The 63,110-nt window shown below is 41.9% G+C and overlaps 1 protein-coding gene across 1 annotated transcript; it reads left to right on the forward strand.

Moving 5' to 3' along the window:
- Window positions 1–25,359: 25,359 nt before the first annotated feature.
- LOC149289433 (follistatin-related protein 3-like) lies at window positions 25,360–53,911 on the forward strand. Its single transcript, XM_089490641.1, has 5 exons — window positions 25,360–25,447; window positions 34,668–34,853; window positions 38,021–38,236; window positions 53,363–53,590; window positions 53,859–53,911. Exons 1-5 carry the CDS (start codon window positions 25,360–25,362, stop codon window positions 53,909–53,911), a joined length of 771 nt encoding a protein of 256 aa, XP_089346767.1.
- Window positions 53,912–63,110: the final 9,199 nt, after the last annotated feature.

Consider the following 63,110-nt stretch of genomic DNA (forward strand, 5'->3'; position numbering starts at 1 on the left):
TAACCGTTTACTGGGTCAAAATCTCATGTATGTAATACTGTTTATCCATAATCACTAAGTCCACCCTTGTCTGCTGGTTTCATTACTATCTGGGGGTCCTGTGCTAGGCTTTCTATGATCTGATGTGGTTCTGTAATAAATTGTTGGTATTAGAATATATGTTTTTTTGTATTTTTCTGATATCAAATAATCTCTTTAAATCATGTTTTACCAGGCTGGTAAAACTTTCTACCAAGTGATTAGTACTAGGGGGAATAAAATGCCTTTTGGTCTGTAAGGAAGGGTCTTCAGAATCCTGTTTCATAGTTTACCAGTTGTCAAGTACCATGTAAGCAGTTTTTACATGTTAGCAGATTTTACAGGTTCAATCTCTGTTTCTCAGTCTGTAAAAAAAAGTTTAGTCCTAAAATTTGGAAGAAGCGATATAGATCAACAGCAAGAATTCAGCACTTGCCCAGCACTTGCCCATGTAATACCATTAAAAAATCTATATAAAAATTTATAAAAATCTATATAAATATTGGGGATTTTATCATACTATATGGACATACTATATGGACATACAGTGCCCTCCACAAATATTGGTACCCTTGGTAAATATGAGCAAAGAATGCTATCAAAAAATGCCTTTATTGTTTAACCTTTTGATATTTTCTTCAAACAATACACAAAAATACTCTACTCTCTTGGATATCAAACAATTGCAAACACAACACAGGTTTATCCTGCTGTCTGGGGATGTTTTCCACAGTCTGGCTTAGCAGAGTCTGCAAAGAAAAAACTGGTTTATAGACATTTAGGCCCCAAATATATGCCAAAGAGAGCTCCAATTAGGAGCTACAATGTTATTCTATGCATTTGTTTGAGGGTGTTTATGTTAAATAAAAAACAAAGTTCACAGGAATATTGCTGTTCCTGAGTCTTATTGCCCAAGGTTTTTCATCAGAAAAATGTTTACATTATAATCAGGGTATACAGCAACTTGATGTTTCGGTCTCACCTGGGGACTTTTATCATGAAAACCAAACATGACAAACCATTGAGCATTAGAAAAGTATTCACACACTAATAACATGTGAAACCACAGAAATTTGACATCAACCCCTGAAGTGCAATGTATAAAAAGGGCATGCCTACCTGGAACCATAGTAATAGCCATACACAAACTTAATTAAAGTTTAATTACACTTAATTAAAACAACATACCAAATATTCAGTTAAGCATACATATTGTACACTACATGACCAAATTATGTGGACCCTTGACCATCACACCTATATGATCTTGTTGACATTACATTGAAAAACGATGCGTCCACTGTTCTAGGAAGGCTTTCTGTTGGAATTTGTGCCCATTCAGCCAAAAGAGCTTTTTTGTGAGGTCAGTCACCGATCTTGGACGAGAAGGCTTGGCCTGCGATCGGCATTCTAATTCATCCCAGAGGTGTTCAGTGTGGTTAAGGTCAGGGACTCTGTGCAAGCCACTGGGGTCCCTCCACACCAAACTCATCCGATTTATGTACCTTGCTTTATGCCAAGGGGCACAGATATCCTAGAACAGGAAAGGGCCTTCACCAAATCTGTGCTCCAGAATTGGAATAATACAGCTGCGTAAAATGTCTTTGTGTGCTGTAGCTGTTAACATTACCCTCCACTGGAACTAAAGGACCTAGTCCAAAACAAGAAAAACAGCCCAGAGCGTTATCAGAGCATTGTCTCACCTCAACCAAACCCAGATTCGTCCAGATATTGAAGCACGATTCATCACTCCAGAGAACACATTTACTTTGCTCCAGAGTCCAGTGGCACCATGCTTGTGCTGATGTTGCTTACAGAGGCAGTTTAGTAGTGTAGTGAGTGACAGAGGACAGACAATTTTTACGCTATACAGGTTAAAGGACTTGACAGCTGCGCTTTGTGAGTGCGCATGGTCTAAAGGTTTGTGACTGATCTGTTGTTACTCCTAAATGCTTTAACTTCACAATAATAGTGTCAGGGCTCACCAGCTCTCTCTGGCGATGTTTACGCAGCCCCACAATGTCAGAAGCCTTCATGATGCCCCTCCTTCTGCAGGTCTTCCAAGGTAGAGAGCCCTCTTTACAATTATCTGACCTCTTCTGAAGTGTTGTCACCACTGTAGGCTGCATTTAGGCCTACCAAGCAGTACCTGACCTCCTGATCGCACCATTTGCTGGCCTTGGTTGACCTAGTTTAAGGCCTGACGCGTGCACACCAGACGTCTTCTTAAAGGGACAGTAGGTGACAATCCCAGATGATTGTAATTAGGCTTATCATGATGTCAGAGGGGATACCCCTCCCTCCTTCCGATAAATCCGTGTCCTTTTGTATACACAGTGCTCAGATGTACTGTGCTTTCTGTGTATACATTTCAGTGGTTATCTGCTTTTGTCTTCTTGGAATTTGACCCTTTACTTGCCTAATCGTTTATGGACCTACACTGCCTGAACCAGCCTCTGCTAGTCTTGACTTCGCCTACGCCTCATCCCTACCAGTATCTCACTTCTGACTCTCCCACATCTCCAGCCTTGCATACTCGGCTCCATCTACTAAACCCGACACAATCTATATCAAAAATAGTAATAATTTCACAAATGAAAATATATAATTGATAATAATTAAAATAATATGTGATATACATGTGAAAATCTGGAGGAAGTCCTCTTCAAAAGTGAAATCCAAATAAAATAAAAGGGGGTACTCGCAAAGGGAGCTCTGTATAGGACTCGGAGCAACTCAACAAGCAGATGCAACTTGGTGTGGCTGTATTCCAAATCAGCAACAATGTATCAATTCTTCTGTAAAGCAATGTATCTCATGATGCAGGAGAAAAAAAGAGAACACAAAGACGCCCACTGGTGAAGTACGTCTACATAGGTATGTAACTTATTGAATAACAATCGAGTGACTACTCACAAGATAGGCTCCGTACAATACTCCAAGCCACAGATGTAGATCATAAAAAATGAGGTGCGAAAAAAACCCCGTACTGATTAAACACAAAAAATGCTACTCAGAGACGGAACAAATAGAATAAATAAAAGACATGGCCACCCAACAGATTTTGCTGATTGACATCTTCCTCAGGGGCAAAAAACAGGAATCAGAACATCACTTCTCAGACTTATAAATAGGTCTTATTTAAAGTGACCTTGACTACATAAAATGCCCAAATAATTTATATATTCATCATTGAAACAATAATTGTAGCATAATACTTACATGTCACAAATATCACATAAATATAAATGTAACATATTTGTGCCCATAGTGCAATTATATCCTCCACATGTAAAACTAGAACTATAACAACACCAACACACTATATTTTATAATACATATTCATCAAATGTAATTGATTGACATTCCTTATAAGAGAATGAAGAAAATATATATAAACTGTAATAAATAAATTCCTTCATACTAAAATATATCAATTCTCTAATTCAATTCTCTAAAAATGTTTGAAAAATGAAGAAAATATATATAAACTGTAATAAATAAATTCCTTCATACTAAAATATATCAATTCTCCAAAAATTTTGGAAAATCATGATACGTAAATTTCCAAAATTTCAAAATCACTATTCAAGTTGTCACAATCTCTTAACCCTATCTTCTCTCTTCCAACCAGGTATAATCTTATCTATGCCTATAAAAAAAAAAACAAGGAACCAGCTCCCGAGCAGTCTTGGTTCTGAGTGTTTGTCTGATCTATGTTCAATTAAATTCAAAGTTTCACTTCTTCTGTCCTCTGGAGGTCTACTAGTTTGTCCAATGCACTGTAATCCACAACCGTATTTGATTAGATACACAACCCACAGTGTTTTACTTTAAAAGTAATGTTAGTTACTGTAAAGTAAAATGTGTTCTGACTGCATGACTTACATCTACCACACTTGTAAACGCCCAAAACATTGGACTTCAACCAGCTATTGGGCTTCCCCAAATTTTCTTTTAAGACACTACGGGCTAAAAGAAACTGCCTATCTCTCTCTAGTTTTTTTTTTAAGAAACAACCTTGTCTGAGATCACTGCACATAAAATAGGATCTTGTTGAAGCACTCCCCAGTTCCTCCCTAAAATTATCTTAATAATCTTACTATCCGAGTTGAAATTAGTAATGAAAGGATAATTAAAATTCTGATTATGTGTAGTATCTGTTTTCTGCTTATCTGCCAACAAGGGACTACGATCTAAAAGTCTCACCTTATATTCGGCATGTAGTAATAAGAATCAAAACACAATGTCCAGAGAATACCAAATAATCAACTCAATTTTACAATTTTAAGTATTTCACAATGTACAGTATATAACCATATATGCCACTTTATGCCACTTTACATAACATAGCAATTAGTCCTAACATAGTAAAGTTTGCACATGCCTACCCGCAATCGCTTCTAGTTGGCAACACTACAAGATTTCGGAATGAAAAACAAATCTTCTGGCTTATCTGGTTGGTGTATTGTTTTTTTGGTTTTTTTTTAAACTTCTTTATTACAAGGAGAAGATAAAGCATACAGCATAAAAAACAATGGTACATAGAGACACGGTGACAGACTAGATGCAGACAGGTACAAGCAATGCACAATTCCAAAAACACATACAGCGCAGGTAAAAACACTTCCTCAATCACAGAACATCGGGCCACAACACAGACATGTCCTGTCCCGCAACGAGATCAGAACCCCGGTATGGGGCGAATACCTTTGAGGACCTGAAGACAATACCACTCCGTGGTATTGAACGTTTGAAACAGTGACAACCTGGTGGCGTTATCTAAAGTTGCGATATATGGGGACCAGCGACTGAAAAGATATTTGACTTTGCTTTCCTTATGAAGGACAGCTTCAAGCCAGTCCATATGAAACAAAAATTGCAGTCGCGACAGAACCAGAGGAAGCAACGGAGGTTGAGGAGCAATCCATTGGGACAGTATTGCCCGTTTTGCCACTGCGGAAAGTATAAGCAAGAGAAATTTAGCCCTCGCTACAGGTGGGGGAATGTGGTCAGGGAATATGCCAAAAATAGCCCATTCAACAGATATTACAAAACGAATGCCCAGAGTGTCGTTGATATATGTTTGTAGGGCATCCCAAAATAGGGCAATAGAGCTGCAAGACCACAAGCCGTGCAGAAGATCGGCCTCAGGCGATTGACATTTTAAACAGCGGGAGTGATCCGCTAAGCCCGTTAAAAACCGAAGTTTAGGGGTGACATACACTCTATGCACAATCTTGAGGAACATTTCACTATAGTCCCTAGAAACCAGGACTTTAGAATTAAACATATACGCCCGAAGAATCTGATTTGGAGGTAGATTTGGAAAATCAGCCCTCCAGGAGGGAAGACCTGCGCCGTGGGAATCCCAGTCAATGACAGGCCTGAGCAGACTATAAATAGTAGATATCTTGAGCAGTATGACAGGGGACAATACCGTTACCTGGTCTAAGGGACTGTTAGAATTAGCCCCAGAGAGATGAGGAAGCAGGGAATTAATATAATGATGAATTGGAAAGTAGTGAATAGGGTGAACGTTAACAGTAGGGAATTTAGATTGGAGCTGCAAAAAGGACAACAATTTACTCCCACGTGGGTCCAGAAAATCGCCAATGGTGCAACCCCCCACCCGGGCCAGGCGTCGAAAGACAACATCCTCCCTCCCATGCTGGAATTGCGGGTTACGGATCAATTGCAGGAACTTAGAGTAGTGAACCTCCAGGCCCAGGCGCCGTCTAACACGCCCCCAAGCCTTTACAGTGTGATTCAGCAATGGGTTGGACACGACCTCTGGGGGCAGGTCAACTTTAGATAGATGCAGGAGAGAGGCCAAAGAAATGGTAGGGGACAGGCATTGCTCCAGGGACACGTCGGTAAATTTAGACCCGCCTCGCAACCAATCAGCCGCAAAACGATGATTAGATGCCAAATTATAGTCCAACAGATTAGGCAAATTCACCCCCCCATTGCGAGCAGGCTGTTGGAGTTTAAACAGGGAAATTCTAGCTTTTTTATTGCACCACAGGAATTTACGCAGCAGTGCATTATGATGTTGGATATCTTTTTTCCTTAAGGCAAGAGGCAACATATGGATCGGATATAAAAGTTTGGGGAAAAAGGCCATTTTGTACAGGTGGCATCGACCCTAGAAGGAGAGGTTAAATTTGGACCACGTTTTGAAAGAATCCTCCATTTGACGCAGCAGAGGAGAAAAGTTTAGTTTATAAAGGTGTGCCAAATTAGTAGGGATAATGAGACCCAGATATTTTAAAGAGGGAAGTTGGGTCCAATTGAAGGGGAACGTCCCTCCCCAACCACGTTTAGCCTGAGGAAAAATAGGAAGCGCCTCTGTCTTGAGCTTATTTATGAGAAATCCTGAGGCTTTATGAAAACAATCAAAGAGATTGAGAAGGAATGGCATTGCCGTTTATGGTTGGAAAGGTATAACAGAAGATCGTCAGCAAAGGCTGCGATTTTGAGCTCAACATCACCTATGCGGATTCCCTCAAGCTCGACGGAGCGCTCAACAATTCGTATGAGGGGCTCGAGTGCTAGATTGAACAGAAGAGGGGACAGAGGACAGCCCTGACGAGTACCCCTGCCTAGAGAGAACCAGCGGGAATTCACATTATTCACTGAAACTTGGGCCATAGGCAAATGATACAGTGCACGAAACATCTGTATAAAGGGTAAACCAAAATGATGGAATTTAAAGAAATTAACAAGATAAGGCCAGGAAATTCTGTCAAAAGCCTTATCAGCGTCACAACTAATTACAATAGAGGCTTTACTATTGGTAAGTTTAGCAGTAAAGATTGCTGAAATAAGGCCTCTAATATTCCGCCTAGAGTGGCGACCCTTAACAAAACCCGTTTGAGAGGGGGAGGTAAGCTTCATTAAAACAATTTATTTTGGCATAAATTTTAAGATCCTGGTTCAGCAGGGAGATGGGGCGATAAGAGGATAGCAAGGCAGGGTCCCTGTTGGGTTTCGGAATAACTATAATGCGAGAAGCCGTAAACTCCTTCGGGGGTATCTTTCCCTGTAGAAATCCATTAAAAACATCAGTAAGATGTGTCGGTAAATAAGTAGAAAGTAATTTATAATATTCGGCACCCAGGCCATCTGGTCCCGGGGATTTACCGTTAGGGAGGGACTTTATGGCAGCCGCAATTTCAGAGGGGGTGAAAGGCGTAACCAAACGATCTCGGTCGTCAGGTGTCAATTTAGGAATACCAGCCTGGCGAAACATTTGAAGCATCATATCAGGATCGTTGGATTCTGAGGAATAAAAATCCTCAAAATAGTCAGCAAAGAGCCGTGTGATTTTATCGGGTTCAGTCACGACCGATTGAGAACCATCACGAAGCTGAGTTACACTATGATATTTAGATTTAGAGTGGCGGATAAGGTTGCCCAAGAGCTTACCGGGCCTATTGCCCCAGCAAAAAAAGGCGTTGCGAGTGTAATTATGGGAAAGCTGTACCCAGGCATCGTAAAGAGATTTAATTTCCTTATACGTTTTCAGGGTATCAGGACTAGGATGAGTTTTGTGAGCAGCATACGCCGCAGAGAGATCCTCCGTAAGTCGAACAAGTTTAGCTTCGGCCTCTCTCCTGCGTCCCACCACATATGCAATAATATGGCCCCTTAGAACTGGTTTGGAAGCACCCCAGAATAAATCAGGGTCGTCAAGACGAACATGGTTGTCATCAGCATAGTCATTCCTTTTGGCAATCAGGAATTGCTTAAACGCTTCTGAAGTATAAAGGTAGCTAGGAAACCTCCAATTACGGGACATCTGATATGGGGAAGTTAGAGAGACCTCTATCCAGATGGGAGCATGATCAGAGATCACTATCTGGCCTATGTGGGCAGCCCGCAACCTATGTAGCAATAATTCAGGTAGGAACAGGTAGTCCAGCCTGGAAAACGAATTATGGGGATGGGAGTAGAACGTGTATTGTTTATCTGTTGGATTAAGAAACCTCCAGGCATCCCGCAAACGGAGGTGATCCAGCATGGGTAGGGAGGAGAGTCCGAGAGGGCGGGAGGAAGGGCCAGAGACATCTAAAGAAACATTAGCCACTAAGTTAAAATCACCCCCCAAAATCACGTTAGGGGCCGAAATCTCCAGCAATAGCGAGTAAACTTTGGCCATAAAAGCGGACTGGTCAGAATTTGGAGCGTATAAATTGACAAAAGTAAAGGAGTCATTAAACAGTTTGACCCTAAGAATAATATATCGCCCTTCCGGGTCAGCAATCTCCGATTCGACAACGAAAGGCAACTTTTTGGAGAGTAGGATAGTGGCACCCCTATATTTCTTGGTGTACATAGCGGAGTAACAAGCGTGCAACCACGGCGCCTTTAGCGTGTTTTTGACAGGATCACACCAGTGGGTTTCTTGGAGGTAAATAACATCCGGACGCATACGCTTCACAGGGGTGTTTAAACCTTCTACATTCCACGGAGGATGGTGCATCGCACCTAGTATCGGGTTGCATCATATCTATTATGGCAACGGAGCCAGGCCGTCACCCGATGCCCCGCAGAGGAAGAGACAAAACAGAGAATAAGCCGGAACAGGTCGGTCTAGGGGGGTCCCAGCCAGCCCTCCCAGACACCTTACAGACGAGACATAAAACGGAATCGTACATCACCATTTGAAAAGAGCTATGCTTCTCCCATTTTTTGTTTTTTTGCATAAACCAGAACTCGGCACATGTAATTTTGTGCCTAGAAACACAACAAATTAACCAAAAACAATAACAGTAACCAAGAGCCAACAAAACATTGAATGGCAGAAAATAATGATTCGAAAGATACAAAGCCAGGCACCAACGGCTGACTGAATTCTCAAGCCCTAGGGGAGACAGGCGGAGAGGAGCCAGGCAAAGAAGCAGGGCGAGAGCGAGAAGGAGGGGGGGAGGCCTCAGGCACTGCTGAACTGCCATCCGGAGCTGGAGAAGATCTGGAATCAGCACGAAGAAATTCCTTGGCCGCCGCAGGGGTGTCAAAAAAGTAGGCCTGCCCCTCATGGGTAATCCTGAGCTTAGCCGGATAGAGAAGAGCGAACTTCACTCGCTTGTTGTAAAGTTCCGTACAGATTTCGGAGAACTGACGTCGTTTGACCGTTACTGCAGCAGAAAAATCTTGAAAGAGTAACAGCTTGTGCTTGTGGTAAAAAAGAGCTGTGACCTTTCTATAAGCGTCCAGGAGCTTGACCTTGTCAGTATAGTTGAGGACCCGAAAAATCACCGCCCTAGGACGAGACGAAGCAGTAACAGGTAATTGACCAATACGATGTACTCTCTCGATGACCAATTCACCCTGAGGAAGCACCAGGCCTAAAGACTTGGGGAGCCAAGTCATTACAAGGTCATGTAGCGCTGTGCCCTTAACCTCCTCAGGCAGGCCAACCAGACGTACGTTGTTATGTCTACTACGGTTTTCAAGATCGTCAATACGGTCTTGTAAGGAGGTGAGTAGATGATGCTGTGAGCGGAGGGATGCAGACATGGAAGCGGTCCCATCCTCTATGTCAGAGACCCTGGATTCCAGAGAAGTGATCCTCTCTCCCTGAGAGACCAACTCAGCAAGAATGGCATTGATGGAATCAGACAGTTTCTCAAGCTTTGAATCCAAGAGTGGAGATATAACGCCAACAAGGTCTTGAGCTGTCAGTGGATCTTTTGAGGAGGCATTGGACATGGAGGGCCCCTCCGTTACTGTAGAGCCTGACCCAGGAGGAGGCACCTGCTTGAAGGTGGCTGTGGATTTATCTCTTGCCTTGCTTTGCCTGGTGGATGATTTAGACAGAGGGTCCATATATTTTTCCATGTGTAGACAAGGGGCTGTGAGGAACTCACCCCCCAGAGTAGAGGAGAATAGGGCAGCACAAGGAAGAAAGAAAAGAGAGAAAAAGAAGAGTATGGGGGTAGACACAGAAAGTAAAACCTGGTCACAGATCCTTTGATAACATAAAGTAGCAGAACAGTTATGTACACAGCACAATATACCACAGAAGCAGTGATCTCAGCACGGCGACCGTAGATAAAAGAAAATGAACACAACCCCCAAAAAGAATAAAGAAAACCCGTACCCTGCCTCCCCACCTAACTAGAGCCCAACCTATCTAAATGCCAGGAATGTCAGTAAATCAGATCAGGAGCAGTCAGCTGAAATGTAATCTTGTGCACTTGAAGCTCGTCGCAATTCCACTTGCCGTGTGATGCACACCCTTCCAAAACCAAACCCCAACCTCCCAACCTAACTATAACCCACCCTTAACCCTTACCTAACTAATGATGGACCCAAAACCCTTCCCTACCCTCCCAACCTAACTATAACCCACCCGAACCCTTTACTAACTAATAGCCGATGAAAATAACAGAAACCGCCAAATGGAAAAGTAAAAGAACAAAATAAATCCAGCCCTGCAGGTGCACTGCTGGGGCCTACCTGACCGAAAACTGAGGTCAGCCGCTAGTAGTGGCGCCGTACGGCGTAGCGCAGTGTAGAACCGTGGAGGAGCAGTAGAAGGGACCGGGGACGCGGTAATTTATAGCCGCGGATGTGGTGTAGCCGTCGGTGCCAGTCCTCACAGCCCCCTGATGCAGGTAAGTTTGCCGGTCCAATCCGACTCCTCCCGGTACGGGGACTCCACCGCTATGCGAAGGGGTCACGGAAAGGCGGAAGGGCAGGAGGCAATACGAGGACACGGCTCCAACCGTGTGGCTAGGACCAAGTGGCAGAGTGGAGGTAACGCCTCACTCCAGGCCTAACATGTGCGGACCGCACACGGCCCCCAGGGATTAAAGTAACGAGTGCTGCGGGACAAATAAACCCGCGATCCAACGCCGGAGAACAAGCCCACAGCAGCGATGGTGAGCTGGATGAGAAATTGTGGCTTGAGAGCGTGGATGGATGGTGATAGAAGTAGCACTCAGGGAGCACAGCTAAAAAGCGGCCATCTCAAGAGCCCGCCTCCCGGAAGTATATCGGTGTATTGTTTAATAATGCCTCTGCTAACTCAAAAATAGGACATCAAAAGTTAACTATGTATATAACTTCATATTGTTACTTATCTGGGTGCATCATTCAGCCATTGGATAATAAGGAAAGAGAGCACACTAATAATTTTGATCATAGAGAAATGTTTTTTTATGTTATAACCATGGTATACAGTGCCTCAACAGTTCAGTCTCACCTTTTATTCATGCTTTTATTCAGAAACATAATCAGAAACAAAATCTGCTTTAAAATATAGCTATCAATTGGCCAAAAAAGTAAATTAGAGCGAAAGCTTTTTCCTCAAGTGCATATAAACTGGTGGGACCATGCCACTGAAATGTTTTGTTTTCCTGAGCGATAATTTCAATGGACTAAAAAGCCTTGTGTTTCAAATATAGATGTATTTGCACTTATGAAGGTGAGGATCAAAAGGAATAGTGATGAAACGTCAGGTCTTTTCCTGGCTATAATCACCATTGGAAAGAGATGAGAAGCAGGGCTAGCCATCAGCATTTTTTTTAAAGCGGGCAGGGAGTGAGTAGAACATCGCTGGAAATCTGTTTCCCTGTGTGTCAAACGCTGAGAGTTCCTCGGTGGGGTGGTTAAAGCCCCCCCCCCATCCCCAGCATTGCTTCAATTTTAACAGGAACTTCAACTGAACACCATCAGAAGATGTGTGTTCATAAAGTATCATTTTTTTCTGTTCATCTGTACGGGAAAATAAGTGGTGAAATATGTTCTTATCGCCACATACACATTACGTTGTCCCCTTAAAAAACCTCTGAGATTTTAGAAGTCCTGGAATTGTATTTCCCATTGTGGTAAGTGGTTCAGTACGGAAACTATTAACAACCTCCTTTCTCCAGGATCAAAAGTACAGCTCCTCCTGGACCCCAATATGTGGTGGTGGAGGGCTCAGGTCAACAGTAAAAGCTGGCCCCTATACAGGTGTGTTGGTTGCACGCCCTGATGTTACCCATGTGGGATGCCGATAAGAAGGCCTTAAGGGCATTTTATATATAATTTGTTTATTGTGAGGCTCTCTAGACTTGTGTTATGTTTCACCCCATGTTTGTATAATATATTAACAACTTTGAATAAACGACCAATCTAACTTAATATACTGAACATGCTAAAATATGCTCAACACATTGACATATATCGCTAATCTTAATGGGTAATATTAATAAGAATGTTTGTCATGCAGCCCCAAAGTCATTACTTACCTGGTTTTGGCGTGTTTCATATTTTGCCTCTGTTAGCAAAAGCTCTTATTTCATGAACCTAAGTATCCATCTGGAAATTTAATCTTGAAACCACATCTGGTTTAGTGCAACATTATTTCTGTAGTGATTTTATCACCAAATACTTAAACACAAGGTAACGATTTATTGTCCATCAAAATTTGAAACAGGCAATAGTAAATTATGTGGAACTATAGTGCCAATATGGCCAGGGATTTATTTAGTCTCTTTTACTTCATAATGGCTTCCTGTCTGGCACCAGGTCACAGAGACAAAATATGTATTAAAGGTAAGAAAAACAAAATGAAGATGATGAACATATTATCTGTGTTTATTGGACTTAAGGGACAGCTTTTATTGGTTTGTTGACATGGAAGGCCTAGCAAGGGGGATAATTGCACTGTGGGCTGCTCCGATTTAAATTATTTTAGTTGCTACCTGACGTTATTTTTTTGCATATTTTCTTTGCAGTTCACGCATATCAAACTGGGTGTCTGAAGTAACAAGAAATATAGGCAGCACTTACACCTTCACCCCATCTCCTATGAATCTTCTTGATGTAAATGTGTTTTGGGCAGGGCTAGAATGTAAATGTTTTTCTACAAAATGAATTATGTTGCTTTTTATTGGGGCAGATAGCTGGACATAACCCTGGGCTGTATGAGACCAGTCATCACCTAATTGCTGAGCTCAGGTAGTCAGACGAACCAGAGTAAGGAGTACGGAGATCAGCAAAGTCAGGGCACAAATGCCAGGAATCAGGAGCCAGGAGGGTAGTCAGATAAGCCAGGTCATACACAGGAACTCAGGGGGTGCCACAGAGTGACCACATGTCCCGGGCAGCCTCGCCCCTTTTTTTTTGACGCGGTTGCTAGGCGCCCCTTTGTCTCCTTCGCGAGGCCTCTAACTCCACTGCGGTGCCGGCATGTCATGGTATGTGCCGGAATATGATGTCATATTCCAGCGCTCAGCAGTGAAGCAGATCGCACCGCGGCAGTGCAGGAAGACGGAAGCATCGCTTCTGGATGGTAAGTCCAAAAACCTGTTTGCCTTTAACTTCAAAGGGGGAGAGGGAAGATAGTGAGAAACAAGGGAGGGGGGGGTAGATATTGAGAAACGAGGGAGGGGGGGTAGATAGCGAGAGGGGGGGTAAATAGCGAGAAGGGAGGGAGGGGGGGGTAGATAGCGAGAAGGGAGGGAGAGGGAGGGTAGATAGCGAGAAGGGAGTAATTATATATATACATTTATTGCTGAGTTTTTATGTGATTTTCAGTTGATCAATACCTGCAATGCTATACAGGATTTGTATGTTTGATTCTATGCCTCCAGTGCTGAGTTCACATGTGAACAATAATAACAATATTAATATTACTATTGCTAACAGCAATCACACTCCTGTCATGCCAAATCAGCTAGTACATGCTGGAATCTGGGTATGCCTAGGCATGATAAGAGTGTGTGATTGCTGTTAACAACTTTTTTGTTGTTGTCCAATTTTGGTGTGTTACTTACTTTAAATAAAAGTGTGAGTTTTTTTATGGTGGGGGGGTCATTTTCGGTTTCGGCCAAGTATTTTCCCTACTACTAAGCCTGCACTGACTCTCACTGTCTTCCCTGCAGTCAATGTGGCAAATATTTTGTTTTGGTGCAGGAGCGGATGGAGTGATTGCATGCTAGGGAGCGTGGAGCGGGGCCCAAGGAAATGCTTTACTGGGGGTCCAGTTTTTTCATTAAAAAATATATTGTCAGCAGGGTCTAATATTAATATATATATTGTCAGTAGGGTCTAATATTAATATATATATTGGCAGCAGGGGCTAATAATATATATATATTGGCAGCAGGGTCTAATATTAATATATATATATATATATATGTATATATATTTATATATATATTGGCAGCAGGGGCTAATATTAATCTGTATCGACAGCAGGGGCTAATAGTAAAGAAACTGCAAGTTCAGCTGTTTTTTTGAAATCATATTTCAATCACGGTCTTTACTTCAAAGAAATAAGTACATATTATGTAGTTAAAAATGATGTGTAATGTGTGTGTGTATATATATATATATATATATATATATATATACCTGTGTGTGTGACCTCATGTGCTTCATTGTGTGTCCCTGAATGGCAGTAAAATTTGGTGGAGGAGGGATAATGGTCAGGGACTGTTTTTCATGGTCTGGGCTAGACATCTTAGTTCCAGCGAAGGGTTACGTTAGCATACAAATATGTTTTAGACAATTTTATGCTTACAACTTTGTGGCACCAGTTTGGGGAAGACCCTTTCTGCTCCATCATGACTGTGCCCCTGTGCGCAAAGCAAGATCCATAAAGTATGTAGTCAGATAAGCCAGGTCATACACAGGAACTCAGGGGGTGCCACAGAGTGACCACATGTCCCGGACAGCCTCGCCCCTTTTTTTTTTTACGCGGTTGCTAGGCGCCCCTCTGTCTCCTTCGCGAGGCCTCTAACTCCGCTGCGGTGCCGGCATGTCATGGTATGTGCCGGAATATGATGTCATATTCCGGCGCTCAGCAGTGAAGCAGATCGCACCGCGGCAGAGCAGGAAGACGGAAGCATCGCGCTCCCACTGCAGGACTTCTGGATGGTAAGTCCAAAAACCTGTTTGCCTTTAACTTCAAAGGGGGAGAGGGAAGATAGTGAGAAACAAGGGAGAGGGGGGTAGATAGCGAGAAGGGAGTAATTATATATACATTTATTGCTGAGTTTTTATGTGATTTTCAGTTGATCTATACCTGCAATGCTATACAGGATTTGTATGTTTGATTCTATGCCTCCAGTGCTGAGTTCACATGTGAACAATAATAACAATATTAATATTACTATTGCTAACAGCAATCACACTCCTGTCATGCCAAATCAGCTAGTACATGCTGGAATCTGGGTATGCCTAGGCATGATAAGAGTATGTGATTGCTGTTAACAATTTTTTTGTTGTTGTCCAATTTTGGTGTGTTACTTACTTTAAATAAAAGTGTGAGGTTTTTTATGGTGGGGGGGGTCATTTTCGGTTTCGGCCAAGTATTTTCCCTACTACTAAGCCTGCACTGACTCTCACTGTCTTCCCTGCAGTCAATGTGGCAAATATTTTGTTTTGGTGCAGGAGCGGAGGTAGTGATTGCATGCTAGGGAGCGTGGAGTGGGGCCCTAGGAAATGCTTTCCTGGAGGTCCAGTTTTTTCATTAAAAAATGTATTGTCAGCAGGGTCTAATATTAATATATATATTGGCAGTAGGGTCTAATATTAATATATATATTGGCAGCAGGGGCTAATAATATATATATATTGGCAGCAGGGTCTAATATTAATATATATATATATATATATATATATATATAGGCAGCAGGGGCTAATATTAATCTATATCGACAGCAGGGGCTAATAGTAAAGAAACTGCGAGTTCAGCTGTTTTTTTGAAATCATATTTCAATCACGGTCTTTACTTCAAAGAAATAAGTACATATTATGTAGTTAAAAATGATGTGTAATGTGTGTGTGTATATATATATATATATATACCTGTGTGTGTGTGACCTCATGTGCTTCATTGTGTGTCCCTGAATGGTAGTAAAATTTGGTGGAGGAGGGATAATGGTCAGGGACTGTTTTTCATGGTCTGGGCTAGACTTCTTAGTTCCAGCGAAGGGTTAAGTTAGCATACAAATATGTTTTAGACAATTTTATGCTTACAACTTTGTGGCACCAGTTTGGGGAAGACCCTTTCTGCTCCATCATGACTGTGCCCCTGTGCGCAAAGCAAGATCCATAAAGTATGTTTGTGTGAGGGGTTAACTCCTTATTAATGCTCCTGGTGTTTGAATGGGATTTCAAATCCTATGCTTCTCTCTAATAAGTTATATTTTTCTACATAGTCTGTTGGTCAATCACTGTTTTTCAGTTCTTCTGTGTTCCAAAAATATGTGGGTTATTTTTGCTTCATTGATAAGTGCTCCTATTAAATGCACACAGTATAAAAACATAAAACTCTTGTTTATAACTGCATCGAACCATCAGAAGGGAAAGGGTTACAGGATCCAGACAGAATAGGTTTTCGCAGGTGTTGAAACGTCTGGAACTCAGGTATTGAGCAAACAAAGAACTCAGTGTGTCACAGGCAGGGACAGCGCCCGGCATGTCTGGGGAGGTATTTTATACCAACTGCTTGAAACCTGCAGCCACATAACAATATGGGCTACATTCACATTTTGCACGCATACCATACTTTAGTGTTGAAATAATCCTGTGAGAGATCACTTGCGTGATTGTCTGCATCCAGTTCATATACATTTTTAGGGAAAATCCAAACAATTGGCAATCAAATATTAATGCTGGTAAATAATACAATGAAGGATAGAAACATGGAATTTGACGGCAGATACAAACCATTGACCCATCTTGTCTGCCCACTTTATTTTTCCTGCTTTAACTGTTCAAACTTTAGTCAGCTGGGCAAGCCAGCATTGGCTCAAGCAATGCTGTTCAAGCTCGCTGAGCTTTGTTAAGTGTGGATGAGCGTGGGGAGCCAGCTTAAACTCTACTATTATTACTCTTTTAAACTTTAGACTTTATTTATGTAGTGTGTAAATATGCTATTAAAAAATCAACAAACTGTAGGTAGACTTGGGCTGGCCATGGGGCACTCTAGAGGGCCACCAGGCTTGGTGCTATTCTTTCCATTGCAGAATGTAATCATGTAATCAATGGATATGGGGGCTGATGTGCTTTAAATGTCCAGGCCTGTATTCATCTGTAGTCTGGCCCTGGCTGCGGATAAACAGCATTTTGATTAATAATTAACTATGCATTTATGCAGCACTCTGTAACTCATGCAGGAGATAATTTCCAGGGTTAGCCCCTCATTATGCATACTTAGTGCAGGAGATTTTGTTTTCTGCTGCTATACTGCCTCTCACCATTTAATGATTAAATTCCAATCTACACGTAAGAACGTCTAAAATGAATGCACCTACTAGAAACTAAGTTTTGGAAAAGTAAATGTACGTCTAAAATATGTCATAACTCAATTATATTGATAACGGTGTCTGGGAAATTGTGCAGACAAAATGACAAACAGATAACAGATAAATTAGAGTACACTGGTAAGAAAGGAAAGACGTAGCTAGATAAAAGTTTTCCATATCAGATCGCTATGGTTTTGCTGCTTTGATATTTTTCTTCATCACCACAACTCTCTTCCCAAGGCCTCAATCCACCCCTCCCTCCAGTTAGAGTTCCCAAGTCTCAAACTGGCTTTCCTTCCAACTTGCAGGCAGTGCACACACACAACTGTAAATCAATGTGTAGATTCTGACACAAACCGGACACATCTGTTCAGCAGGTCTTCCCTGATGTGTATTCTTGGCATATCACAAGTATGTGGGAGAATCTCTCTATTCTTCATCATGTTAACCTTTTCATCTCCAGAGAACCATTTTTTTTAGGAAGGGCAATACAAATCTAATTTATGAATCCTTCTGTCTCTAGCCTCTTCTCCCTGTCTAATTACTATTATGTGATTATTGTTAAACCCTCTTATTTACTCCACCTTGAAAAGATCAATGAGTTAAGTATTAGCAGATGTGATAAAATGAATGCTTTATGTTAGCAAATGCTAGATAGACCAGAACTGTCCTGTTATTCCATGGAATGCTACATCCCACGACGCCTTATAAACAAGTAGAAAGGGGAAGAAATCAAAATTGTAAATAGGCAAATAGGGGTAGAATGCCCATTGTCCTGGCATAAAGTCTCTCACAAGGGGCTCTCCATTGATCTGTGAACTAAACTCCTATGCACAGTATCTCATCTCTAAAAACCAATTTATATGGCACATCAATATAGTTATTACTTATGGGCTCCGGCTACCCAGAGCCTTCCCTTGCTGACGTTGATGGGCGGTCCAGCTGACGTTAATGGGAGTTCCCGATGACGGCGGCGTTCCCACTCACTTCGGGGGAGTTCCCGCTGACATTGGGGGCGTTCCCACTGACGGCAGAGGGAAACACTCCCATTTAAAGTAAAAATGGGCGGGGAGTGGGGCGTGTCAGGACCCTGCTGCCACTACCCGGAGGATTCGCGTCAAACCCAGAGGGTTTCCAGGTATGGTAATATTCTTTAGATGTGAAAAGCTGTTCCCAAATATATTGCTATTATTAAAGGGACAGTTTAATGTCACATATATCTTCAACAAGAAAAACTACAACAAGAGGACAGTCTTAATTTAGAGAGACAAAGGTTTAAAAGAAAATGTAAAAAAATAAAAATTCATACTGTAAGGGGAATCTACAGTTCCAGAGCTTCAGTTCCCTGTATCCTCAGTGGTCCATCCGTTCTTGCCACTGAAGGAAAGAGTTCACATTGAAATCAACAAACTCACTATAAATATGAATGAGAGAGTATCCACGGATGACTCCTGATATCACATGTATGACAGAAGAGTTAGGGCAGTGATGGTCGTGGTTTGGCCCGTAACCTTTGTTCTGGAAAACCTATTTTTGCAGTGTTTTGGTTTCAGCATCTTCACACTATACGTTATGAAGACCTATCCCTTGTGAGCTTCTGCTACATAAAGAGCATAGCATAATTAAAGGGGACACTCATGTCATCATATTGCACTTTAATGTGTATGATAGCTGAGATCCCTTTAATCTTTTGTTATGGCTCCCTTGCATAGGCATGGGAGGTTTTTTTACAAACTCACCCCATATGCATTTGCCCCTTCCTGCACCCCAGCTATTTTTCTTGCATCTGATATAGTTCCTTCCTGCCAAGCAGCCAATCAGTGGCAAGAATCGTAACAGAGGAGAGCTGCTGCTTCTGCCTTAGGTAAATGATATATATATATATATATATATATATATATATATATATATATATATATATATATATATATGTATAAAGAAAAATACTTTAAAATTCTTTCTTCTTAACTAGGACTGTCAGGATATTACATTTTCCCTTTAAATCAGTGAGAGTTCTTTAAAGTCTCCTCACCCTTTGAATTATACAGTAAGACCTTTTGGGGACACGTACACTATATGGACAAAATTATTGGGGCACCTGACCATTACACTGTCACTGGAACTTTTATGACATTGTATTCTAAATACATAGATATTAATATGTAGGTGGTCTCTATAACAGCTTCCACTCTTCTGGGAAGGCTCCACAAGATTTTTGTGTGTTTCTGTGGGGATTTGTTCCCATTCAGTCGGAGCATTTGTGAGGCACTGTTGTTGAATGAGAAGGCTCTGCGCACAATCGCCGTTCCAGTTAATCTCAAAGGTGTTCGATGGGGTTGAGGTCAGCGCTCTGTGCGGGCCAGTCAAGTTCTTCAACACCAAACTCATCCAACCATGTCTTTATGGACCTAGCATTGCGCACTGGGGCACAAGGGTCATGCTGAATTATATAAAAGGCCCTTCCCCAAACTGTTCCCACAGAGTAGGATGCATAGCATAATCCAAAATGTCCTAGTATGCTGAAGCATTAAGAGTTCCCTTCATTGTAAGTAAGGGGCCTAAACCCTTAAAAACAGCCTCATAATATCCCTCCTCCGCTAAACTTTACAGTTGGCACAATGCAGTTAGACAGGTAACGTTTTCCTGGCACCCGCCAAGCCCAGACTCGCCCCATCAGACTGCCAGAGATGCGTGATCCGTCACTCCACTACTCCAGAGTCCAGTGGCGGAGTGCTTTACATCACTCAATCCAATGCTTGACATTGTACTTGGTGATGTGAGGCTTGCATGCAGCTGCTCAGCCTTGGAAACTCCTTCCATGAAGCTCCCGCAGCATAGTTTTTGTGCTGATATTAATGCCAGTAGAAAATTTTATAACTCTTCAGCTAGGGAATCAGCAGAGCATTGACGACTTTTACACACCATGCGCCTCAGCACTTGGCGATCTCGCTCTACGAGTTCACGTGATCTTCCGCTTCACAGTTGCTGCTGTTTTTAAATTAAAAAATTAAGAGGTATTTTGTCAATGTAGTGTACGTAATGCAGGGTCACGTAATGTGACCCAAATAAGCGTCCACCTCCTAACTACAGTAGCCAGCACAGGACAGCTATGCAGCTAGTTCACTGGTAGATTATGCATTAATGTACCGGGCTCCTCAGAGCTTGGGGTCACTAGGCTTGTTCATAATGGATCATTTTTGCCCTTCATTCATAATGAATAGTAAAGTGATAGAGTCAAAAACACAGTTCTCCTGCCAACTGTCACTTTAGTGCAGGGCTCAACAAATGCTGGACGCCAGGTCGCTATGCTGACCGGAAATCACTTCTTGGCTCCTGGCATGTATGTCTCGTTCTGCTGTATCAGGCCTGGGCCTACCTGATTGGCTACAGGGGCCGTTGATCCAAGTTTCCTGGGCGCATGGCCCATCATGCCCACATTATGTGACCCTGAGGGGGGGTGGAAAACAGCTTGTCCCAGTGTAGCCAGGTCTTATGAAGTAAGAGGGGGTGAGTTTATGTATATGTCAATGTGTACTGTACTGTCAGTGTGTGTGTGTATTGTACTGTACTGTTAGTCACCGTATGTATAATGCCAGTTAGTGGGTGAGTGTATATTAAGTTCAAAAGTTAGTGTGTTTGCGTGTTGATGGGTAGTGTGTCCATGTTTATAAGAGTGTCTTGTTAATGTGTATGAGCGTAGGGTGTGGTGTGTGTTACTGTGTGAGTTTATGTCAGTATATAGTGTTAGAGTGTGTTTATGGTGTTTGTATGCATGTGCATTAATGTCTGACTGTACGGTGTTTAGAGTGTAAGTGTACTTCACTTACAATTTACCTAGCAATTAATATTTAGCAATAACTAACGTTATTTACTAATAACTCATTGTATTGGTTTATCAGTTTATTAAATGGATGATTGTTTCCACTAAATTATAAATTCTGTATTAAATGAATTTATTGACTTATTACACATATTTTGTGAGCGCTTTAACTGGATGTATTTTTAATTATGATTGCTACAACATTTAATATTGCAACATTTAATGAAAACAGCTGTCATCTTCTTCTACATACTGGCTTAGTGAGGATGCTGAAAGCTTTAGTATCACTGCAGAGTCACAAGTTATCTGTCTGAATTCATGGCTTCGATAATGATCACATAAAGAAAAAATGCTATGACTATAAGCTTGCTTTCATTGCACTTAACCTGCAAGATGACAAACAGCAAAAAATAGTGCCTGTACCACGCAGTAGATATTTTCTCTGTGACATTGGATTAATATTTACGAAATTAGCCAATGAAAAACAGACCAGCATTTGTACTTTAGATCTGTTCTCTGATTATTTATCTTTGCTCAGTTATTTTGTCTCATCCATTGTGTAGATGGAGTGTATTTCTGTTGCTATTGTTAAGCATATACTGACCACAATACAATGCCTAGACCAGCAAACCAGTTGAAAACTTTATGACCAAACATTAGTTAGCAACTATAACAACACAAAACAGCTGTGAACACAACACGCACATAGTAATTACCCTGGGATGTCTTGCAATATGGACTTTAATCACTTCTCAGATGACTTGGAGCCCTCCCCTGACTAAAAAAAATGATATTCAGAAATAATGTGGATGGAGACTTGATACCAATTTGGGGTGGGTTACAAGTGTGGGTATCTAATGGGGAGACCATCGCTACCCAATAGATACAACACGCGCATAAGAATTCCAGATTATCTAGAAAAGAGTCACATAGTTCCCATGTATATGAAGAAAATTAGTGGCCTGTGATTGTATATAGCACCACTGCAAACCATCACGTGTAACATTGTGGTACTACTAGTGCTAAAAATCACTGTGGTTTAATCACTACACTCTGAGTTTGCAGGTTAGATGAGGTGAGACAATCACATTGAAGACTCCCAAAAATCGCAGATGTCACCCTGGAATAACAAGGTTTATTTGGATGTATCTGTTTATGTCTATGCTATGTTAGGGGCCATGTTGGCATGGGAGGCTGACAAAGGGTAATTGCACACTGAGCTGTTCTGATTTAAACATATCGCTACCTCAAGAATTTTTGTGTTGTTCCAATATCACATCCACCAGGGTATCAACAGTAAAAAGTAGCTCATTACCACACTTTAGCATGAACCTGGGTAATATGGTGGGTAAGGGAGTTAGTTGATATTCTGTGCATGTGAAGTTGAGTTATAGCATTGTGATGTGCATGAGTAAGACATTTGTAGATGACCCCTTTGTGTTATTTCATCCATCTTTCTCTTCTCTCCTTTCTTTCCTCTCAACTCTACCCTTCCTCCTGTTTCTATGTTCAATCATTTCCCTTTCTTGCCGTTCCCTTCTCTTTTCTGTCATTGTCTCCTCTACTACTATAACTCTCTTAACTCGTAAACTAAACATTTTGCTATTAATGGTAACCCCCCCCCCCCCAGACACAGTCTCTCACAAAGTGTCCAGGAAATGGCCTTCCAAATGGTGGCAACCATACTCTATTAATCTGCACCCAGGGTACCATCTGCCTGTGAGTTATTCATAGGAAAGTGCACCTACTCACTTCGTCCCCTAAGATACCACCTCTTGTGGGATACACAAATTACTGAACCAGATTCACAATGTCTTTTCCAATTTTGAACTTCATAGGTGATTTAATCAAACATTAGTATCTGTGAAGGTGGCTGATGATCCATAGGAAAAACCCCTAGGTCTATTTAAAAAAAAATAATTTAGGTCTCAGAAACCTTTCTCCTTATAGGGATGCTCCAGAATGTCCCACTACTGTTTCCCGAGCTTCTGAAATGGTATGCAGATTAAACTAAAATCCAATTCTTTTTTTCAGGAAATAAAACTGGCATGAGATCTGCTTTGCATGTGTCCCATTAGCTTGTGGAATTTCCACATTTCGCAATGCAATAAAACAGAAAAATGTGAAATCTGTGATAAAATGCTGCAGGTACCAAATATAGACTTTATTTTTAGAGCCATTGACGTTGAATGAAAGCAGGAAAAACATTTTCAATCAGAAAAGAAAGCTCTGAAAAATAAGAGGAAGGAGCCCACAAACACAGGAGAAAGTATTAAACAGGCTAGCGTGCATAGCATGCGGAACCAGGTGTCAGTCGGCCTACACCTGGCGATGTCTTTGACTCCCCACCACCTGTCGTCTCGCTTCTCAAGCGTTTTGATATCTGTTGTAAGGCTCCATCTGTCTACATCTGTGTTAAGGGATATAAAACATGGAACTGTGCATGCACTGTATACACAACACATATAACATAAGGTTATTTGCTATACTGGCTTCTCTTCTCTTCTCAATAGGTCCTACCAGATATTTATTGGGGTACTTATGGGGTCCATGGCCCTTTCTGAATGAAAGTGGATTTTCTTCACTCAACGATTGATTTGCATTAACAACATTTATATATTGGCAAAACAAATAAATATATGATAAACAACTGGACATTTTTGGAGGTTTGCTCTCACAACACACTAAATCTTATCTATCTAATACATACACACATTCAAGGGTCTATAATGTTATTTTATTTGTTGACTGTTTCTGCCTGTGGTCTGTGTGTGTATCAGACCCATATCTACTTAAATTGTGTTCTTGCATGCTTTTAAAATGTGTTTTGGTTGCTTAGGGTGAATGTTTGCCCTCTATTGGCAAACAGGCAGTATGCAGAATATATGGGAAGCTGAGAACATGGGTCCTTAAAAAGAAATACAACTAGAAACATCCACAAAAGGGGCTCAGACACTCAAATAATTAACAGGTAGACAAACCTGGACATACAGGCATAACTTCACAGCCAGCTGCTCCTACACAGATTAAGAGATACATTTGTTGAGACTGACACATGCAGTATCTAAAACACAAACATACATATACAGGCACACATATAGAGAGGTCAAAAAAGCACTAAGAAAACAGGCATGTATACATACAACAACGCACACACAGTTTAATGTTTGATCCTCTATGAGACACTAAAAAATATTGTGCCAAAAGTGTGCAGCATGTTTACACATATACTACATATGTGAACAAGCAGAATACATGCATTATGTCTGTCAGGGGCTAAAACATGCAACAGGAAAAAGACATACCTGGCCAGGAAGGAAGGGGTCCATGTGGCAGACACTACACCCACTAAAAGTCTTGGAGTTTATGAGTCAATAACCAGACAGAAGGTAAGAATTTCACAAGACCACCGGGCACCAGACACACACACTCACACTGTGACACACCCACACACACTAACACAAGGCACACAACACAAGCAAGTGGATAAAGTTACAGACATCTCCTCATATAACAGAGCTGATAGAGTCAGACAGACATATATTAGAGGATAGACACATTCCCAGTCAGACAGATTCTCATTCTGTTAACACATCCAGACAGAAGGCAGACAGACACACATATAGGCAGGTGAGGCAACACTAACATAGAAAAGCAAAGAGTGAAAACGACACATAGGGAAACCCAGACAGACACCCAAAGAGGGGGGGACAGAAAGAATAGGGGAGAGGGAAAGAAAGGAGGGGATCAGAAAGAAAGGAGGGGATCAGAGAAGGGGAGAGAAGTGAGGAGGAGGGGGCAGAGATTTTGTACACACAATTCTTAGACAGACACAGACAGCACTTAGACACAGGACAGACATAGGGGCACAGATAGGGGGGAGATACAGACACTAGATAGAGGGCAGAGAGGGAGAGACTGAGAGGCACAGAGAGGGAGAGACTGGGAGGCATAAAAAGAGAAGTGTGAGACAAACAGGGGAGGGACACAGATACATTTTTGTGCACACACTTCTCATAAAGAGGTAGACAGACATACTTGAGACATAGATATCTCCCAGACACAGCTACTACACACTTCCAATAAATATACTGTGACTTTGGGCACCCGGGCATTTCCTCTCAGTGACACAGATATCCCCAAAATACACAGACAAACAACTCAGGTAGACGGCTCTCAGACAGGCACCCTCCACACACACACACACACACACACACTCTTGGCTCAAGGTCCTGGGACATAGCGGAGCTGGGAAGTTCCTGCACCATGCTACAATTCCTGCTCCTTCCTCTGCTACTCCTGACTGATACTCGGTGCCACCCTATCCCGGGAGGGGACCCAATGCTGCAGCCGGGTGAGTCACAAAATGCCTTTTTCTAATTTCTGCCCCTAGTACTAAAACCATGTGCTTATGACAGATGGTCACCCACCGTCCCTGCAGGCACTGCTACTACCCCAGCTAATCATATTTCACATACATCAAACATATGGTACACCCCATACGTTCTCATGAGCCCAACAAACACAAACTCTTGTACACATGTGCAGACCTAGGAGCACACAATCAGAAAACATTAGTGCCCGCACTTCCTTGACACATCAGTTATACGTATCCCCACTTAATTCTTTACAAACACATACATTTACTAACGTCCCTCCACACAACTGGCAAATATAGAGCACAACAATTCCTCTCAAAGCAGCTTCGCTTTACACATATGTACCATTTTTAAATATACCCAGCCCCTCTCATGCTCATTTGGTGTACCTTAAGTAAACCATGCGGATATGCATTGATACAGTTAATTATTTAACATGTATTTTAGCCTACTGCTGCCTAGGGCCCCTGGTCATGATGACTGCAGCTCTTATAGTGATGTGAATTAAGGATATACTGCCAGGGTTTCACCGGCTTCTTAATCTATCTGTGGGTATAAATAGGGTAAATGTTATTTGGAGGAATAGGGGGCATTAAAGAGATAGCTGTATGTTTCATAAGTACAATTAGTTATATTGATGGGAATATGGACCATAATGAAATGTTGCAGACATTGGTAATACAGGGTAATACAGTTCATTCAGTGGAACTCAAAAACAACTGAAGACATTCCAGCACCATAATAGTTGCAGTAGACTGGAGCTTTGGTTAATGCATTGGAAAATGGCAATTTTACTGTGAAATGATCAGTGCACCTGAGCTTTCATTGTGGAACTATAATGTCAAGGTGCCACCATAATATGCGTGGAGCTTGACGTGACCATACACGAAACTCTTTAATTGCTCTGGCGACTCTGGTGTCGAAAGCTGACTATCAAGACTCTAGGACAGTCCTGTGATCGCTAGATTGTGATAGTGGCTATGGACTCCCTGTCTGGTTCAGCCTACTCCCTGCCCATCTCCAGCCTAGTTGAGATTAGCATCACCCCTTGGCATATGTGGGGGGTGGTTCTCCCAGACCTGGCCAAGAGAAGTGTCCCCAGCCACCACCATTGGACTTACCTTTAGTGTCTCTTCTTCAAAGAGTTGAGAACAGGTCATGATGTCTTTCCTTCATGGTGTAAATGGGTCAAATAAAAGCGAGATCTCTGATCACCTAACCTGCACCATATCATTTATACACAATTCCTTCTAATACATTATTTGAACAATACACATATAAAACATGTTATGTTTAAATCACATTCAAGTGAATATGTTACATGGAATAATTATGTTGAATAATTGGAGGACTTACAGAGAATATACACCAAATGACCAAAAGTATGTTGGACATCCCATTCCAAAACCATGGGCATTAATATGGAGCTGGCCCCCTCTCAGGCTTGACTCTTTTGTCAAGGCTTCCCACAAGATTTTAGAATGTAACTTTGGGAATGTGTGCCCATTCAGCCAAAAGAGCATTTATGACGTCAGGTGCTGATGTTGGATGAGAAGGTCTGACTCCTGATCGATATTCCAGTTGATCCCAAAAGGTGTTCAAGGGAGGTTAAGGTCAGGCCTCTGTGCAGGCCACTTGCGTTTCTCCACACAAAGCTCAAACCAAGTCTTCATGGACTTTGCTTTGTGCACAGGTATGCTGAAACTGGAGAGGGCCTTCCACAAACTTGTGTTACAAAGTTGGAAGCATACAATTGTGTAAAATGTGTTTGTATGCTGTAGCATTAACATTCCCCTTCACTAGAACTACAGGGCCCAGCCTAAACTCTGAAAACCAGCCTCAGACCATTGTCCATCCTCCACCAAACTTTACACTAGGCACAATGCATTCCAGTAGCTAGCGTTCTCCTGGTAACTGCCAAACCAAGGTTCCAGATAGTGAAGCCTGATTCATCACTCCAAAGAACAAGTTTCCACTGCCCCAGAGTCCAGTGGCAGTGCGCTATACACTGCTCCAGTCGATGCTTGGCATTAAACATAATGATCTTCGGCTTGTGTGCAGTTGCTCGGCCATAGAAAATGTAATGAACTCGTGACACACAGTGCTTGTGCCGATGTTGCTTCCAGAGGCAGTTTGTAACTGTAGTGAGTGATGTTACAGAGGACAGGTGATTTTTATGCACTATGCGCTTCCTTCTTGAAAGACAATTTTATTTGAGCTGAGTCTATGCAACAGAGCAAAACCCATTTGTTTCCTTATTTGTGGGCATAGTCTCTTTAAACCGAACTTTATGTTTGTTTTTGCTTATGATTTCTTCTACACAGTAGGTTCCAATGCTGAAGAGCGACCCGATTTCTGTTCGGCAACGTCTCCTGATTAGAGTAATACCCATGTCTCGGAGCTGGCTAGTCCGACCGACTATCTCTGCTGTCTTGTGCTCCCTTAGTCTGGGATAACACACTTTCCCCGGTTCCCCAGTCACTAGCCGAGACTCAGTGTAGGGTAAAACCAAACGAAGACTGATTTATTTTGGACACACAGGGCTGGATATATCTAGCACAACACACACTAACATAAAACAAGATATTGGGACACAAACCGACCCCTTAATCTGCCTCCCAGATACAACAGGGGCAGTAACGAGATTAACAATACAATGGGGGGGGCGGGGACTGATGTATACAACATTAAACTGAAACAATGGTGGTCACTCCCTGGTGGCAGATCCTGGCTGTCTGCTTTAGATAATCCCCTCAGCCAGTGATGAGATGATACTGCTGGGGGTAGCCACAGAAGCCTTTACAAACCCAGGGCCCATAGTCAATAGGGAGGAGGCTGGCAGTCAGGCTTCTCCAGTGGTCCCAGTGATGGAGGCTTCCGTCACAATTCTCCCCCCTTCGAATTGGACTGACACAGGATGAGACCCCAAACGGGTTGACAGTCAGTTTATTTGGCCCATCAATGCCCTCCCAACATTGGTGCTCCTGCTGCTGCTGGGGAGATGGGCCGGCTGCGCCATCTCCCGGGTACCGCTGGGTAGGGATGCCTCCTGCATCCCCTCCCTGGTGCTCCTGCTGCCGTTGAGGAGGGAGATCAGGTTGATCCGGTGCCGGAATTAGGTTCTGCCACTGGTGAGATGGACCGGCTGTTCCACCTCCCTGCTTCTGCTGGGGAGGCGGGTCGGCCGCTGTATCTCCCTGAATTCCTGCAGCTTTGGTAGGTGCTGGGCAGAGGCCAGCGATGCTCTGTCCGCTTGCCAGCGCTTCAGCTGGGGTTAGGGAATCTTGTTGGTCGGCCTGCCGCTGGGGAGGGAGGACCGGTTCCTCTGCTCCCGGACATGTGAGCTGCCGCTGGGGAGATGGGCCGGCTGCCTCATCTCCCTGGATCCCTGTAGCCATTGAAGGTGTGGGGCAGAAGCCAGCAGCGCTCTGCCCTGTTGCTACCTCTTCAGCTGGGTGGGTGAAGAGCTTTCTTCCTTTCCCTGGGAAGGAAAGCCAATTGCAAGCCCTCCCGGACCAACATCCTCAGATGTAAAATCAATTAGATCCACAATCTCTGGATCTGGTTGTGGTGTAAAGTCACATAGCTCTGGTATCGGATCTGGATTAGCTGCCCAGTAACCCTGTGACTCAGGGGTAGAGACCGCAGTCCTATCCACCCCGCCTGGGTTAACATCCTCAGATGACCACTCAATAACATCCACAAAATCCCTGGACACTGGGGCATTCTGTTGAACACGGTCAAACAGTTTTTTATACGCCTTCTCCAGTTCCCACTCCTGTGTAATTAAAAAGTCTAAATCACCTTTAAGTCCTAGTGCATCTGGGAGGTCCCACTCCCTGAAATCCCGGATGTCCTCAATCCGCCACTCCGCTGTACTTCCAAAGTCCGGATCCTCCTGAAGACTATCCCATAATAATCCTGGGCCCCCAAAGTCATAGCATTCTTTTGCAGTTCCCCAATATGGTTGCTCTGAATACCACTGCAGAGCCCTATAGTGATCTTCCAGCTCTACCTCCTGTTGGACCAGCCAGTGAAGAGATGATACTGCTGGGGGTAGCCACAGAAGCCTTTACAAACCCAGGGCCCATAGTCAATAGGGAGGAGGCTGGCAGTCAGGCTTCTCCAGTGGTCCCAGTGATGGAGGCTTCCGTCACAACCCCCCATATATATTTTGTTCTATATGGCCACATCCATATTAAACTACATATTAAACTAGTGTATTATTTTTAATACCACTGGTTTAAGGGTTTAGGGGGTAGTAAAGGGGTTTTGGTTTTTTTCCCACATGTTTAAGTATTATTGGTGCTAGGGTAAAATGATGTGATGTTGGCACTTTGTTTTTCCTATTTTGTAATGTCAGTGCAATATGAATAGATATCCATATTTCTTATCTCTTATGGGTCACTGAGTTTTTTATTTTTAGTTTTATTTTTTAATTTCCTGTTTCAACTAAAAATATATTTTTATCCCTTTTACCATTTCTTGGAAGAGGGTGAAACTTAGTTTTTCATTCTTCATTTTTCATTCGATCTTCCTGTGCTGATCACACTGTGATCAGCAAGCATTGCTGTACAGTATCCTGTCAACGCTCCTGCTCCACCAATGGAGCGTTGCTACCTGTTACGAAGGCCTGGTCTTTATGGGTGCACATTTCGTGATCGCAGGATGACATGCATACTACAGGCAGGCTACATCAAGGTAGTGTTTAGTCACCATGGAAAGCAGGGGTTGCGGAAGGCAGCAGGTAGGGTATCTCAGTGCCATGGTACTGAGGAACCAGCCCCTTACTTACCAGTATTTGGTTTCCAAACAATGAGGGATGTTGCATGCGCATTAGTTTGACATCATATTGATAAGATTAATATGAAGTTTGTCATTTCTTCACCAGATGTTAGCTGTGAATTACAATTCCCATGATGCTCAGCCAGCCAGGTGACCACCATGACTTGGCATCGTGGGAGTTGTAATTCAACTAACACCTGTCACATCATCTGCTGTTAACTACAGTTCACATGAGGTTCAGCCAGACATACCGCTTCCGTGATTCTGCCTGAGCATCATGGGAAGTGCAGTCAACAGTAAAGCTGCAGATGCTAGCTGTGAACTACAATTCCCGTCAAGAGTTATCAACAGCAGCAGGGATTTTTTTTAAATTTAAAAATAGGCAAATGTTAGCCTCTCTCCCAAGACCCTTACACCTGCCCATAAACACACATTTACACATACACTGCCCTTACACACACATATACACTGCCCTTACACACACATATACACATATACTGCCTTTACACACACACATATACATGTACACTGCCTTTACACACACATATACACGTGCATTGTCCTTACACACACACACACACACATATACATGTACACTGCCCTTACACACACATATACACTGCCCTTACACTCCTTTCTCCCCATCTCTTACCTCTTCCTCAATCCTTCTTCCTCCATCCTGTGGTGGGAGCGCGAGTTTTGTAACTTCAGGAGCTTTACTGCTCCCTCATCACTACGCGCCGGCTATTGATGCCGAGTGCGGGGTACCACGTCATATCCCTGTGCTCTGGAGTCTTTGCCGGTGCGTAGTGATTAGGAAACAGTAAAGCGAGGTCTGAAGTGACAGACCTTGCGCTCCCTAATGTTGAGCTGACTGGATGAATGGGCAAAAATTCCCACAGAAACACCCCAAAATCTTGTGAAAACCCTTCCCAGAAGAGGGGAAGCTGTTATAGCTGCAAAGGGGGACCAACTTCATATTAATGTCTATGTATTTAGACGCAATGTCATAAGTTTCTGTTGGTTGTTCAGGTGTTCCAATACTTTTGTCCATATAGAATAGATTGCCCTGGTTCTACCCTTTTTGTGCTAGCACAGTGCCGGTAAATCCATAATGTTTGGCAGCTATGGTATCCCAGCAGTGGAGCAGTAAAAGTCAAATAAAACAGTCCTAAGTCATGACATACATTTTGCCAAATAAAACAAATCAGTAAGAGAATGCCACATAGATAAGGAATGCCCATACTGGATACACAGGGTCAATGAGTAAACGTAGTAAAACTACACAATAAAGTTATAGATGAATATAGACATCTCCAGGTTCAATATACCGTATTTGCTCGATTATAAGACGACCCTGATTATAAGACGACCCCCAAAATCTGAATATTAATTTAAGAAAAAAAGAAAAAGCCTGAATATAAGACGACCCTATAGGAAATTTTTTTACCAGTAAATGTTAATTCATGTAAACTATGTTTTTTTAATAAAAGCTATGATTGAGAAAAATATTTTCGTTTTATTTCGTTCTATTTTCCAACCTGCCCCCCCAGTTATGCACCCTTATATACCCCCTATATGCCACTGTGCCCCATGATATGCCTTTTAACCCTATATGCCACTGTGCCCCATGATATGCCTTTTGACCCCCTATGTGCCACTCTGCCTCCAGAAATGCCTTATACCCATATATGTCACTCTGGCATTAAGGGGTTAAAAGGCATATTATGGGGCAGAGTGGCATATAGGGAGGTTTAAGGCATTTCAGGAGGCAGAGTGGCGTATAGAGAGTTAAAAAGGCATTTCTGGAGGCAGAGTGGCATTAAAGGGTTAAAAGGCATTTCACAGAACACATTTAACACTCCCTCCCCCTCCCTCCTCCAAACTTACCGGTGCTTCTGAGTCCCCCGGTGCTTAGTCCGGGCAGCGTGTAGAACTCTAGAGCTCTACACGCTGCCTGGACCTTCCCCAACTGTCAGAGAGAACTCTGATCTCTGACAGCCGGAGAAGGCTGCGCGATGGACGCAGACAACCCCCGCTGCTAGCCACAGCTCCTTCCGGCTGCAACGTAAGTTGTCACACTGCCCCGGCTACACACCGGGGACTCGGAAGCACCGGTAAGTGGGGCGGGGGGGGGGGGCTTGACAGGAGGATCCAAGTCCCCTGCAGATGCGGGTATCTGGATCTTAGTCGTCTCATAGTGATTATAAGACGACACCGATTATAAGACAAGGGGTATTTTTCAGAGCATTTGCTCTGAAAAAAAGCTTGTCTTATAATCGAGCAAATACGGTACGCAGAGGCGTCGTTTGCTTGGCCTTCCCTTGCTGGACGCACCAGGACTGCCCGCTGACCTCGGTAGGAGTTCCTGCTGACGTTGGGAGAGTTTCCGCTGATGTTTTTATTTGCCAATCTGCTCTCCCCCTAGTTATGCAAATCTGCCCCCGGTTATGCACATCTGTCCCCAGGCCTGCCACTCTGCCCCCAGATATGCCCTATACCCCTATATGCGATTCTGCCCCCAGATATGCCTTATACCCCCTATATGCCTCCCTGAGATGCCACTCTGCCACCCAGATATGGATTATACCCCCTATATGCCACTTTGCCCCTGATATGAAACTCTGCCCCACCACACCAATGCATCCCCAGACTTTTCCCCTGTGCTCCAGACTCCCTGTTGTCTAGTGGGGGCAGCCGGTGGATGTCTGCGCAATGTGCGTAGACAACCTCCACTTCTGCCCAGCACTTCCGCGGGGGCTTCTATGACTGAGCAGAGGATGTGCTCATCGCACAGACGTTCACCAGCTGCTAGAGAGGAGGATCCAGGTCCCATGCAGCGTCTATTTGAGGTCCGATTATATTGCTCTGAAAAAACTTGTCTTATATTCGAGCAAATATGGTAGTATGCATCTCACTTCCATTTCCTTCCACAAAATGAGTTGGAAACCACAGTACCTTAACACCTACTACAGTAAATGATGGGGGGGGGTTATTGACACATATACAACACAGTTTAACATCTAACAGCACACTGTTTTCAAGCACTGCCAACAACATCATTAGAAATGAATATATTCAACATCTACTCCTTTATGTTAAATTCTGCTACAACTTGTTAGAATTAATCCAGGATCTACCACTTCTCCAGAGTTGACATAACAGAAGTGCACATTTATCACTGAGAATGCTTATATGAGAAACCTCTAATATTTGCTTGCTTTTAATTTCAAAGTGTGCTCTGTGTAACGAGGCAGTTTCTCTTAGACCTCCCAATTTCTAGTGGGCATATTCACAGTAGTAGACTTATTAGGACAACATAAGAGTCAAATTGCCTTCAAGTGACTTCTTTACCAAAATTATTGCCCACCCATGAGTTAGCAGGATTCATAAAAGGGAGAACCTTGGATCGGTTCCCTGGTATTTGACGTCTATTCATTCCAGATGTTAAGAACTATGACGCAGACTTAACACATGCAGCAGATACCATCCTGAACTTTTTTTTTTTTTTTTTTTTTTTTTTACAAACGCATACTTGACACACACACGGTTTTTTAATAGTATATCATCAATAATGCTAGTTATTTCTGCATGCCTTAGCATACATTTTATTAACAATAAAGAGAAACAGAACAGATTTTTACATTTTAGTTATGCAAGTGCTAATGTCTAAATTTGCAAGAAGGTATTTGGTTTGACTTGAGAAAAATTACATGGTCCATAGCCTTAAACTGACTGTGAAATATGGTGCTCAGAACTGCCTCTCACATGTAAATCTGTATAAACCATTTGCATAGTATCACTGTCTCGGATTGCTTGGCATAAACCTTGAGGGAAAACAAAGACCTGGTTAGATGCCCAAGGAAGAACAAGATTTACGCACACAGAATTCCGTTCAGGCGTGTGCTTATGTTTATTTTGTCTTGTCCTGTAGACTTTTTATTTGTTGCTGTGGTGGAAATTTTTATGTGCCAAAGTGGAAAACGTCTTATTTCCAAAAGCAACTTTTTTAACCAAATTTATGCAACCACACTCTCACTACCAGAGCCATGAGACATCATTAGGTCACTTCAGTGCAAGAGACTTGTAGGACAGCTCACATTATTCATTATATACACCATATATATTCCGTTTTTGTAATTTTAGGCGAGGCTGCTGAGGTTTGTGAGTGCTTGCTTATACTGATGTTTGGGATGTGAGGGGGAAAAAAGACATGTTTTTTCTCTTGAAAATTGTTTTTTTAAAAAAAATCTTGTTCAATCTTCACAATTTACCAGTTACTTATGTATGGTACATGTTACTCAGGGAGAGGAGTTACAGATATTTTATATTTAATCGTGTCTCCATTTATTAGCAAGTTAAAACAACTGCCAATGTCCACTTATCAACTGATCTGTATCTTTTTCTCAGGTGGGACATGCTGGTTACTTCAGGGTGCAGGTTCAACGTGCAGTCTTATGCTGTTTAATGCAGTAACATGGAATGAGTGCTGTGGAGATGGAAATCTTGAGAATGCATGGTCTAACTATACTGACCCCAGGAACAAGATTAGTCTTCTGGGCTTCCTAGGATTGGTCACGTGCAAGCCTTGCAGAGGTGAGACCAAATATATTACCGTCCACAAAATGCCACAAAATATTGTGAGCCAAAATGAATGATGGTGTTTAAGGAATGTATAAATAAATAAACCATACCATCTTAGCTGCTAGAACTTCCCTGTAACTGATACAACCCCACACTACCTCTCACCCATTCTCTGTGACTTATATATGTCCTCATCCCAGTTCCTCAAGATTGTAAGCTTGCGTGCAGGGCTCGCTCCACCTAATGTATCGGTTTGTTTTAGTCTGTCAATTCTAGTCTTGCCTTACCCCTTGAATATATGTATTGTATGAAGCTGTATAAATTGTTGACGATATATAAAAAAAAGATAATAATAATAAAGAATAAGGGTTATTGCTGATTGGTGTGTCATATACGCTAACAGGAGAAGATCTATGGAACAATGTATGTTAGAGTATATTTAGAGTAAAAAGAGTTAAGGCAATGGCAACATGGTAGCAAGATTAGAGTACAGTGCATACCATATACAGTCGTGGCCAAAAGTTTTGAGAATGAAAAAAGTATTGGTCTTCACAAAGTTTGCTGCTTCAGTCTTAGATATTTTTGTCATATATTACTATGGTATACTGAAGTATAATTACAAGCATTTCATAAGTGTCAAAGGCTTTTATTGACAATTACATTAAGTTAACCCATTCAGTCCCATATGGACGTATTGGTATGTCCAAAAAACGCATCCCAAGAATCCCCTATGGACGTACGGGTATGTCCTGCCCTTCTTGCAGCTGCAGGGACACATCCCTGCCGCTACACGGGAGATCAGGCTGTTGTTTGACATCCTGGACTCCCCCTGACAGCAGAAGCCAGCTTTGCTGGCTTATTGCTGCCCGATCTCATGTAACAGCTTCTGGCACGATCACTCGATCTGGCATTTTAAAATGCGTAATCAGGTATTCCCTTTCCGGGTCGCGTCATCGGAGTACAGGATATCTGTGGGGACTTGCATAGAGATCACAGGGGGATCGCAGGGAGGAGAGTGAGAAACCGTGTTTCTCACTCTCCTCACATGCCGAAAAACAAAATGAATAAAAAAAAATGGTAATTTTAAAAAAAAATCACTAAAATAATACAATAAATAATTTTTAAAAAGCAATAAAGTGAGCAATAAATGCGTGACATCACTGGCATTAATAACATGTTCAAGAGGTCCCTAAAAGGACCTTTAACCATTAAAAAAATTTAAAATATATATATATAAAAATACAAAAAATAAAATAAAAAAAGTAGAAAAAAATCTAAAAAAGATAATAACAAAAAAGAAAAAAACCCTTACATCCCATTGCCCTAACACAACATCTAAAAAGTATAACCCTTCTGCCCCCGTTCACAACCCCGAAACCCGTTAAGCCATAAGCATAAAAAATAATCTACACCTTATAGTATGTTCCCTATAAGTGCTGGGAAAGTATGGAAAATCTATATAAATTAGGTATTTCTGAAAGCAGGACACCTGAATTGATAAACTTGGAGGGGATTTTCCATCACTTTACCTAATTTTGGGAGGATTCAGAGGGAAAATACATAAAAAATGTATTTTTATTTTCTAATTTTCACAAGTTTTTACTACATTTTTCATCCTAAATTGTCAACTAATCAACTAACTATGGTATCAAGAGAAAGCTCTATCTCTCCTTGAAAAAACAATATATAGTTTACATGGGTACACTATTCTCAGGAAAGGAGAATAATCGCTGAACTGACATACCGCAAAAATGGCAAAATTGCTCCAGGACTTGAGATACCAAAAACCCCTCTGCAATCCGTCCTGGCATGCTGTCAATTAACTCAATTTCCTGGCCATGGACCCCAAATTTCGATTGTTCCCTGAGCCACCTAGTTATCACTTTTGCCTTACGGCAAGGTGCTCCATCATGCTGGAAAAGACATTGTTCGTTACCAAACTGTTCTTGGATGATTGGAAGAAGTTGCTTTTGAATGATGTGTTGGTACCATTCTTTATTCATGGCTGTGTTCTTAGGCAAAATTGTGAGTGAGCCCACTCCCTTGGCTGAGAAGCAACCCCACACATGAATGGTCTCAGGATGCTTTACTATTGGCATGACACAGGACTGATGGTAACGCTCAACTTGTATTCTCTGGATAAGCTTTTTTGCGGATGCCCCAAACAATCGGAAAGGGGATTTATCAGAGAAAATGACTTTACCCCAGTCCTCAGCAGTCCAATCCCTGTACCTTTTGTTGTAGGATATCAGTCTGTCCCTGATGTTTTTCTTGGAGACAAGTGTTTTTTTTTAGCTGCCCTTCTTGACACCAGGCCATCCTCCAAAAGTCTTCGCCTCACTGTGCGTGCAGATGCACTCACACCTGCCTGCTGCCATTCCTGAGCAAGCTCTGCACTGGTGGCACCCCGATCCCTCAGCTGAATCAACTTTAGGAGACAGTCCTGGCACTTGCTGGACTTTCTTGGACGCCCTGACGCATTCTTCACAACAATTAAACCTCTCTCCTTGAAGTTCTTTATGATCAGATAAATGGTTGATTTAGGTGCAATATCAGCAATATCCTTGCCTGTGAAGCCCTTTTTGTGCAAACCAATGATGACAGCACGTGTTTCCTTGCAGATAACCATGGTTAACAGAGAAAGAACAATGATGTCATGCACCACCCTGCTTTTAAAGCTTCCAGTCTGTTATTCTAACGCAATCATCTTAACAGAGTGCTCTTCAGCTTTGTCCACGTCAACACTCTCACCTGTGTTAACAAGAGAATCACTGACATGATGTCAGCTGGTCCTTTTGGGGCAGGGCTGAAACGCAGTGGAAATGTTTTTCGGGATTAAGTTCATTTTCATGGTGAAGAGAGATTTGCCATGACTTGCAATTCATCTGATCACTCTTCATAACATTCTGGAGTATATGCAAATTGCCATCATCTAAACTGAGGCAGTAGACTTTGTGACAATTAATAATTGTGTCATTCTCAAATCTTTTGGCAATGACTGTACTGTATCACCCCATTTAGTCTTATATAACCACAAAGCATTGTAGAGAGAGGCCATATAAAATGTTACAAATTAAAATACAATCAATATATACTTTTGTATAAAAGTCTCAGAGAAATTGCTTGTATTTTGCATGTTGTTCCTGTGTTTAAAACCTCACCTCTGTCCATTTCCTCAGACAGCTGTGAGGGGGTTCAGTGCCCCCCAGGGAAGACATGTCTTCTGAAAGAGGGACGGCCCCAGTGTCAATGTGCCCCTGACTGCTCTGGGTTGGACAACGACGTGCCAGTATGTGGTTCTGATGGTCACACATACCAAAATGAGTGTGAACTGCTCACCAACAAATGCCGTGGCCAGCCAGATCTGGAAGTTATGTACTACGGAAAATGCAAGAGTGAGTGATACCTCTCTAATTGTGTGGATAGATATATAGATTGATCCCCAGAAGCTTTGCAATTCCCAGTTCATCTAAAACCTCCATAAACATGTTATACAGTGTGTTTTCTGTAGCACATGACATTTAACTATGAAAGCAGTACTTAAGGGGTTATAATGAATGGACAGACAACATTACAGATTCTGGCGAGGCTAATGTCTTGTACGTCCTACAGATTTGTGGCATTTATGTTTATACTTTAGAGGAGGCCCCTCCATATCCATGAAAACTTTGTACATAGTTAAGAGTGCTAATTATTAGGAGTGTTATGCATAGGGCAAGTACATCAATGGTAGCTCCACTCATTTCCAAAAATTAAATTTACTTTTTGCCACAGCTGAAATTCTCCAATTCACTACCAACCCTGGAATCAGGGTCAATGTGTCAGGCGTTACCACTTAAATGAATTGCTATTGAATTTTATGGAGTAAACCCATTGTATAGTGCAGCAAAGTGTATGTTGTGGCACACATACATGGATTTAGAAAGTTCTAGCCAAAATCAATAAAAAGTTTTTCTGTTCAGGGACAGATATGAGGCAGAATTATGTCAAGTTAAACCTATATTACAAAAAGTATGTGGACACCTGACCATCACACCAAAATGAACTTGTTGGACATCGCATTCCAAAATCATGAGCATTCATATGAAGTTGCCTCTACTCTTTGCGGCTGGGAAGGCTTTTCACAGGATTTTGGAGTGTGACTGTGTAAATTTGTGCACATTCAGCCTAGAGTATTTGTCATGTCAAACACTGATGTTGGACAAGACGGTCTTGCTTGCAATGAGCATTCCAATTCATCCAAAGGGGTTTAGTGGGGTTAAGGTTGGGGCTGCATGCAGGCCACTTGAGTTCCTCCACACTAAAGTTGTCAAACCATGTCTTTATGAAGATTGTTATGTACACAGGGGCACAGTCATTTTGGAATAAACACTTCCTCCAAACTGGTGCAACAAAGTTAGAAGCGTACAATTGTCTTAAATGTATGTATATGCTGTAGCATTAACATTCCCCTTCACTGGAACCCAGGGGCCTAGACCAAACCCTGAAAAAAACATTATCGTTCTACTACCAAACTAGGCATTTCACACTATCGATCATGGTAGGTAGAGTCCTACTGGCACCGACAAAGATTCATCAGACTTCAAGATTTGTTACTACATGGACCATGTTTCACTGCTCTAAAGTCGACTTACGGTGTTCTTTATACAACCCCAGCTGACACTTGGCATTGTGCATAGTGATCTTCAGCTTGTGTGCAGTTGCCTGGCCATGGAAACCCGTTTCATGAAGCCCTTGATGCACAGAGCTTGTGGATGTTGCTTCCGGAGGCGGTTTGGAACTCTGTAGTGAGTGATGCTGCAGAGAACAGACTTCTAGGCGATACGCACTTCACAGGGGTGTGAACTGAAAGGTTCTCTGCATGCTTGGATCCTAACCCTGCTGCTTGCCCGCAGCAGGGCTAAATGAAAAAGAAACACCTGCCCTACACCCGGAACTGCATATCCCGGGCCTTGGGTGTTACAAATTGCACATCACTGCGCTAAACCCCGATTATATACTTAACCCCTTAACGACAATTGCCGGTCCTGGCACGACACGGAAAAGCATGTGCTTTACGACAATTGACGTGCCAGGACCGGCACGTCTTTAAACGGGTGCAGAAAGCGATCTACTTTCGCTTTCTGCACCCAAAAAGCGTTGCTGAATGCCTCGACATCGAGGCATTCAGCAACGCCGCGATCGGCACGAAGGGGCCATCTCTGGCCCCTCCACGGGGCGTCAACATCCGCCATACTTTGTATGGCGGCGGACGCCCGTTTTAAAAGCGTTTAGACTTAAATGGTGTCACTGGAATGCCTCGATCAGGAGGCATCCAGCGACACCAAACACTTACCTTTCGGTGGGCTGTGACCGCTCCGGAGAGCGGTCACAGCCGCAGCTGCCGGTGATCTTCGCCACCAAGGAAGATGGCCGCCGCCCTGCAAGAGAAACAAGCAAGTTTTAAAAGCTCGCTAGACGGTCTCCAGACCATCTAGAGAACTCTGGCTCCACTTGCAGGTTGAATACAGGTACTGCATTCACCATGCAAGTCAATGGAGCCCAGCTTTCTAATCACATTGTGATTAGTAAAAAAAAAATTAAAAAATAAAATAAAATTAATAATTAGAAAAAAATAGTAAAAAAACAGTAAAATGTAAAAATCATTTCCCACTGATGTCACTATCAGGGGAACCTCCAAGTTGAAAAAAAAATGTTACAAAATTTTTTTTTAAAAAGGCAACAAAATATAAAATATATATATAAAAAATATATTTTTGTGAGCAAGTCCTAAAATTAGCATATTAGCTTAAAACAATTCTCGCATGGAAAGAGTTAAAATACTGGCATATTAAATGCCCGTGGGGTGTCTACTTTTAAAAAAGGTATGATTTGATGGGGTAAATTGAATTGGCCAGGTTCAACAAGGTCCCAATTAACACCGGGGGAAGGATGGCCACACATCTAATTTCCAATTAGAAAAATGCACACGTACCAAATGTGGCCTTTTAGTTCCCCCCAAAAATGACAAATTCATGCATGTGGGGTATCACTGTACTCAGGAGATGTTGCTGAACACATATTGGGGTGTCGTGTGACAGCGGCATATACCAGGAGCTGTAAATTCATACATAAAGTAGGTGTGTGTGGGAAAAATACACACACAAAAATACTACTGCAAACTTTGAAACAATGCTGGTGGTAAAATGTGTGCATGCAAAGAGTTAAAATACCAGCATTTAAAATACCCTGGGGTGTCTAGTTTTCAAAAATATATGGTTTTGTTGGGCACACTGAAATGGCCCGGCTCAAAGATGTACCAAATAGGGCATGGGCAGTGGATCCCCAAATGCCAAAGTTCAACATTGAAAAATGCGCATGCCCCAAATGTGGCCCTTTTGCCCCCAAACAGCCAGGCAAAATCATTCATGTGGGGTATCACTGCGCTCAGGAGATGTTGCTGAACACATATTGGGGTGTTTTGTGATAGTGACATAAACGAGAACATTTTAATTCATACCTGAAGTAAAATGTGTGTGGCAAAACAAATGCAAAAAAATGACTACCACAAAGTTTGACAAAGACTGGTGGTAGATATGGTGCATGGAAAGAGTTAAAATACTAGCATTTGCAATACCCTGGGGTGTCTAGTTTTCAAAAATATATGACTTGATGGGGTAAATTGCATTGGCCGGGTTCAAAGATACCCGACATGGCACATGGGGGGAAGAATTACCAGATTTGGAAAAAATGGCTTTGAAATAGCAAAACGCTACCTGTACTTATTGCCCCATAATGGGTAGAAAAAAGCAAAAAAACATAAAAACATTGGGTATTTCTAAACTCAGGACAAATAGAAGAATCTATTTAGCAGGTTTTTTCATTACCTTTTATAGATGAGTAAAAGATTTTTCAACTAAAAGTTAGAAACAGTCATTTTTTTCTAAGTTTTTCACCATATTTTATACTTTTTTTAGTAGTAAATAATAAGATACAATCAAAACAATGTCATCTAAAGAAAGCCCTTCTTGTCCTGAAAAAAACAATATCTAATGTGTGTGGGTTCAGTAAACGGGAAAGAAGAAAATTACAGCTAAACACGAGCAGTGCAGAAATGTTAAAAAGGCCATTGTCACGAAGGGTACAAAAAGTAAAATCAGCCTTTGTCACGAAGGGGTTAAATTAGGGGGGAAAGTGTGTCCTATAATTACAATATATAAACACATATATTCCCCCTCCCCGCTTACCTTTCACTGCTCCTGCAGCTTTCCCTCTGGCTGCTCATGCACTGTGCAGGCATCCTCGGTTTCACCGTGGGGTCACGTGACCCCTATAGGTTCCCGTCTCCCTGTGCTGGTTCAAAATAGTTTAGAAAAGGCCCTTCCAACCTGGATAAAAACCAATTCATATAATATACAATTTGCAAAAAAAGGGGCTTCTTCAGAGGATTTTTAAAGCTGGCTTAATAAAGACACTGTAACCTTTAAGGCCTGTTTCGCAAAGTATAAGCAGTGTAGTGTGGCTGAATTCAGTTTAGTGCAGCTTGATTTAATTCAAAACTGTGTATATACCTCCCAGGGTCAATTCTATTTTAAAAGTGGGGCATTCACAGAGGTCTACCTGCTGCCCAAATTGTAGAGTCATCAAAAACCATCTATTAAATATCGTATTTGCTCAATTATAAGACGACCCCCCAAAATCTGAATATTAGTTTATGAAAAAAAAGAAAAAGCCTGAATATAAGACGACCCTATAGGAAAAAAGTTTTACCAGTAAATGTTAATTCGTGTAAACTATGTGAACATTTTTTTTTAAATAAAAGCTATGATTGAGAAAAATATTTTGTTTTTATTTCCTTTTTTTTCAACCTGCCCCCCCAGTTATGCACATCTGCCCCTTATCTTGCCACTCTGCCCCAGAAATGCCACACCTCCTTCCGGCTGCAGCGGAAGTTGTCTACGCGAAAAGCGTAGAGCTCTACACGCTGCCCGGACTACGCACCGGGGACTAAGAAGCTCCGGTAAGTTTGGAGGAGGGAGGGGGAGCGAGTGTTAAATGGGTGGCATAAGGTATTCTGGAGCATTTGCTCTGGAAAAAATCTTGTCTTATAATCGAGCAAATACGGTATATTTTTATACTCTGTAACCTGTTTGTTTTGGAACTAGTGCATACCCCAGGATTTATAGATAATATATGTTGCTACTTATTGTTCCACAATAATAGCGCTTACAGTAAACTGGGGCAGATCTAGCAGGGCAGAAATGTCACGAACTGAACCTGTGACAGTGCCACGTTTAAAGTTACTGAGGTCTTCAGTACAACTCATTCTACTGCCAATGTTTGTCTATGGGTATTACATGCCTGTGTGCTTGTATTATATTCACTTGATAGCAATGTGTGTTGCAGAAACACCTAAACTCCATGATTAGGGGGGATTTCCACATTAATTTTGGACATATGGTGTATTTGTCCACTTAACAGTTATCTCAAAGCTAAAGTTTCTAATATCTATACCCCTCCCCCCCAAAAAAAATATATATAGATTAATTTGTGAGTGAACTACAAGGAGGCTATATGTTCAACCCCAGAGCGCTAGCTATCTATAGTGTATAATGTAATGTAATTAAAACAATTATGACTTGCCTTTTAATTAAAACAAAATAGATTATAATACTAGGCATGTGAAGTGTTTTAATTTACGTTTTAAATAAATTTTAGTACAGATTGTTAGTTAAACTGGAGAGGATGTAATAAAAATCCCTACTGCTGGAAAAATAATAATACAAAAGAATGAAAAGAATACTGAAGTATTCCATGTATAAAAAAAGGCATGCTTCGAGTAGATCCAGGGATATTTGGACATCTAGGGTGGTATGATAAATTCTAAAAACCAACTATTCTTTTGTACCTTTTTAAAAAAGTAACTATTAGATTTTTAAGTAAAATGTTATACATATATATTAGACATGTGCAAATGGGCCAAAACATTTTCCTGCCCATTAGTTTGGGATGAAAATGGGTGGGGGGCCTTTTAACGTTGGAAACGATATTTGTTGCCCAACACCCACGTTCACTCTTTCTCTCAAGCTTACTGAATGTCTCCCTACCTTTTCCGGTGACATCTTCCGTGTATTGCAGCTCTACTTCTTCTCCTTATTTTCTTGTTATTCTCTCTTCTGTCTTTCATCGTCTTTTTATGCCGACATCTCCACTGACATTACCTCATGGTGAACTTCTGTAAAAATTGCAGCACTTCCGGTGCAATACAATAATAGGAAAATAATAATAGGAAAATAATAATACAATAATAGGAAAAAATTTAACAATAATAAAATAATATACAGTTTGACAATAAGATTAACAGACGTTAAGACTTACTGGTACATAAGTAGTTATTTTCTCGCTGTTGTGCCTCAGCTGATATCCTTATACAGGGGGCTGGATTCAGATTACATTTCTCCTGGGAAATAGAGTGAAGGAAAAAATAATTTGATCCCCTGCAGATTTTGTACATTTGCCCACTGACAAAGACATGATCAGTCTATAATTTTAATGGTAGGTATATAAATTGATTTGCATTTTGCTTAGTGAAATAAGTATTTGACCCCTTTGCAAAACATGACTTAGTACTTTGATGGCAAAACCCTTGTTGGCAATCACAGTCAGACATTTCTTGTAGTTGGCCACCAGGTTTGCACACTGATCTTTGCAGGTCCTCTCCAAGTCATTAAGGTTTCAAGGCTGACGTTTGGCAACTCGAATCTTCAGCTCCCTCCACAAATTTTTTAATGGGATTAAGGTCTGGAGACTGGCTAGGCCACTCCGGGCCCTTAATGTGCTTCTTCTTGAGCCACTCCTTTGTTGCCTTGGCCGTGTGTTTAGGGTCACTTTCATGCTGGAATACCCATCTACGACCCATTTTCGTTGCCCTGGCTCAGGGAAGGAGGTTCTCACCCAAGATTTGACAGTACATGGCCCCATCCATCTTCCCTTTGATGTGATGAAGTTGTCCTGTCCCCTTAGCAGAAAAACACCCCCAAAGCATAATGTTTCCACCTCCATGTTTGATGGTGGGGATGGTGTCATAAGCAGCATTCCTCTCCTTCACGGCGAGTTGAGTTGATGCCAAATAGCGTGATTTTGGTCTCATCTGACCACCACACTTTCATCCAGTTCTTCTTTAAATCATTCATTGGCAAACTTCAGACAAGCCTGTACATGTGCTTTCTTGAGCAGAGGGGCCTTATGGGCGCTTCAGTCCTTCACCACATAGTTTGTTACCAATTGTTTTCTTGGCCACTATGGTCCCAGCTGCCTTGAAATCATTGACAAGATCCTCCCGTGTAGTTCTGGGCCTCACCGTTCTTATGATCATTGAAACTCCAAGAGGTGAGATCTTGCATGGAGCCCCAGACCGACTGTTCAAATAAGCCTACATTCAAGTTAGAGACTGATCATGTCTTTGTCAGAGGGCAAACTAACGAAATCAAGGGGGATCGAATTTTTTTCCTTCACTGTAATGGTTTTCATAATCACTAGAACTATTTAGCTGGCACCATCAGTAAGTCATTACAATTATTTTTTTATGATATAATAATATTATAATGATGACAAGCTATTTTTAGGCTAATATAAGAGGAATTTCAACCAGCTCATTTCTACATGCATATCACGCTTTCCTCCCATGCCCTCCTAGAAAGGCTTTTTTTGAAATGTACATTTTTGTTTTAGTGCATGGGAAGCAGTACTCCTTTAGGTTTGAACCTGGAATGATTCTTCCCTGCCCAAAAATGTATCTACATGCCATCACGTGTTTTTTTCTGTGTAACTGATTAATTTTATTTTGTTTTGCTATAAAGAGTGTTTCTGATTGAAAATGCAATCCACATGTCTGCTAGCACACCCTTGTAACTGTTATTTTTATTTTATATGATACAATATGTGGGCCTTTACAACCTTTCCTTATCTAATTATCAGGTATGAAAATATAGTGAAAAAATAATACTGATAAAATAAAAATACATTTCAAATATTTGCATGTAATAAAGTGCAACATTATATGTACAATGTAAAGATTAAATCTAAGTGATACTGTCAGGAACCAATTTTTCACTGCCTGAACCATGGCTTTTTTATACCTGTGGCGTTTACATCTGCAACCACTAGTGGCCACCCTCCGCCCTCTGGAGCACTCAGAACTCAGGTGTGCCTTGTTACCTGGGTTGAGCCCTAGTCTACATCCAGCTGGGTCTTGTTACCTGGAGTACCCTGCCTTTATGAACCTGCCCTGCCCTTCAGTCAGGGCCTTTGTATTGAAGTCTATGGACCTTCCTGCTGTGGCTCTGCACCTGTACTGTTCCTGGTTCCCTGCTTTGTGTCCTGATCAAGTGGACTCCCTGCTTTGTGTACCCTTCCAAGCGGACTGTGTGCCTTTTGTACCCTTCCAAGCGGGCTGTGTGCCTTTTGTACCTTTCCAAGCGGGCTGTGTGCCTTTTGTACCCTTCCAAGCGGGCTGTGTGCCTTTTGTACCCTTCCAAGCGGGCTGTGTGCCTTTTGTGCCCTTCCAAGCGGGCTGTGTGCCCTTCCAAGCGGGCTCTCTGTCTGTCGTGCCCTTCCAAGCGGGTTCTCTGTCTGTCATGCCCTTCCAAGCGGGCTCTCTGTCTGTCGTGCCCTTCCAAGCGGGCTCTCTGTCTGTCGCGCCCTTCCAAGCGGGCTCCCTGCCAAAAGACTTATTACCTGTATTTTATTTTGCCATACGTCCGGTTACTTGCTTAGACTATATTACCCTTATTTGCTGGTCCTGTTATATACATGAAATACACTGCATTACCTGGATTTCTGTTTGTGGTGTCTTTGTTTGCATAATCATGCACCGTGGGTTACATACTGAACCCCAAGTATCCCCTGCGCATGGGCTCCTACCTGACCTGATCACCCGAGTCCTGACAGATACTTTTGAAAATTTTAATAAAAAATCTAATTTTCAGTTGACTATAACTGATAATAAGATATTTGGCAATGTCAGTTGCTAAAGACCTGCCAAATTTCATACAAATCCTTTCAAAATACTTACAGAAGGAAGAAATTGAGAGAACACAAGTTCATTTTGATTGGTACACTTTTCTCTCCAGAGTAGATTAATCCCATATTTATCACAAATGCTTGTGGTGTACTAGTTTTTGCGTTGAAACTGACATGAGTGTTAACTGTGAAATGTTTGTGGTCAAAGGTATTTTTGGTGCACACCCTGCTTGGAACTTGGACCTGAATGATATAATCAGTATCAATAATACAACTCTTAATCCATCAACTTTTTGGTTTACTTTTGGATGGTAATTTTCTCTTGGGCAATATACGGGAGCTTACATATTGGTGATAAATTTTAAAATAACCCACTCTTTGCTATTAACGCGTTTTCAGTATGATAGACAGGGTCATGTTCCCAAAGACATACCTTCACATTTTTGTGTGTGCAAGGCTGATTGGGCAGTTGGGAGTTGGTGTCTTTAATTGTCCCGCTGACCTGCCCCACTTTCATCTTTTGTGGACCTGACCAGCCCACTGAGCAGTGAAATCAATCAAGGTGTATTCTTTAGGCGCACATATAAATTGCAAGTCTCGCATAGCTACCTAGAAAGTACTGAAGAAGAGCATTTTGAGAAGGTGTCTAGGTGGCTTGGTCGTTAAGGAAGGTGGATGGTCCTGTCCTATGTAGGTGGATGGGCAAAAATATGTTTTTTCATTTTTCACTCGTGTAAAGGATCAGTCATGCCTGAAAATGAATGTGTTATGTGTACTTGTGAATTTGGAGCTTTAAATGGATGCACACAGGAGGCAGCCTCCAGAATATAAGCATGCTGCATACTTCATAGCTTTCTCAGTTCCCACAGTCCCATTCTGTCCAGCGATATGGAGATCAGTCCCCAGATATGGAAGTCTCTGAATGGGACATGGAGAGACTGGGAGGTATCCAAAAAAACATTCTAAGTGTGGAAAAATTAAGTAGTTCAGTTTTGTCTTCAGCCAATAAAACGCATATTCACTTAGGTTGAAGTCAGATGACAGCCTCAGCCATTGAAGAATATTCCACTTCTACCTGACCTGGTATTTAAGCTCCAAACGCTTCAGAATTCATCCTGCTGCTTGTGTTAGCAGTCATGTCATCCTAAAACACTTCTGACCCCACACCGGCCTTGAAACAGTTTGTCAGTAAATTGCCCAATTACTTTTGGTCCCTTGTAAAAGAGGGGGCTACATGTAACAAGTGCTGTAATTACTAAACCATTCCCTCAATCTGTAAATACCCTCGAATTAAAGTTGAAAGTCTACACTTCAATTACATCTTTATTACTTTATTTAAAATCCATTTTGGTGGCGTACAAAGCCAAAATTATTCAAATTGTGTCATTGTCCAAATATTTATACATCTGACTGGTCATACAGAAAATCAACAACTTTTCCTCACCCTATTGAGAGTGTGCCTTGACGTGGCGGGTGAGCTTAATTATGCTTTGGCCAATTCATATAAGCAAAAACCCCTTTTATATTATGTTTATATATTTGTTGCCAACTTTATTAGGGTGAGAAGCGCAGACAGTATTTTGTTTTTTGTATACATTGTACAGCCAACACACTGTATTTGCAGCATGCTCACACTGTTTGGTAGGCCTCATATTATACATTTGTATTATTTGAGCCTGAGACTAGCTTAGCGCACCGACATTTTTTCTTTTCCCTGCTTGCACATCCTAAAATACAAATACCGTATTTGCTCGATTATAAGAAGAGGTCTTTTAAAGAGCAAATGCTCTGAAAAATACCCCTCGTCTTCTAATCGGGGTCGTCTTCTAATCAGACCTCAAATAGATATGTACAATAAATATGAGACTAAGATCCAGATCCCCCACACCGCTGCAGGGGACCTGGATCCTCCTGTCTCCCCACCCACTTACCGGTGCTTACTGCTGTATTGACGGGGCAGCGGGTTGACGTCTACGCGATCCGGGTTGACGTCTACGCGATTCGCGTAGACAACGTCCGCTGCAGCCGGAAGGAGGTGTGGCTAGCAGCGGGGGTTGTCTGCGTCCGTCGCGGATACCTTCCCCGACTGTCAGAGATCAGAGTTCCCCGCACCGGTGCGGGGAACTCTGATCTCTGACAGCCGGGGAAGGTATGCGCGACGGACGCAAACAAACCCCCGCTGCCAACTCCACCTCCTTCCAGCTGCAGCGGAAGGAGACGTCAACCCGCTGCCCCGGCAATACGGCACCGGTAAGTGTGTGTGTGTTAAATGGGGGCATAGGGCATTTCTGGAATTATACCCCTATATGCCACTCTGGTATAAGGCATTTCAGGAGGCAGAGTGGCGTTAAGGGGGCATTTAATAGAGCACTCTGCCTCCTGAAATGCCTTATACCTCCCTATATGCCACTCTGCCCCATAATATGCATTTTAACCCCCTAAATGCCAGAATGGGATATAGGGGTATAAGGCATTTCTGGAGGCAGAGTGGCACATAGGGGGTCAAAAGGCATACCATGGGGCACAGTGGCATATAGTGGGTTAAAAGGCATATCATGGGCCACAGTGCCATATTGGTGTGGCAAGCCTGGGGGCAGATGTGCGTAACTGGGGGACAGGTTGGAAAATACAAGGAAATAAAAACAAAAAAAATATTTTTCTCAATCATAGCTTTTATTTAAAAAAATAGTTTACATGAATTAACATTTACTGGTAAAACTTTTTTCCTTTAGGGTCGTCTTATATTCAGGCTTTTTCTTTTTTTCCTAAGTTAATATTCAGATTTTGGGGGGTCGTCTTATAATCAGGGTCGTCTTATAATCGAGCAAATACGGTAATAGTCCTGCAATTGCCTATGCAGTAAGTAACACGATGGTGTAATGACCTGCATTGTGGCATTGACAGCGGATATGTACTTTTCTTGGAGTTTGTTATTTTGATGGAGTTTTTTTCTGTTTTCTTGGAAAGTGAAAAGAAAGAAACACATTTTGTATTCTTAAGAAAAAAGCAGCAGATAGTGTAAACACTTGGCAGCAGGAGAAGGAACAGTCCGTCCGCTCAAACACATGTCTTACATCTTCCCAACTCCTCCGGCTTAAAGAAATAAACTAACTGCATTCATTGCGAGCTTGGAGAAACTTGTACATGGCTTATGTAATAGGGGTGCTACTGGGAGAATTTTGTAATGATTCTCCAATGTTTATAGTAAGTACAACTATTGGATATGCACAGTAAGGGTTGGCTTTAGGGCAAGTGATCATGAGGAGGATTTTTCCCCACACCTAAAGTAACACAAACACATACATATGGCTTGAGCTGCTTCAAGGCAGATGAACTTTCTCAAGAGTAAAATAAGGCAACCTTTGCCTAGCCTGGTGTTTTGGTAAAAACTTTTTTCCAAAATCCTCCAACGTCTCACCAAGATATTTTTATGTACTTAGAGACCTGATTCAGTGATTATTCTCTTTTCCTGTGAATAGCGTACCCATGTAAACTATATATTGTTTTTTTCAAGGAGAGATGGAGCTTTCTTTTGATAGCATAGTTAGATGATTAGCTGAAAATTTAGGATGAGAAATTTAGTAAAAACTAACAAAAATTTGAAAAAAAACACCTAATTGTTATACATTTTCCCTCTGAATCTTCACAAAATTAGGTAAAGTGATGGAAAATCCCCTCCAAGTTTATCAATTCCGGTGTCCTGATTTCAGAAATACCTAATTTATATAGATTTTCCCAGCACGTATAGGGAACATACTATAATTATTCGTAGAATTTTTATGCTTATGGCTTAACGGGTTTGGGGGTTGTGAACGGAGGCAGGAGGGGTATACTGGGTAGATATTGTGTTAGGGCAATGGGATGTAAGGGTTTTTTATTATTATTTTTATCTTTTTTATATATTTTTTTAATTAATTTTTTTGCATTTTTTTTTTATATTTAAAAAAAAATGGTTAGAGGTCCTTTTAGGGACCTCTTGAACATGTTATTAATGCCAGTGATGTCACAACGGCATCACTTTGCTCGTTTTATTGGTTTTTTTAAATTATTTATTGTATTTTAGTGATTTATTTATTTATTTTAAATCACTAATCATTTTTTTCCCCTTCATTTTGTGTTTCAGCATGGGACGAGGGTGAGAAACATGGTTTCTCACTCTCTCCCCTGCACAGATCACACTATGATCTCTATGCAAGTCCCCACAGACTTGCATAGAGATCACAGCCTCTGTGCCTAATCGGAGGGTCTGTCCTCGATGACCTTCCAGGTGATGTCAGCAGTGACAATGTGTCCCTGCCACTGCAAGAAGGGCAGGACGCACCAGTACGTCCATAGGGGACTGAAGGGGTTAAACATTAGTTTTGACTATTGCATTGTTTATTATTAAAGGGTAATGCGTACATTGCCACACCAGCTTATACATATTCAATGCAATTTTTCAGAAAGTTCATGTATGTTCTGATTGTGGATCTCAGTATGTATGGCACATGCACTATTGCATATGTTGCATCATTCAGTTTAATGCATATGATAGATGAGTGGTCCCGTTATATTTTGTTGGTGTCCCCCTTACAAATGCATGTGGGTATTCTGCAGAATCCCCATATGCATCTGCCACTTTGATTCCCGCTCAGCTATTTTCTGGGCTATACTTATGGCTGTTTAGTTCCATCGCCAACTCTGTGAATGCTGTAAGTCTGTTGCAGAGCCATAGCTAGCTCCTATTTTTTTACAGAGGTTATTTTATTTACACATTGCCTTTACACACACCTGCCCGTTAACACACAAAAATACACATATACACTGCCCTTAAACACACCTGCCCATTAATACGCATATAGCTGGTGCTCCAACAGATTTTTAAACCCTCCTGATTAGACCAGGTGAGCTGTACTTAGTCACCTGTAAATCCTGGTCTGGATTTAAAAAACTGTTGGAGCACCAGCCCATCCTGCTCTTCTGGATACTCCACCCCAGGGACCCATTACACAATTTATAAGTCGCATACCTATATTTTAGTTATTTATTGTGCTTATTATTCCCTGGGGCTTCAATTTTTCATGTAAGGGCAAACAAAATTTGTGGGGCATATATACCGCCCATTCACTACTATACCGGCCTTTCTGTCACAACATACACTGCCCTTACACACGACTGCCCATGAACACACACATACACTGTCCTTACACACTGCCTTTACACACACCTGCCCATAAAAACAAATATACACATACACTGCCCTTACACACGACTGCCTTTACACACAACTGCCCATTAACACGCATATACACATACACTGCCCTTACACAACCCTGCCTTTACACACATATACCCACACCAGCTTTACAAACATACAAATACCTACACTGCTCTTACACACACTGCCCATACACACACCAGCTTACAAACACACATATATACACATATACTGCGCTTACACACTGCCTTTACACATACCTGCCCATTAACATGCATATACACATACACTGCTCTTACACAAGCCTGTCCATATACACGTGTATGCACATTCAATGCCCTCACACTCCCCTGCCTTTACACACACATATACTCACACACCAGCCTACAAACACACAAATACCTACACATACACTGACTTTACACCCCTTTCTCCCCATCTCTTACTTTTATCATCTTCCATGATCTTCTATCATCTTTTATCTTCCATCCTGTGGCGGGAGCGCAAGGTCTGTCATTCCAGGCCTCTGCTTTAGTGCTCCCTCATCACTATGCGCCGGCTATTGATGCAGAGCGCCAGGGTGACGTCATATTCCGGCTCTCTGCATCATTTGCCGGCGCGTAGTGATTAGGGAGCACAAGCCGAGGCGCTCCCTAATGCCAGTTAGGGATTGTGATCTCTCCAACCAGCCCTCCTCCCCAGACTAGCACTGATGGTGCCTGGCTGTGCACTGCCCACGGGGGCGCCTGATTAGCAGGGCTGGTTGCGGAGAGCACAATCATGCAGCTGCCTCGGCAGTCCCCTGAAGACCGGCCCATGGGAGGTGGCCTCTCTGCTCGCCCCCTCCCCTGTAGAGACGATACTGTTTTTTTAGGGGCTTTGTGGTGAATCACATTGCTGGCAGCTATGTGATTCACCACGGGGCCTTGTTGAGCTGGTTAGACCTGTGATCTCCCCAACCGGTCCTGGAGGCTGCAGCTGCTGATCGGGCGGCTGTGCGCCCCCTTGCAGCTGGGCCCGAAGCGAGTACCTCTCTTTCCTCACCCTTCCTACGGCCCTGGTCTGTTGAGGCATCTGTGGGCACGTTGTAAGTATCATTGCACCATGGCGGAGACAGAGCTGCAGCATTTACCTCAGATAAGTATTTATTTGTCATAGAGGACTTAAAAATGAACTCTTCTTTAGTGGGGCTGTCAGAGACAGTAAACCACTCCTTTAATGTGCAAACATTCTAAACATACAGAGATTCACCGTGGTATGTATAGGCATCATATTTTGCTAACTCTCCCGCTGTGTTGCTGAAGATTGCTTTTCTCTCCTCCAGAGTCCTGCTCAAATGTGGTTTGTCCTGGGACACATTCCTGTGTGGTGGACCAGACAGGGAGTGCCCATTGTGTCATGTGCCGTTCCTCTCCATGCCCATTGCCTCTTGCCTCTGATCATATGCTGTGCGGAAACAACAACGTTACCTACCCTTCTGCCTGTCATCTTCGCAGGGCCACTTGTTACCTTGGGCGATCAATAGGAGTGCGTCACACAGGAAGCTGTGCAGGTATGTGCTAAGCTGAAATGCTTTCCATTGACTGAAATAACCTAGCAAGTTATACCCTCATAGTATTTGCAAACAGCGGACAGATAATATGGAGTTATAAAAGTATTAACTCGACTGATCTGACTTATTACTTTATGTAAGGTTGCCCCCTGGTTAAGGATGATTTTATCTCATGAATTAAGGATGGTTGGAAAGACAGTGATTTCACATTTGGTATTTTTATTAAATTGGGTAATAGAATCTTTAACCCTTTTTACCTCCTCTACAGATTTCACCAAGTTTTCCATGGACCTCGATGACTCTGTGAAGAATTATGTGTGAGGTCAGCATGCTGTCAGAGCAGACACACTGGCGTTCCATGTGTATAATGTACATACAGTGTATTTATTAACTGGATGTGTTATTTATATGTATCAGGCAGGTTATTCTACCTGTGAACACAGAAACAGAAGGAGTAAATTGTTACATTTTTGCAAGATGGTGTCATATACTCAGCACCATATTACTCCTTACTGTAGGATAACTGATTTAATTGCTTTAAATATGTTCCTCCAGAAGAAAGGAGTCTATTCTTCCCAAAGCAAAGTGGTACAGGGAGATAGACTTTACCAATTATCTGATATACAAACCTCCATTCACACTGCAGAGTGACATTGTCTCTAATACAGAAAATCTCCTTCCCCAGGCACAGGGATGCACAGGGATTCACAGGCATAATGCATCAGTCTTCCTTATGTTTTCAAGTTGACAGAGTGAGAATGTGAGTTATGGATATGCAGTCTTTCCCTACTATATCCATGACATAGAAAAAGCTTTGTGGTTCTCAGTCTCCTCTTGGCAAAGAATAAGCTGTGGGTTCGTCCATATACACATTTCACTGTGGTGGGTGAACCATAGCAATAGTGCCACAGGGTGGGATGACCCTCAATAGCGAATGTTACCTCTGTTGTGATGGGTAAAGACCAAACTAGAAGATGATCATGGGTGTATAGCAATTATCCTGTTAAGTGACTGAGCAAATGTAATAGAGGAAAGCCACAGACTCTGAGTGGAAGGGATGATAGTAAATGCTACAGCAACCTCTTGGTTGTAGCAGAAGCAAGGTTAGCCAGCTGCTCACGTGCAAACAAAGCTCAATCACACAGTGCATCCCAGCCTCCACTTGGGTCTTTAAATAACTGCTTATATCTTGTTTGCTGTTAACATTTTTTGGGTGTAATCAGCCTCTTATTGATAAAGTTCAGAGACCACAGTGATTTTTTTCTATTTTTCTATCTTTGTGTTTCGCTCTCTTTTCTATGTATAAAAATAAAATAATACTTATTCCTAGTTTTGTCATTTGTAAGAAGAAATAAATGTACGGTGCATAGAGTCTGAACGAATGTACTGGCTTGTTGTTTAGCTACAGATACCTTGCTTATGCTGCCCTCTAGAGATAAATGTTGAGAATACAGTGCACCCACAAGTAAGAAAATTCAGTTTGTTATCAAGGCTTAGTGAGGAAAATGTACAATAATTGTACTGTCAAAAAATGGAATTGTGACAGCATTAGCATATGCACATATGTATAAAATAATTAGTTCTTCAGAAATGTTCCTTTGCCACAGAAGTACTAAAAAACAAATGTAAAATACAGCTAAAGGCATTACCTTGTGTGTACAAAAGAATAAAAAGTAGCAATTGCATCTCTTTGCTTGCTCGTATAAAATTGACTTTTCCTTCAAGGCTACTTCATACCTAACATGCAGATATTTATACAAAAGGAAGAAACAGGCGTGCGTAGCTGATTGACCACTGAGTTGCAGAGTTTAATTTGATTTACACTTCCTCATACTTATACTAGTGTGAAATAGGCTGACTCATAACAGGTGAGAAGAGCTGTATTAGGCTTGTCCAGCATACAGACTCTGCCTGAGCTTTGTCCTCTGTCCATGGTACTGACAGGAATAGCAGGTTGCAAATGGCCAAAATACTTCATATTATTAATTGGGGCACTTGACCATTACAGCAACAGGGACTTCTATGACATTGCATTCTAAATATAAAGACATTAATATGTAGTTGGTCCCACCCCCTTTGCAGCTATAACAGCTTCCAGTCTTCTGGGAAGACCTTTGGAGTGTCTACATGGAATATTTTGCCAATTTATCAAGTAGATGATTTGGTCAGGCACTGATGTTGGATGAGAAGGTCTAGCTTGCAATCTCCATTGCAGTTTGTCCCAAAGATGTTTGATGGGGTTATGGTCAAGGCACCAAACTAATCCAATCATGTCCTTATGGACCTTGCTTTGTGCACTGGGGCACGGTCATTCTGGAAAAGAAAAGGGCCTCCCCTTCAGCGTGCTTCCATCAGAAACACCCCACGATCTTATGGAAAGCCTTCCCAGAAGAGTGGAAGCTGTTAGCTGCAAAGGGGGAGGGGGGGGCAACAACACATAAATATCTTTGTATTTAGAATGTAAGGTCATAAAAGTACCTGTTGGTGTAATAGTCAGGTGTCCCAATACTTTTGTCCATATAGTGTATGTCTTGCCTAGTTAATAGGCTAATGAACACACTTAACCATTATTTCAAATGTAGAAATGCTATGGATGTGGACCTCCAACTTTGTACCTCAGGTTTGTATGGTTTCTTGCCACTCCTAGGAGAAAAAAAGGAAACTAAATGTGTTTCCTGTGATGCGGACACTCATTCAACAACAGTAGATAAATGTATTACTGTCTGTACATTTACAATTCTGACTAAATCAAAATGCATTTTAAATATAATATGGTTTTGTATGAAAACACCAAACTAAACAGCATTCCTTAAAGGTCTTAGTTAAGTTCTTCTAATCAAACTCAACTACATCTGGCTCTATTCAGTTATTTTAATTCCTGCCCCACTACACATAGGTGAGAGAAGAGGCACAGGGGATCACTCTATTATAACTCTCATAAACTTGATTCACCTACAGGCTTATACAGTAAATGCCAATTATTTGTTTACTAATGTGACTTGGAGTTTTGTTCAGCTTATGCAAGTTTGCTGCTGCACATGTTTTGCCAACTCGCAAGCATTCACAGTTTAGTAAATAAATCTCTGTCCTTGTAGGTTATAAGGCTTTCGTGCTTTCTAACAGCATACATATTACTTGCATTTAGTAATTTTATTTTAAATATAGGTACTGGGTGATAACTTGAAGACACAATAATGATTATTTTTAAGTGATCAGTGAAGCAATATGTTTTCCCAGGGAAAATCCTGTAAAGTTTAGAGAAGGATGAAATAAGGTTGGCTGATAACCTATGGTATCTCAGTAGTGTGTTATATTAACCAATCATGGACAGAAAGATAGCTATATCAAATAACACATCCAAATAAAAGAAAGTGGGGCTCGTTTTTAATTGATCTAAACCTTAAAACATTACAGTTTATGATGAAATATGGCACCCTTAGATCTGGAAGCTTTAATCCAACCACAAGAGTGATGTTTTATTTTTCTCCCTCTCATTATCATGCACTGTGTTTGCTTAATTATAAGATGACCTCCCAAACATTGTTCTTAATAAAAGAAAAAGTCCTCAATTTAAGACAACCCTATTGGAAAAAAAAAATCTAAAAAAACAACCTTATAATTAAGGTAGTCTTTTACTTAAACCACCACAGAGCTGAGTAAGCCTAGGGGCTTGTCACTCACCTTCACTTATGCTCTCTCACACTCTTTCATTCGCTCTCTCAATGTCTCCCTATCTTCTCTGCTGACTGCTTCCGTGTCCATGTCTCCTTTTCCACAGCTCCACTTGTTCTTGTTTTGTTCGTCCACTTTGCCCGTTATCCTGATCCCTTGTTTTTCTTCATTACTCGTTCTGTCTTGATAAAGCAATTCAATAATTTGGGTTTTAGTATAAGATAAGATGATGGTACCAAAATGTACTTTGTTTTTATTGTCAGCGTCACCAATTTCCTCTTGAATGCCTTTTTGATACCTTAAACTTAACACCACAGAGACTTAACTTATACTGCTCATCTCATTTGTCATATCTACCTTCCAAGCTCCCATCCTTGGAATACTGAAATTATTGTCCTTAACCCCTTACTTTCAAAAACGTTCTCAACCCTGCATGACATAGTGTTGTTGTGAAGTGGTTAAACAATTGACTTTGGCTTTACACAGTGAAGTAGGTGAAATAAAATGCCTAGAGACTTAGATGAGCTCTGATTGGTTATTTAGCCTCTAATTCCACAGAGGTGAAAGAGCCATCTTCTGAGGAGGATTGTTCTGCAGTGCTCCTCTTGTGCTGGGCGGACTGAGAGATGGGCTGAAAAGTCCGCTAGATAACGGACACCTGGCTTTTTTGTGTGCAGCCAATCAGGGAGTTTGTGGGCGGAGTATCAGCTAAAAAGCTGACATGTTTTTCATCCAGCCCAATCAGGGAGATGCAGAGCTCCTGTGTGAACTCGGAAGATGTTCTTCTAAGCAGCACAACAGACACAGCTTCATGTGCTCAGAATGGGCTGAACAGACATTTATCAAGAAGTCTATTTTTTTCAGTTCTCTGTACTTTTATACCCCCCCAAAATATATATTTTTGGAGAGAAGAAAAGCATTGGAATTTCTCTAGGAATATTTGATGAGCGTTGGTACTGTGTTAGCCGTAGAATTACAGGAGACAAGTGGCGTTTGAATGATACCTTTATTGGCTAACTGAGTAAATATAGATTGCAAGCTTTCAAGACCTCTCAGGTCCCTTCATCAGGCATGTTATACAACAATGTGAAAAACCTCTCTTTAAGTATCAGTCAAAATAACATGGTTAAGAATGGGAAGCAGACTTGATTGTTCAGCCAGGGTTTCTCATATATCAAATACCAACATTAAAACAATCAAGAGACGCCTTTTGCTTAATCAGTTAACTGATGTCTGGTGTGCTCAACACCTATCGGATTCAGATTATACCTACTACTCATCAATGCATGATAGATACACCAGAATTGACACCGAAATTGGCACGGCGACTATTAGCGATCACGCCCCAATACATATTTCTTTAGACATCACGTCCCTGCCCCCTAGGACTTGGTCCTGGAGACTGAATGAAAACTTAATCGATAACCCCCATAATGTTACTACTCTTACCGAACACCTGCAACATTTTTTTAATGAAAACGTTTTCCCTGAGGTTGACTTTCCGACCACTTGGGAGGCACATAAATCAGTCATTTGCGGTTATTTGAGCAAGATGGGGCAGAGAGGAAAAGATTGGACAGGGCTAAGATTCTCTCATTCTCCCAGCAATTAGCCCGTTTAGACGCACAGCCTAAAGCTACACGCTCCCCTGATGTTCTCTTAGAGTTACAGGTCCTACGCACCTCATTAGCGGCCCTTTTAAATGACAAAGTTAGATGCAATTTCTTACTGACGAAAAGTCACTTCTATGAACTAGGTAATAAACCTGGAAAAATGTTAGCCAGAGCACTAAGAACTAAGAGATCTACGACTTTTATTCCTAGAATCCGTGACGCCAAGGGCACGTTACACCACCGTTCCGGTAAAATAGCTGAAGCCTTTTTCCAATACTATCATTCCCTGTAAACCCCCCCCCCCCCCCGGAGGGAGTTTCACCATTGGCGGCTATGTCTATAGATGCTTACCTGTTGAAATTCCTCAAGAAACGTATTTCAGAGGATAACAAGTCCACCCTGGACGCCCCAATTCAACTGGTAGAGATTGAGATGGCTCTTAAGGCCTTGCCACCAGGAAAATGCCTGGGCCCGGACGGTCTAACACCCTTATACTTTAAAAAATTGTTACCAGTCCTGGGTCCACAAATGCTAACCTTGTTCAAGTCCCTGGCAGACGGGGTACCCCTTCACCCTCACACCAACTCTACATACATCACGGTGATACCAAAGCCCAATAAAGATAAAGATTGCTGTGGGAACTACAGGCCGATCTTCCTTATCAACACAGATCTAAAGATTCTTGCAAAAATTCTGGCAACCAGACTGCAACCGTTAATCCCGCGTCTGATCCATTTGGATCAGGTTGGGTTTGTTCCGGGCAGGGAGGCCAGGGACAACACCATAAGGGTCCTGGATCTTTTGTCCCATGTCCGTGACTGGGGGGTCCCTCTCTGTTGGTCTCCATGGACGCGGAGAAAGCATTTGATAGGTTGGCGTGGCCCTTCTTGTTTGGTGTTCTCCGAATATTGGGAATTGGTAGCCTTTTTCTAAATCTTGTTACTTCTCTATATACCCTACCGCACGGCAAAGATTACAGTTAACAGGACCTTTTCTAATCCGGTGCCGATTTCCAACGGCACCAGGCTGCGTTTCATTCTTTCGTTAGAGCCATTGGCCAATGCCATCCACGCTGACAACACTATCAGGGGTATTGAGGTGGGGGATACCTATCACAAATTATCCATCTACGCAGATGATATTTTATTTGCCCTGTCAGACCCCCTGAATTCCCTGGAGCACGTTGCCTCAGCATTGAATCTTTTCCATTCGGTTTCCCATTTTAAAGTAAATATGCAGAAATCGGAGCTACTCGGACTTAATATCTCCTCTTGCAAAGAAAGATTAGACAATGGCAACTTACCTCTATTAAGTATATAGGCATACATCTTTCAAAGGATGTGAGTGAATTAGCATCTCTAAATTACCATTCTCTGCTGTCTGTCGTCCGTGGGGACCTTCGGAGATGGGCCTTCCCCCATGTATCGTGGTTCGGGCGCATGGGAGTACTAAAGATGAACATTCTGCCACAGTTCTTATATCTCTTCCAGTCGCTCCCGATTTTCCTTCCCAGGTCCATTTTCACATTGTGTAGCAGGCTGTTCCCAAAGTACATATGGGATAGTAAATCAGTGCGCCTGTCGTACTGTCACCTCTCCAGGCCTCGTCTTCAGGGGGGTATGGGATTCCCTGATGTAGAAATGTATTTGGTTTCTTCCCACCTCCGTAGGGTGGTTGAATGGACCTTGCACTCTGCTAAACCATGGATACAGATAGAAAACTCCCTCTTCCCGGTTGACATCTCGGTCGTCCCATGGATCCAGGAGAAATTTAGAACCCCCAGTACACTGAGGCACCCCACTATCTCTCCAACCCTCAGGGTAGTCTCCCAGATGTACTCCAAGGGCATATTATCCTCTTTCCCTGGTCCGCTATTCCCAATCTCAGGCAATCCAGAGTTTGCCCCAGGAATGGGTAACCCCATTGTAAAATCTTTGCTTCCAGCTGGGTCCCGGGTACTGTGGATATCACATGTGATCGCTAGCAGGGACATTAGACCCCTGTCAGACTTGTCGCATGCTCAGAGTCCTTCGGCACTTTTGATTTTTTTTTACCATCAGTTGCGTCACTTTCTAACCAAACACGTCACAAACCCTCTGTTTCATAGACCGCTCATGGCCCTCGAGATGCTCTGTGATGTTGACTCGGAACCAACCCACCTCCTATCCAGACTGTATGCAATATTGGTCTCATCGCGCCTTCCTGATAAACCATATTATTATAGATTGTGGGAACACGAGTTAAGTATGAATTTTTCGTTAGAAGACTGGGATACCATGGTCCTTTTGACGCATAAAGGGACTATTTCCAGTAAGACACAGGAAACAGCTTTCAAACTCCTATCCAGATGGTACAAGTTACCTGTAGACTTGCACCATTTTTTCCCCAAAATCTCCCCTCTGTGCTGGAGATGTGGTTTAGCTCGGGGCACATACCTCCATATATGGTGGGAGTGCATATTGATCCGTCCTTTTTGGGGAAAGGTAGAGGAAGTCATCAGGGAGGTTGTCGACCCTGGGATCAGACTCACCCCTAAATTAGTCTTGTTGCAGCACACTTCACCGTCCTTCGGAGCATATAAGCGATCACTTACCTTTCACTTAATTAATGCGGCCAGAACCACTATCCACAGATTTTGGAGATCAGACAGGTCACCTCCTATGGAGGCTTGGATAAGACAGGTTATATACATATGCAATATGGAAGATTTAGTTTCGACAGCTAAAGGTCAGGGATATAAAAATGATCTTAAGTGGCTCCTTTGGAATCAATTTATTTAGTCTCCCAGGTTTACATCCATCTTACAGTGCCAGCCTCCACCCACCTTATAACTTATACTTTAGATATCTGCTATGCTATTCTGACTTCATGCATGCAGGGGTTCACCCTACCCGGACTCCCCGAACTCAGTTAGAGACTGAACTGTTCCTTTTACGAGCTACCATGTCATCTGTTCTTTTACCGCCATTCGATCCGCCTTGCTGCCTGCCAGGTGGGGGAGATCCCATATCATGCTACCTTTTTGCTCCTTTACTCCCCCCCTTTGCCTCTTTTTTTCCCCTTTTTTTTTCTCTTTCATTTCTCCCCTTGTTTGTTGTATTTTTGATGCACAAGTGCCTGCACTTCATTACTCTGATGTATAACTTAATATTGGTGTCTGTCAGGTCTACTTTGATCTGCGTAGTCATGTGGGAGATATCCCCCGATCTCCGTTATTTCAAGGATACGGGGTAATGTTCTGTTACATTGTACTGTTGTTACTTTTGGTTGTTCATTTCACTCTGCTACTTTCATCTAAGCTACAATGTCACCATGTAATCGTTATATGGTAAAGTACCATACACACTTCCCGTGACATATACATACACATCTTGATATGTTTTACCTGGAAATGTCTTTGATACACCTCTGAATGTATTTTGCTGTACAATTGTGACTCTACTTCATTGTATTATTATGAATAAAAGAGACTTGAATATTTTCAATGCTACAAAACAAAAAACGCATCTCTTGCATGCTTCCAATATAATTCATCCTATTGTACTATTTTTATCAAATAATAAGTAATTAGAGAAAAGACAGAATAGGTTGCCTTTCGCATTCTGCCAGTAAGTCAGTGCATGTTCCATGTTAATCAATAAATATCTTTAAGTTACTTTTGCATTTAAAAAAAAAGAAAAAAAAAAGAATGGGAAGCAGATAACATCAAAATGTCTAAGGCAAGGTTCTTTGATCAGTCAGTAGTGTTAAAATCAGAGGTGGATTGGAGTCATAACAGGAGGTATTCACAACTCTAATGGGGTCAGGTTGTGTGTCTGTCTGGTTTGTTAATCTACAACGTGATAATGGGATACAAATTCCCTATCCCGGTTGAGGCCAGCATTTAAAGAGTTAAATTTGAGTATTAATTTAACCTCCCATATTTTTCTCTCCCTCTGAGTTTTGAACAGTCCCATTAATACAGCCAGTCTGATGTCTCTGATACTGTGTCCATTTTGGCAAAAATGTTCTCCCACTGGTGTCTCTGCTCTCTTGTTGTTGATGTTGAATCTGTGTGAATTAAACCTTTTATGCAATGGCTGGTCTGTTTATTTGGACACTTATCATGCAACTTATCATGCAACCAATTGGTCACAAATCCCTGGCAAAGGGAGCCATAATGTTATGAAGCATTTACCTCACATACATAGGTTTTTTATGAGTTTTAGAAGTTCTCTGATTGGCAGCATTTTTTG

The sequence above is a fragment of the Sceloporus occidentalis genome, unplaced genomic scaffold, assembly GCF_023333645.1.
Source record: "Sceloporus occidentalis isolate IW3139 unplaced genomic scaffold, rSceOcc1.0.p SCAF_45, whole genome shotgun sequence".
In the NCBI taxonomy this organism is placed as follows: Eukaryota; Metazoa; Chordata; class Lepidosauria; order Squamata; family Phrynosomatidae; genus Sceloporus; species Sceloporus occidentalis.

Excerpts from the sequence above, each read along its gene's own strand:
- LOC149289433 (XM_089490641.1), top strand. The coding sequence starts at position 25,360 with ATGCTACAATTCCTGCTCCTTCCTCTGCTACTCCTGACTGATACTCGG. Across the intron at positions 34,854-38,020 it reads CACGTGCAAGCCTTGCAGAG|ACAGCTGTGAGGGGGTTCAG; the intron begins GTGAGACCAAAT and ends CCATTTCCTCAG. Across the intron at positions 53,591-53,858 it reads TCACACAGGAAGCTGTGCAG|ATTTCACCAAGTTTTCCATG; the intron begins GTATGTGCTAAG and ends CCTCCTCTACAG.